Below are 71,765 nucleotides of genomic sequence, written 5' to 3'. Positions count from 1 at the left end.
AAGCACAAGGTTGTCCACTCCACCAGAACTGTACTTATTATTTCGTGCCTTAATATCACACAAATTGTTGCAGTATGATTGGTCAAAATATCCCCCCAGCACCTTGTGAGATATGTTTTATATTTAGTGGATCTTTCGTGACTTGCAAAACCCTTTTCCTTTCTCTAAAAATACAAAAAAAGTCAATACTCTGGCAATGAGACACTATCTGAGTGATAACAACAAAGGAGTCACGTCTCCAATAGATCAGCAACCGTTATCTCTGTGAAGACACAGTCGTCATCAGATGTTGAGGGGATTATTTACAAGTCTGTGTATGCCTCAGCAGGTTTGTGAGGAAAGAGGGAATCTGTGGCATTGAATTTCTCCTGTGTTTGTAATGCTTCGTGACTAACCGCTACTGTAACTGTGCTCCTGTGTCCTGAAGGCGGCCATACTGTATATTCCTCTACCTCATATGAGTGATGTATTGTGAGCACAGCAAATATGATAACGATAGAGACAGATGGTGCTTGATATCCTGGAGTAACAGCACATTTAGATGCCGGCTTCACAGATCAATACAGCTATGGCAACCTGAAGGCCTGCAGGTTAGAGATTTACACCTTCAATACACCTTCTCTCAGACTGTATCACTACTGTTTTCTATTTGAGTAGAGTGCAGCTTGTGATGATGCCAGTAAGTAACTGGTCAGTCATTTAAGGATTAGCTTCATGTGCTTTCCAAAGTAACTATTTATGTAAGTCCAACTGAAATTAAATTAATTTTTTTGTCTACTACAGCATATATGTCAGCTCTGTAAATCACTTGTCCAGTGTTCTACTTTGTGTAAAAAATCAGAAACCAAATGGTTTTAAATTCTTTGGTTTCATGATGATGCCCCCCTAGTTTTACATTTATAAGACAGAATACTGTTAGTTATCTGTCTGTGGAGAACTTGTTTCAATACATCAAATCGAATCTTTGCATAAAGCGATAACATGACGTTCTATCATAGGCAGAGCAGATGGTCACACTGAGCCTGATTGCATCCTGCTACACAACACAAGAGCCACAGACTCTGAACAATAACCCACATTAGCTTTCCTGCTAACGTCTCCTTCTTAAGCACACATCTTGTCCTGCACTGTAGCTTGTTGAACGAGTCACCAAATGAATATTCACTGCAGTGTTCATTTTGTTGACAAATAATTTTCGTCATAGTTTTCATCAATGTTGTTTTGCTGATGAAAATGAGACGATAACTAAATAAAAGCTAATTTATGGTGACAAAATCTATTGACACTTTCATCAATGAATAAAAACAATATGAAAATGTTAGGGGCAAATTAGTTGGGAAGAGATCAGACATATGGATAAATTTCACGTTTGATGTCAAGGAAAACAAGACCCTTTGTAAAATGTGTGGAGCGACAATCACCGGTAAAAACACGAAACGAACCTGAAGCAACATTTGCAGACGAGTTATCCCAAAATTCATGCAAAGGTAAGCACACTTAAATGTTTTCTTTCAAGATAACGTTATTTTATCAGCTAACAAGAGCTGGTGTGTTTTCGCTGAACTTGTAATACAATACAAGCTAAAAGAAACCACTTCTGTCCTTTACTGAATGACCCAGAGTTGCTAATCTGAGATTGTAAATTAAAGGATTGATTGACACGCTATATGTAACAAACAGAAGAATGCATGTCTGAAGAAATGTTTACATTGAGCTTGCAATACCACACTGATGTGTCAAAAAAACGTAATGTTAAACTTAATGTTCATGTTATGTTACTTACTGTTAGACATATGACAGGAGAAAGGAGCAGAAGTGTAGTATAGAGACAAATTGGAGCTGTGTGTACATGTGTATGAGTGAGAGAGGGGAGGTCAGGGGGTGAGAGAGAGAAAAACTAGAACTTGATTTTTTTCCCCCCTTTATTCAACCTCGCAGATACAGAAGACCTACGATGACAAGGACTGGCCACCGTGTGCAATTAAAGCTAGTGCATCCCAGCAGATTATTTCAACAACTCTTTTAAGTACTTCTAAGCACAAAAGTGACTCTAAAGAACAACTTACCGAGGAGGAGGGCATAGATAATGGATTGGGCGCACAGGATTACTTACCATATTCTTGTTTCTTTTACATGAGACTTGGTTTTATTTGTATTTTATTTTAAGATAAATAAAGACACATATCACAACAGTTAAAACGGTGTCTGTATTGCACGTTCAAACCTCAATACCATTTCATAATGACAGATAAATAGATGTTTCCTCCAGGAAACTATGACGAGTTTGTAGAGCAATCTGTGTAACTGGAAATTCTATAGAAACGTATAAATAATGCACTACACTTTAACTAGATTTTGACTAAAATCTTATGATATTTCATCAACTAAAACTAGACTAAAACTAAAACACCTAAACTAAAACCATTCAAATAACTAAAATATGACTAAAACTAATCAAAATTTGCTTTTGAAATGTACACTGATTCACTGGGGAAAAGTGCACCACTAACATCTGTTAGCAGGAAAGGTAGCTAATTAGCTGCTCAGCTGCAGCACATTAAACATCATGTAAACATACCTGAAAATGATTTGGTCACTGCTCTTCAAAATCCCTGCTAACAACGCAATTTGCGAATGTAAACACCTTATCCTGGTTTTGAAAACCTGGATGTGCTACCTGGAGTACTACAATAGAAACCAGGATACTGTCGCATGTAAACACCTTACACACCTTCTTTGTTGGTACAGAACTTAGTGGCTGAGATGGTGAGAAATCAGGACGCAACTGCACAAAGATGATTAGAAACCTGGCTTTTGTATTCATGTATGCAGGGATATAAATAACCAGTTATCTCATGTTCCATGGGAACGCCATATCCCAAAGAAGATCAAAACCAGGATAAAACTGAAAACCGGGATACTAGTGTGCATGTAAATGCACTCACTGTCTGCCCATGACTTGTAACTACAGTCGTTTGTCTACTTTGTGTGTTGCTCCCTGCGGTGTAACACTGGCCTGCCAACTGCTGTCAATCAAACACAGACACTGATGCGTCCCTCCAGCGGCTGAGACGAAAAGGAGCATTTCTAATATTTCCCCAAAGACCATTTTCTTCCTTTTAATAATAAAAACTGTTAACCACACATTTAAAAATATGTTGACATTATTTTGACTACAAGAAGAGATGACTAAATGTGATTCCACTGTATATGTATAACTGAAAGGGGTTTATTTTGTGCTGTCCAAGCAGCTGAACTACTTGGCATGATTACTGTGTGGTGACTAATATTATTATATAACAGTCTCTGGCGTTGCAACAGTGACTGTGTTATTGTGGGCATCACCAAGGCACACCTCAGCAGTGTAATACTTGGGACCTGAAACATTTGGCAGTTTTATAGAGAAATCCGTGATTTAGTGTGTGAAATGTTACGCTGATGGAGATGTAAAAAGCTTTTTATTCTTTGTCATTGCAGCTGCATTCACAGATTTGTTCTCGCTGTCCGATCCAGCGGTCCTGCTGTAATTATTGTGTCTGTGTTACTAAATCTTTCAGTTTTATTTCATTACACCATGTCTGGCCATGTACGGCAAAACTCCCATTTTACCCTTCCTCCTAAGCGGCCAGATGTAGCACTTTATACCCCAAGTGTCATCTCCTTTTATTAATCTTCCCACTAATAGCTCTCTGCGGACCTTGGCTTATCCTTCATCCTGCTAGAAATGGATCCTGACTGTCCTGTATGGTTTTTGCTCATACTCTAGCACGCTGTAAAACATATCATTATTTTTCCAGACCGCACAAATAGTTCAGCCAGGCCTTTTTATTCTATACATCTAAAACATGATAATGTTTTTATGGCATGAAAGTCTATTAGCCTTTGATAGTATTGCAATAACTCTTTGTTGTGCAATGTTTCTGTTTCACCTCATCAGTCCTACTCTTGTTTTTGTGTTCTACTGTCTGGATAATATCTTTACTGCAACAGTTCATATCATTTAAGACATTTATTAACATATATATTGCAAATCATTATATAAAGAAGGCGTCTATGTGTTTAGAAAGACAAACTTTTCTTTCCTCTTGTGGATTTTACTTTTTTAGTTTTGATAGCCTGAAACAAAACAGCAGAACAAATTATTGCTTTTAGTGTCTCATCTTTCCTGCTCATAAGCCAGACGATACTGTTACGCTCCTGTAGAAAATGTGCACATAAGAGAGTATTGGTTGGTCGCCTTGACATGCAGTTTCATCCACCTCCCCAGGAACTAAGCAAAATCTGTCCTTGTAATTGCAGGTACGTCTAGTCATTAACGAGAAGGGGCTGGTCTGTGAGGAGAGGGATGTGAGCTTGCCGCTGCAGGAGCACAAGGAGCCCTGGTTCATGAGGCTGAACCTGGGCGAGGAGGTGCCTGTCTTTCTCCACGGAGACACCATCATCAGTGACTACAACCAGATTATAGATTACCTGGAGAAGAACTTTGTGGGAGGTACAGTGATAATGCGGCTCCCATCTAATGATGCTGTTTCGCTTTTTCTCCTCACTTTAACCTTTTGTTTTCAATTTTTCTAAATCAAAAATGAGTTTGTTAAACTCGTTTCAGTTAATGTTGTGTTTTAGTCATGCATTCTCTAAGTGACACACACACAGAACCAAGGCTTTTTGGGGCCTTAGGGGATCTAGGGCCCTTGCTAGAGAGCTTACTCAAGAAAATATGAGGCTATTCTCCAAAGCATGCAAACCTGTGGTAAAGACCATTGGAATCCATTCAAGGCCATCTGTCGCCCTCATACAGTGTGTGAGTCTGTACTGTAATGTGAAACTTGTGTACTCTGGAAGCTGTCGCAACAATGTCTTTGCACTAATGTCATCAAGATGAACTCCTCTGATTGGATTAGACGAAACTGGAATAACCCTTTGGGGGATATTCGTGGCAGTCACAAATATGACACAGATACCAACACAAGAGAGAAAATTTAGGATGATTAAACGAGTGATCATCACTAGTCCAACAAATAAATCAGAAAGAAGAACATCAGCAGCAATTCAAGTGTGATGAGGATGGAAGAATATACATAAGAGGTGTCAAGATGTGGCTTAAAGATCAGGCTTAACTGCCATAAATGTCATCCAGTGCAAGAGTAAGCAAACGTTAAGACGCATACACTAAACCCTGTGTTGTATTATAGTATCTGTGGGTGGTGTGTCTTATATTATCATCAGCTGAGACATTATGTAGATGTTATGTAACATCCTGGAAGCCTCAAACCACGAAAGGCCTGAGGGAGGTTGAGAGCTGGCCAACAACTGAAGAAGCCCCTCGTCTTAGTTTAGCTTGCAGTCACTTGTCTGGAGCAGCGATGCTTGAAAGCTTCGATTTCAGTAGTAGAAGATCTGGTTCACTGCTTGCACAGTAATAAAAGGATTCAAGGCAGAAATGGACGCTAGTGTTTGATGTCTCAGTCTCATCCAGATCCAGTTATCTGAGCTAATTTATACTGCAATACATTCAGTTAATTCATTTTGGAACAAGTTACTTTGAAGTTATACTCAATCTGCAGCTTAAAACACCATTCAGTATTTTCCAGAGTGTAATAGTTCAGTTAAGGTGTGTTTGGTTTTTGTTTTTTTTTGGGTTAAACACATTTTAAAACCAGACCTCAAGCTGGACATGCTTTTATCCAGAAGTCAATCTGTGGGATAAGACTTACAGACATGCTTTTTCTCTTTGTTTAAATCCCTAATGAATGCTGGCAGTGGACTGCAGCTGGTCTGTAGAGTGCAGCTGTCTCAGAAAAGAATCGAGACTCTTAAACCAGTGCAGAGCAGCACAGGGCCGACTCAGACTACTTTACAGTGTTGTGGATGGGCTTTTATTGTGAGAAAGCTGTTTGTCGACTTATGAAAATCAAACAATCAGGACCTCAGTTGGTCTTATGTTCTGTCACAGTCATCCTGAAAGTGTAAAGCTGTCGGAAGTTGATCTTTGGATGGCCTTCGGGCGTTGTTGTAATATTTCCATCACAATACTGCAGCAGACCACCTCGAGGACCGCTGCATGGCATGCCCTGGTTGGCATGCGGGTCCTTGGACTGATTACTCAGCTTCCTGGATGTCTGCCAGGTGCAGCTCCACCCTTCGCAAGCTTCTCTGTTGGCTCAAATACCCTCAAGCAGCTGACAGACTATCTCTGTTTTGTCAGCAATGCCGGGCCCGTGTTGGCTGGCTGTGACCCTGCAGAGAGATAAAAGTTTTTTTGTTTTCGTTTTGTTCTGCTAATCTGTTTTTTCTTAATACTGAATCACAGCAGCAGGTCATTATGCTGACAACCGTCCCTCCCAGCCACACAGCATGTAGCTAGACTGCTGATTGCTAATGTAAGAATTAGGACAGCAAAATGTAAAAGCTGGTTCCTTCACTAATAACGCTTTTTAAAGGAATAGTTCAACGTTTTGGGAAATAATCTGCACCAAAACTGAAGTGTAAAAATGTTGAGTTATGGTTTTTTGGGGAGTCATGTGGCACACAATTTCTTGGTCTGGTGCTGTGGCTTCCCGGCAACTACCACGGCTTGAGGCGTGCCACGATGGGCACTCAAGGCCATTAACACAGAAACGCGGATCAATTCAATAAAAAAGATTTTCTTAACATACTTTTTTTTGGATAAAAAACAGTTTGGAATATAAAATACAAAAAACAATTGGATTTAAAATAATACTGAAAAAATTAATTAGTCTCAAAATACACCATTGTTTTGTGCTTTATTTCAATGAATCAATTAATCAATCAAGTTTATTTGTCGCATATAATCATATAAAGTACAATCACAGTGAAATGTAATCCCATCACTTCCTTCAATTTGTGCATTAAAATGAGTTTCAATAGAATAGAAACAGTAAATATATGTGAATAATTGGAGAGAAAACAACAAAAACAAGACTCCTCTCATTTCTTAATGTACCGTTTACCTTTTTTCTTTTTTCTTTTTTCAAAAGCAACTGATGATGGCAGAAGCAAAAAAAGTAGGTTGTCTAATATTCGCCTCTTTCAGCTTTCTTGGACAAACAAATCTGGATTTATATTACAAAAGGACCGAGCTGTGTGCACGAAAATGTTATGTGTCGCACTTCAAGTGTAAAATGTCAGTTTTGAAACAAGATGCCAGAAAAACTTCAAAGATAAGGCCGATAAAGCTGAATCAATCAAAAGGGCAAAGCTTCCTGTACTGGTGTTTACAACCCTATATGCCGCCAAAAACCAAGCTACAGAGGGCAGCTATAAAGTCTCACAGTGCACTCTTAAATATGGGAAGCCATTCTCGGATGGAGAGTTTATAAAGGAAGCTTTCCAAAAGTCTCCAAATACAGACCAAAGATCACACAGCTCAGCAAAGAAAAGCAGGGACAAGGGTCTCACTAAATCGGTAAGATTGAATTAATTTTCTTTTGTGCCCTTGTAATTTTCATACATTTGCATAAATAGTGTGTGTGTTTGTGTGTGTAGAGTGCAGATCTTTTGACATGTGGAATCTAGATGGGGAGACAAGCAGAAGCAATAAATAAATACATAGATGCTAAATATGCTCATTATGAAAATGAACTGCATCTGTGATTTTTATTTGTTTTAAACATTGTTAAGTGAAACTGGACATCCAAAAGCATGCCAACTCCTGCTGAAGCCACTGTGGAAGTATGTTAAAGTGTAATGCCACCGATGAGTCATTATGGTCTCAATCGCTAAGTTTGCGTCCTATAATAAGTGTGCTGCTGGTCATTTTTGAAATCATTGCTCTGTTAATAAGATTTGAAGGCTTATAGTAGCTTTGATGTCTGCTGTGTGGGTGTTGATTGACAGCTGTGATTGACAGTTGGCTCACCGGCTGCTCTTCCCGGCTCCGGGACTCACACTGAGTCGGACTATTGTCGCAATATTTTGGTATATTTAATGCTACTTGATTGGAATACCTGCCCTGTTAGCACATATTAGCTAAAGTAGTTAATGTTAGCCCAAATGTGCACTGCTCGGTGTTCACCTAGCGGGGGCGTGTTTCCCGAACATGAAAGGAAACACCCAACACTCCTTATTTGGAAGGTCCTGTCTCTAAACGGAAAAGACGGTGCTGAACATAAGCTTTTTTTGGACGGAGCCAGGCTAGCTTTCCCCCCTTGTTTCCAGTCTTTATGCTAAGCTAAGCTAACAAACTGTAACCTTATATTTAACGTACAGATTCTAACTCTCAGCAAGAAAGCAAACAAGCATGTTTCCCAAAATATCAAACTATTCCTTTAACCTGAGCAACAGCAGATAAATAGAACAGAACAGGCCAGTAGGGGACTGGTGTAATGAGCTATCAGTGTTGCCTAATTAACCTGTTTTATGAAATTCTGGCCTCCTGTCACTGTGCATATTGTGCTTTTTGATCATCTGGATTGTCCTTGAATCTCATCTCATGGGGTTATACAGTGTGTGCTCAGCTGTTACTTTTCCACTCCGCATAAATTCGTAGAGGCTTCTTAGTCCCCTGGAGACATTTTTCAGTTTGCTTCAGTATTGTTTAAATGTCAGGCTTTGTGAAACGTGACCTGTGGTGCGTTACAGAGAGTTAGGGGTGTCATCTGTTACCAGGTTACCATACTGTGTGTCATTCTGACAGCTGAAGGGAGAATTGAATGTATTATTTTTGGGTTGTGCAGCACAAAGCTTCATGACAGTTGCTTAGAAACCTCAGGTTCTCTTGGAAGTCATGAAGTGCTTAAAAAAATATACTAAGTGCGCAATTGTTCCCTAGATTCTTTTTATTATTTTGTACACATTGTGTTGTGTATGTGTGTATATAACTGTTTTTTCTGTGCCTTTGTTTGTCCTCAGAGAAACATGACATAACAACGTTCTGAGCTACATTTAAAATGTTTTCTCTGTATTGGTGTTTTCATGTCGGCGTCTCAACCTGCAGACACGGTGGCTCAGTTGATTCCTGATGCAGACTCGCCTCTCTACGAACGTGTGCAGCAGTACCGCCAGCTACTGGATGGTCTGCCCATGGACGCTTACACACACGGCTGCATCCTCCATCCAGAACTCACCACTGACTCTATGATCCCAAAGTACGCCACCGCAGAAATACGTAGTAAGTGAAGCCAGCTCACTGCATTGTGGAGAGATGACTGTGCATAATTCTGCATTAATTACAAGTGGAATAGAGTGGATGTTATATATATATTTGTAATAATAATCTTTGTTTATAGAGCACCTCTTTAAAAGTTACAAATTTCTTTATACAAGGCAGCAAATTAAAATTAAAAAGTATAAATCAAGTATTAAATCTTATAAAATTCATTTGATTTGATAATAAATTGGTAAAACAAATTCCTTATAATATAAGATTTAAATAACAAAAAGACAATTGAAGTAAAGCAAAAAGAAAAAAAACAAAATCAGGATAAGCTCTCCGATAAAAGTATCATTTTGTGCGTGTCATTTTCACACTTTGGTTTGTGTACAGATCAAACAAATGAGATATAAAGTTTTAATTAGTGAGCTTTCGAGATGCTTTAGCTGTTTCCCCCTGTTTCTAGTATTTATGCTAAGCTGAGCTAACTGGCTGCTGGCTGTAGCTTCATATTTACTGTACAGACATGAGAGCGGTATTGATCTTCTTATCTAACTCTTAGCAAGAAATCAAATAAATGCATTTCCCGAATTGTGAAACTATTCCTTTAAAAGATGATTTCCTCAGGCTGATTTTTCGACTACAAACACTCTATCCCCTCCAGGATGTAACAAACCTCTGCTCGAGTATCTCAAGCTGCATATAGCAAAGCCACAAAGAGCCATAAAAGTAATCAATAAGATCTGAAAGTCAGTTCTAAACATACTGGTCCTCAGTGTAAGGAGACTGGTGTGATGTGGTTGTGCCTCTCAGCTCTGGTTAAAAGCTTGGCAGCTGAGTTCTGTACAGTCTGAATCAATATACTGTATTTGTGGTTGAGACAAGTATAAAGACTGTTACAATAATTAAGGTGTGAGATGAAAACATGCAAAATGGCGTATCTTTAAAATTTAAAAAACACTATTTTAGAAATATTTTAAACATGATTAAAAAAAAAACATTTATGGTACGCTGCTCAAAAACAAAACACCAAGATTTCTTGCAACTTGCTTGATCTGTTGTAACAGAGAACTACAGCTGTCTTGTCTTGTGATGTGCTGAGACCCAATAACAAGGATTTCAATTTTACTGCAGTTCAGTTGAAGTTACATTTTTAAACAATCCTGTAAAGAGAACTACAACAAACTGGACCCAACAGGGAGGTACAACAGGGTATCGTCGGCATAAAATGAAAACAGAAGCCATGTCTGTGGATGGTCAGCTCCAAGGGAAGCACCTATAAGACAAATAAAAGGTTTCATGTGATGCATCTGCAATCAAAATTTTCTCAGATTTAAATAAATATCTTGAATTTAAAAATTAGTCAGGAGCTCTTGGACAGTGTGCAGCAGAGCCCGACCGATACAGGATTTTTAAGGCTGATGCTGATTTCAGTATTTGAGGATTTAAAGAATATATATTGTCTGGTGTTTATTTTTGAACAGAAATATGTAACATAAACATTTTTGATAAGGATCCCTTACATTTAGTTGTTTAGAGTTCTAAACAAGATATGTATTTAACAGGACATTATGCAGTTGAAAAATAAACTTGTTTTTATTGTCAAAAGCATAACAGTAACTGCAGCAGTAAACTTCACTGGAATTATCATCATTATTATTGTTAATTATTATTTATACTGTATATCTAGTGCTTTTCCACTGGCTGAATAATCCCTCTGTAAATACCACTTCTAGCCAGTTGTTCTATTCTATGATCAGTTTTAGCTTTAAACTTTTCAGACAAACTACAGGTATAATTTCTGTGGTGAAAATCAGACGTGTTTCCAGTGCACTGACTGTAATTAACATGTACACAAATGTGAGTCACAGATATATTTACCATTACATCAGTTACACAGAAGGAGAATATCAACTCATTAGATATCTTCACTCTACTGCCATGATTAGCTAGTTTCGTGGCGAACGAGGGAACTAATTTAGCAACAGATAAAACTGTTAGCATGTATTTTATTGACACTGACAAGAGAGAAAATGACTGGACTGTTGCTCACTGACTCACTAGAAATGTCTTACTGACTGTTTCACAAATGAACATAAACCCAAGTTTGTCAATCATTATAAACGCCAATACCAATTTGTGCAATTAGCTTAAATCACCCCGCTGATGTATCAGTCGGGCTCTAGTATGGAGTCCTACTTTATAATTGTCCCTAAAAAGATGTAAACATTGTTTGGTTTCTTCTTAGCCAAACATCTGAATGACCAGAAACAGACTGAACCGCAAATTCAAGCAGCTGAATCCACTCAGCTGTGTATAACACAAACAGGCATGTTGATGCAGGGTAATCCCATGTGACAGAGTGTTCTGCTGCATTTCACAGTTCATGTTCGCACACGTTTACTATTCAGAGTAGATGCACGTTGGTCTACAGGTGTGTGTGCTGTGTTAGTATACAATATACTTTTGTGCTTGTTTGCATTTCAAAGGTTTTATTCTTATCACTTAAAGTAACTTGTTTCTTGGCAACAGACAACGATAAATATAGTGTCTGAACTTTATGTGCAGAATGTGTTGATTGACGACATAAAAAGTAGATGCTACTTTTGTTTTTGCCCTTTTTCTGTGCTTATTTGTATTTTTGAAGCATTATATAAATAGCTTTTAGTGTTTTTAAGTCTTTTCATTATTCTGGACATTAACAAGCTCTCTGTGTGCATGAGCCTCAACTTTGGGACCAACTGGTCTCCCAGAGCAGAAACAACAGGCAGGCATTATGAATGCAAAGCTATTCATCTCCCTTACAGCATTTTCCACATCATAGGCAAACAAATCCCTGTTTTATGTTCACTGTGTGACTAGCATACTGTGTAATTTGACGCCACTCAATACCAAAACCCCTTAACACAGCACATTGTAGTGATGCCAGGTTATATATCCCAACGGCTGATATCAGGCCTTCCAGTCTGAACTGTAGTGCTCTTTCCATCAGGTAATGGCCTCGCCATGTAAATTAAAACAACCGGCTGGATTTGATGAAATTCTGCAGCAGAATTAATTATGCAGTTCAGTCTGTGTCGTATCTTTAGAATCAACATCAGTGATTGCATCAGTGATTTTCATGTGTAATTATCCACTAATATTTGTTTTATGTCAAATCATTTTTGGCTGCAGTATTAAAAACAGATTTGGATGATTATATTACAGGAAGGGACAGCTCACACTTTATTAAAACATTTTAATATTTATGTGTTCATCAAATTCAAGTTCAACTTGATGAACACTTCAACGAAGATTGTTATTTGTGCAGAGTAATACAAGTCATCTGTACAATGAAATCTTTAGGATGAGACTCTGGACGGTACTGCAGGCAAAAGTAATTATACACAACAACAATAAGATGAAGAATAAAGAAAAAGACAGAAAAAAAGTACTATAAATAAGGAATTTGAAATAGATAAAGGTACCAATGTATAAATAAATGGTCGGCGTTCGAGTAGAGTAATTAGATGCTATACAGACGAAAGCAGTGATACAAATAGTGCAAAGGGTGTAAGAAGCTGTCACAATACTGCAGGGCAAAAGACGTGACTGTTTCTTGTGGTTTTATTCACATTCCAGTTGATTAATGGCAAAATGTTTGACACATATTTTCAGTGTAGATACAATTAAGACTGATAATGTGTTTCAATCACAATCTAGACTGGATTTTTATCATTCAAAGGATAAAGCTGGTTATATTTTTGTTGTTGTCAGCAAATACAATGAAAAGACTAAAACCAACAATGTGTTAGTCCAACTCTTAATACTTTCTGACTTCCTGTTACTGTCTGTGCCCATTGTTATCTACTGAAGATGTAAATCTTTATAAACAGATCTTTAATATGTACTTTTGATTTTTTAAAAGGCTAAATCATTTCCTTAACCAGGTGGACACTGTAGATTGTTCACAATAGAGATTTGTTGCAGAGAACAATACAAAATGTCAAACTTTGGATACACAGAAAATACTTGTTACTTAATAGGATCAATGCATTGTTGGTTTTGGTCTTTTCATCAGTTAGTTGACAATAAGAAAAATATAGAATATCACCAGACTTTAATCCTTTAATACTATGGGCTTCAGTGAAGCATTTATACCTTATGTGCCACAGTTTACAACATACTGTAGGTGTCTCCCTCTGCCCTCCAGGGACTATGAAGGGAGCACAGATGAGATTAAGCTGATAACTCCTTGGATGATTAAACACTCCTGGTCCCTTGAGTATCTGTTCTGTGCAAAATATGCCTGAAACCACAGTGGCTGGGAAATGTTGTAAATGTCTAATAATCTACAATTTATGACCGACTGTATGCAAACAGAGCTACATTGTTTATATTTGTTCAAGTATCAAATTTGTTACACTCAAATTTTCTTCACCCGAGCTGCAGATCCAGACACTATTTGTTTTCTACGGTATGTTTGTGTGTGCAGGACACCTGGCCAACGCTGCGACGGAGCTGATGAAGTTGGACCATGAGGAGCCACAGCTGACAGAACCGTACCTGTCCAAGCAGAAGAAGCTCATGGTGAGTTTTGTATAAAAGTTTTTTATCTTTCACTCATCCTCATTGTTTTGAAATGTTGTGCATAAGGGAGAGACAGCCACTATGAAACAGAATCCCTTATGTTTTTACCATAAAATACAGTAATTTACCCATTAATAATGATGGACTCAAGGTATTTTAATGGGATTTTTAAGGAATAATTCATGAATCGTAATTATTAAGGCATTTTAAATACATTTTCTGTATGGTTTAAAGGTTTTTGACCACTAGTAACGCTACCACCAGTACACTTGAGTCCCCATTTTGCGCACAGTCCTGTTAATGGTTCGCACTATTCCAGTGATCTACAGGTAGCTGTAATGTGCAAAGAAACGCAGTGAAGAAGAAGACTGCAATCTAGTAAACATGGATGTAAACAATGCAGGATTTAAAATACTTTAAATTCGGCTTTGCAAAGGAAGGAAATTCATTCAACAGGTTTGTTAGACCTCAGTGATTCGTACATGTGTTTCAGTGAGTAAACACTGGATGCAAACATAAGATTTATCTACAGAGTGCCTTTAAGGCCATTTCAGTGGTAAAATCCCCAAACTGACCAAATTAAATTAATATTTTAAAAGAGCTTTGATTTTTTAATTAGGGTGAAAATTCAGAGATGGCTTTCATGCTGTTTTGTAAATTCAATGTTTTCAAGGTATTTAACCCACATAGAAAGCCCATTAAAAGTTATACAAATATTACAGTCCATTACTTTATTCATTAATTTAGCCCATCTGGGGTCAACCTATTGAATGCCAAAATACTGACAATTGTAAATCATTAATTTACACTTGAAAACATTTCAGACCCTTTAACTGCGTGTAGGAGCACAGAAATGTAAAGGAGATATTATGCTGACAGCTCTGTTGCCTTATTTACTCCTTAATATTTTGTGATGGACAAACACAATGCAAGTCAAACTTACAGATAACGTTTCATTTTCCAAATGATCTTGGACCTGGTTATACAATTCCAGGGCTGCAGCTGAGGGAAGTTTCATCATAAAAGCCCTTTAGCCCTTTCCTCTCATTGCACCACTGAAGAGCTGAAAAAAACATTCTGCAGCATGCAAATCCCGTAACACTGTACCTTTGACCTAAATACAGCTCATGTTCCCTTGAGAAAAGGTCCAGATGTACTGACAGTGTTTGCACCTGTTACAAAACCTGTAAAATATTCTGCTAATAGCAGAAAGTGAAACATGTAAAAAAAAAAAAAAACATATTGTACATGATGATAAAGCTGAATATGCACGAAGTAGACAAGTAGCTGTTTCACCAGTGTTTTAAAAACATGAAGCAGGGATGCGACAGGGATCAGACTGAGACATGTCAACAACTATCGGACGGATTGGTGTGAAATTTGGGAGAGAATGAATCCTACTGTCTTTGGTGATCCTCTAACTTTTCCTGTAGCACCACCATGAGGTTTACATTTGTGGTTTGGAGTAAAATGTCTCAACACTTACTGGATGAATTAATTGCTGTAACATTTGATACACACATCCACATTCCCCTGAGGATGACTGTAATATCAGTGACAGCTACAAATATCTTTCCTCAGAGCATTTGGAGCAGAACAACCATATTTTTACTTCATAGAGCTATTTTTTTCAGCTGTGCAATGATGGATTTGGCTGTTGAGATCAAAGGTTTTTGTTTTATGATTGGCAGGCAAAAATCTTGGACCACGATAATGTGAACTACCTGAAGAAAATTCTGGGGGAGTTAGCCATGGTTTTAGATCAAGTGGAGGCTGAACTGGAGAAAAGGAAACTAGAGTATCAAGGTTTGTCCAAATGATTGTCTTTTATCATAACAGCACTGTAATATGTTCTGAATATTTCCTACAGTGTTGTTTTTTGAATTTGTTTTTTTTTTTTTCATCCTTTCAGGTCAAAAGTGTGAGTTGTGGCTATGTGGACCTGAATTTACACTAGCTGATATCTGCCTCGGAGCCTTGTTGCACAGGCTCAAGTTCTTGGGACTTTCTAAGAAATACTGGGAGGACGGCAGCCGACCCAACCTGCAGTCCTTTTTTGTGCGTGTGCAAAAACGCTACGCTTTCCGCAAGGTCTTGGGCGACATCCACACGACCCTCCTGTCCGCGGTCCTACCCAACGCCTTCCGGATGGTAAAAAAGAAGCCGCCGTCCTTCTTTGGGGCCTCGTTTCTCATGGGCTCCCTGGGAGGAATGGGCTACTTTGCCTACTGGTATTTAAAAAAGAAATACATGTAGTGAATGCCCTCTTGTTGTGTTAAATGTCTGTGTATTTGTGTGATGTTTCAACTTTTCTGTAATGTTTTATGACTGCAGGAAAACATAATGAATCTATATAGAGAACACTATTACTTACCTGGGTGAACAAAGAAATATTAAAACATTCCATAATAAGAAATTCTTGACAGCACATTTTCTGGTAATCAAGGCCTTCATCAAGTTTAATTTCTGGCAACTTGCAGCTCTTGTGCCTGTAAGTCCTTGTTTAACTCTTGTTGGAGGCATGCATCAGGTCCACATACTGAAAACTTCAACTTCAAAAGTAGAAACCCAGACAAAATGTTAAACACAGTAACACAAACAGGGGTTAACTGACCTTCGCATGCCACTATTATCGTCATTATTCATACCTGCTCTTCACTCCTCCATCAACCTGAGGTTTAACTAGTAAAACCACAGGGAAATGTACATGACAAATACTCTCTGATAATTGCTGTGCTGCCAGAAACTGCCAGACGAAATGAAGGATGGAGGCTAACTTTAAAGGAACAGTTTCACATTTTGGGAAATAGACTAATTTGCTTTCTTGCTGAGACTCAGATGAGCATTTCGATATTCGAATTCGATATTACTCGCATGTCTGTTGTTTAAATATGAAGCTACAGCCAGCAGCCGGTTTAGCTGTAGCTTACCATAAAGACTGGAGCTAGCTTGGCTTTACCAGCATTTCTAGAGCTCAATAATGAACATGCTACATCACATTGGACAAAAACTGAAATGTAATAGCAACAAGTTGTGGTGGAGCCTGAGCTTCAGATGTGCTGGTAGGTGGACTGTTGTTATCTTTTGACAGTGCCAGAATAGCTGTTTCCTAACTCCATTTTGTGCCTGTCAGATCTTTGATAAACTCAGAAGATTGTTTAACAAAATGTACTACGATGCATTCTGAAGGTTTTTCCAGATTCTTCAAAGATTTCTAACCATCTGGATGTAAAAATATTCCGTCTGCTGCACAATTTTAAAAGATTATTCCTCAGGCTGTGCTTACACACACAGGTAAGCATCACAGTATTACATTACAACAACCAGATGATACAATAAGAAAAAAAACATGAGAGAAAAAGAAAGGAAAAAATAAATAAATCAGGCTGTGTAATATGAAATTTAGGGCTATTTAAAATGTAATCCTTGGTATCACAAGAGGCAGAGATACAGATATATTGCTTCTTTAAGGTAGTTATTAAGTTAGAAGTTCCCCATTTAATACAGCACTTGTCTAATCTACCCATCAAGGAAAAAGAAACGTTTTAATATGCAGCCACTCTAGTTATCAGGATCTGTCAATGCACTGACAGGCCTGACACTTTATGCAAAACAAATGTAAAATATTCATGTTATTCTGTATGAAAATATGAAATACTGGAAAGAAACATCAGTATATACCTATCAATATAACTGATAACATTTTTCATTCTGGTTGAAAATTTAGCAAAGGGATGTGTAATATCTGGCAACCATCTCTGTTTGTGTAAAATATATATATTTTCACGCAGCAAATGCAGTATTTTTTAACCCAGATGACACTAGCAGTATAATTCTAAGGATGGCAATGTCAGCCTGTCGATCCAGACTGATATGAGAACTATTGCCGTGACATTTGGTACAAACATTCATGTCCCTCTCAGGATGAACTGGAGTAAGTTTGGTGATCCTCTGACTTTTCCCCCAGCAGCATCATCAGGTCAAAATTTCAACTTTGTCCAACACTTTGGAGTAATTATGACCGAATACTTACAGAACTAATGACATCTGCCTTTACTTTATGTTTAGTGGTGATGTATAACACGCTAAACTAAGATGGTCTCCAGGCTTTATGCTAAGCTAAGATGATCCCCTGCTTTCTCTAGTTTTAATATTTTTCATAGAGACATGAGAGTGGTATCAACCCTCTCATCTAACGCTCATCAAGAATGTGAATAAGCTCCATTTCCCGAAATGTCAAACTACTCCTTCAATTAAATGTACACCCAATACACAAAAAAACACACACAGACACACACAGAGACACACATGTGCGCTCAGAGTCAGTTTATTTAGAGCACCAGAGATTACACAGCACACAGTGGTCCACTGTCACACTCTTTGTCGCTGAGCAGGAGTTCAGATGTTATAAAACTTGGGTGTAGGGCTGGGCGATAGTGACAAAATCTAAATATCACCAAATATTCTTCACCAAATACCTCCATATTGATATTGCAACCATATACTATTGGTGCTTTCACAGAATATTTACACAATGAGATTTTTGATAATCAGTAATGTGGATATAAAGTGGGTAAAAGCAAATAATAGAACAGCTAGAACAGTCTGGTGAGTTCAGAAAATTACATCCAATTACTGTAATACACCCTTTAAAACCAGGAACACTTACGCCATATCAAGATCTAAGACGACATCGATATATAATATTGATATGTCGCCCAGCCCTACTTGGGTGTTTGAAAAGTTACACTTGGCTGAACTGGTAGGAATATTGTAAATTCTGCATCTATGACACAGCAGTGTTGCGTTAGGTTTAGATTGTATATTTCATTGCATGGGTAACTTTCTTATTGTGTTTCGTGACAGGGTGGACACTGGGGATTTTGTGTTGCCCAGAAGCAGAATTTACGATCACTACTGAACATCAAAACCACAAATTTCTAAATGTTGTGTTGCTGAGTGTAACCTCTGAATCACCCGCACGACCCCCCCCCCTCCCCACCTCAGCAATACTAAGCAAGAAAATCACTGGATTTTACTGCTGCTTGCTTTCTTTCTTTCTTTCTTTGTCACCGACTCCACCTGACAGATGCAAGATTGTTTTTACAGATAGATATTTTGAATTTGTCTTTTATTTTCACCGTGTTGAATTTTTAAGGAGCTCCAAAAAAAAAAGGTTGAATAAGGGGGAAACGGGGTGAGGAATAGCTGACTCATCTGAAGGCTAAATGAGTATGACGAGGAAAAAAAAAAACAGCCCCCCCCCCCTTCCTCCCTCTCTCTCAGCAAGCCTTGGCAGCGGTCTCGTTGTTTGTTTCTCGCTCCACACTTTGTTCACCCTTAATAGGAGCCTTTGTGCTTTTTAAGTCAGACCTCCAGGGTTTAACATGTTATAATTCTGCTCCTGAACCGTGCGGCTCTTTAGGTTTAACTCATTATTTATGTGAAGTACCGGCTGGAGTTGTAAGCTTCTTTTAGTTTTATGGCTGGTTATACAGACATTCTTGCAGTGCGGTGTTCCTTTCTGTGAGTAAAGGGGGGGGGGATAACTGTACAGCTCAAGCCTTGGATAATGAACACAGCGATTAATGCAAGTTTTTCAGTTAGAGAGACGGGACGCCTGCTGTTTCCTCCTGCTACAGAAACTCATCTCTGCGGGCGGTGATTAGCGGCACGCTGCAGCTGTGGTAGAAAAATATTGAACCAAAGACGATCGATGCTCCTTTAACGGCGGCGTGTCCTTGCTGTGTCATATCTGATAATTAAAACTGATTTTCATTAAGATAATTCCTCTTGAAGTCTTAGAAGCCGTGGTTCATTGTGTCCAGTTTCATATTTGATATGGAGAGTGCAGTATAGCCATACAGATTTAAACTGCTTGAAATTAATCCTTTACACCTGAGGAAAAAAAAGACATTTGAGATCAACAGGGAGGGTTTTTAGTTTCAAACTGTTCTTGCATGAGCAGCAGTGATGTAAATGGCACAAAAGAGAAGATTAAAAAATATATATTACATTTTTGGAGGTTATCAAGAAGTGTTAAAGTGCTATTTCCTGATGTGATTTTAATCATAGAATTAGCATAATTGTGTCGACATTTCTTATTTATGTTAACTTTCAGACGCTCAAACGTTCACTTGTTTCGTTCATTAACAAACAGCAGAGGACACTTGGGGGGGAGGGGGGGTTAAACGTCAAGAAACGTCATAACCAGCCAATCATTGTGAACGCTCGGTATCTTCCGATTACTTCAAGACGACTTGTTCCGACTCCACTGCTTCTTCTGACTGAAGTCATGCTGCCTGAGGGGCTGGATCTGTACCTCTTGGATCACACAAAGAGTTCAAGTCGAGAAATCCTAGTTGTGATTTGTGGCCATTATATTTCACTATAGTATTTTTTTATTTTTTACTTTTTATTTTTTATATTTCTATATATGCATTTATTTATGGTGCTTTTTATGATGTTTGTTCATAAGCCTTAATTTATTCAGTTGCCATCAATGACAAATAAATTATGAAAATGGAATATACTGATTCTGGTTCTTATTTTGGCAAAATGTAGAGCTTGTGATTTTGTATTTGACATGTCATGAAAATGCACACATCATTGCTAGAAAATGGTTATTTACTTGGGACGTGTTATTTTTTTGTCAACAAATCCCTTGAAAAGACCAAAACCAATAATGTGTTAATCTGTCTCTCGATACTTTGACCTCCATTGAATCCTACTGAGGACGGGTCACAAATATATAGTTTCAAATATAAGTAATTTCCATCAACAGCTGGGTATTGTAGTTTTTAGCAAACCTTACTAAAACAGGAGTAAATAGCTGTTGGGAACTATTTTCACCTGCAGATTAATACACATTTGGTAATCTAGCGCAGAGCTCCAACGATTAGTCGATTAATTGATTGAAATGCTAAACTTCGTTGGTTCCAGCCTCTTAAATGTGAGTATTTTCTGGTTTCTTTAGTCTCCTATTATAGTAAACTGAATATCTTTGGGTTGTGAAATGTTGGTCGGGACAAAACAAGACATTTTGGGTTGCACATTGGGCTTTGGGAAATGGTGAACGCCATTTTTCACAATCTTCAGACAGGGTTTTGATTAATCGATAATGAAAACAATTGTTAGTTGCAGCTCTAATTTCATGGTTCATATGGCAGCGGCAAGACGGTGTATGTGGCATCGACTCAAAGTAAACAACAGCGCCCACGTATATAATTTATGTGTTTTTATTCATTTCGGACAACAGTGCAGCTCTATGTCACAGAGGAATAGGCTACCATATAAATATATATATATATATATATGCATATATAAGGCTTTGACAATACTTGTTAGTGAGCTTTTAGACCAGAAAATACACAAAGGTGCTGTGTTTGGAGAGGGATGATATAATCAGGAAAGTCCGGTTTGAGTAACAGATCCATGGGTTTAAAGGCTTATCAGTCTACCAGGAATGTGTTGCTTGTTGAACGTGTTTGCTCATCAGATGATGCTGCATTGTTACTGTGAACGACTCTACATTTTTTGGGGTAGAAATCCTCCCCATTGGCACCCCCAAAGCATCTGAATGCAGCCTTAAAAAGGATAAATTCAATTCTGGTCTTTTCATAGAATGAGTATTGAATATTTCCAGGTTTGTCCTATTAGGCATGAATAATAAATAATAATAATAATAATAATAATAATAATAATAATAATAATAATAATAATAATAATAATTTGCACTTGCAGGGTTGTCCTACTACTGGAGTGCGTTTCTCTGACGAGAAATTATAAATATTTATATATCTGCTATTCTTAATCAAACTCTACATCCTCTGAGAAAACTTAACATTGTGTTGCTGCTCAGTCACAATAACCCCAAACCACATATGATTAAAAAATGGACAGCTCATTAAAATCTGGTAAAACGCAGGTCTGCTGCAGTTACAGTGTCGGATCTGACTTTGTTCTGAAGGTTTTTTACATTCTATAAAAACAGAGTATCTACTGCACATTGGCCTGTAAAAATACACATCATCGTCAACCAGTGCTTCACAACTGGAGCTGTAAACATTCTCAAGTATTCCCACTCACACATCTAAAATCTGTGATTATTCATCCACATTAAAGTAAATCATTTCAAGGCAACAAATTATGAGACGAACAATGGTGTAGCATGCGAGCTGCAAAGCCGGACAGCAGAGCAACATTTAGCTTTTATCTCATATTACCAAGAGTCATTTTGGGAACAGCAGCTGCCAAACACTGTGGACGAACCGCACGCCACTTATCCTGAACAAAATGACCTTTCTACAAGGAGGGAATAACTTAAAATAGCACAGGCAGCTTGGATCCAGAGACCAATAAGTAACATAAGTGTAGTGTGTTGTTTTGGGGAAGGCTGCAACAATGGCTACAATGTCGCGTAGGAAAGTATGACGACAGCCTATTCGTGTAGTTTCTGTTCTTGTAGATGGCGCTGAGGCGGGAGTCCAGGAGACAAAGGTTTTAGATACCAAACCCGATATGTCAGAAACCACCCTAACAGGCCACATATGGTCCCGAGCAACTTGTGAGACATGTCGTGGAAGTAAACAGAGGTGCAGGCAAACATCCACACCCATATAATCACTATCAGATTCAAGGCCACATACAGCAGGTTGAGGACCATCTTCGGCAGCGCGGACAGACTGGCTGTCTTCAGGAACGCCATCGGAGCCGTTTCCTCCATGATGAAGAGAGCGGAGTAGGCCAGGATGAAGGAGTGTCCTGAGATGTCGTAGCCTTGCCACCGGAAGCCGGCGTGCCTGCAGCTGGCTTTGGATGTGAGCTCCTTCTTGATGACATCCATGGTGTCGGTTTCAAAACAGGAGCCGGTTATGTCCTCGATGTAGAAGAAGGCCCCCGTGCAGACGTACCACACCGCTGTAGCCACCACCAGAGACAGCAGCCGTCGACTGAGGAACACCACACTCCTGCTGAAGGAGGAGTTGGAGAGGAGGAGGAAGGGTGTCAGCAGCAGCAAGGTCCATCCCCAGGACAATTTGACAAAGTACCTGCAATTAAAACGATATGTGTTATTCAGGTTTATTCATGCCTTTATCTATCAGCTCATCTGCACTCTGATGTTTCAGATATGATACCACTCTGTTCACCATTAATTTTACTAGAAATCTTCATATGAATCAGCTGAAAAGAAAATATGTTGTACAAGAGAAAAAGAGGCAGTCTACAGCCCTAAAGTCAAAGCTAAAAATATTTCATCCATCCAACTTTTTTTTTTCTTGCATAGAATATTTAACTGGAGTAGTAACACCTGTGGTTTCTGTGATACAGAGACAGCAATGAGACTGTGGAACTTCTTTTCAGAGCTATTGATGAAGGAGAAAATTGCAGATTTTGTGTAAATAACTACATTTTAGTCGGTAAACATTTACTTCAAGGATGTAAACGCTTTTGCTGAATGACAGTCACTGCAACTGAAAGTGACATTAATGGGCTAACACTTTTTATTTAGCTCAAATGCTAAGCCTACAGTAACACAAGTGGAGAAGAGTCAAAGTCAGCGTCAGACGCGCGTTATACAGCAGTATTACCTCAGGTTTGCTGACATTAGCAACCACAAGCTACTGCTCATATAAGACCAAGTCAAGCTGTAGTCTCTGATAAGACTAACTTCTGCTGATTGGAAAAAGAACCAAGAACCCATCTTATTGTGATTTTATTATTAAACATTTGTTATTTTTTTTGTTTTGAATTGAATTATTGAATGATTTAAGTAATGTACGGTGGCCCTGAAAGCTCAACGCACTGCAACTTAAAAAAACAAAAAGCAAAACACATATAAAATGACAAAGACAAGCAAATGAAGGAAACAACTGACAATTTGACAACATGAACAGCATGCAAAGTAGGAAAACACAAATGAATACTTCATCCAACTCATTTCCGTTGTGTTGTGTGCGAACATGCAGCCTTTATGCATATATTGCGTTTTCTGTATTTGCAGGACGTTTCTATATTGGTTCAAATTTATTTTCTATTTCTATTGAATTTTCTAAACTAAATGCTGCACATGAGATGTAAAACTGACAAAGTTGTTTTCTTCATTTGTTCATACGTTACTTAAATAGTTCAATAATTCAGTTTGAAAGAAAACAAAAACTAATTCCTGGTAGATAACTTAGGAACATTTTGGTAACTGATAAGCCTTTAAACTCATGGATCTGTTACTCAAACTGGATCATATTTCATTGTCACACTGGTACCTGAAGCAGTTTGTCCCCCACCCAAACCAACACAGCCCCATTATGTATTTGTTAATCTAAATGCTCACTAACGAGTATTGTCAAGTACTGCCGAAGCCTGATATACAGTAGAGTATTCCTCTCCACCATAGAGCTGCACTGTTGCCCAAAAACTCATAAACACCCATAAATGTTTGCTTAAGTTGCAGTGCTATTTACTACTTAAATAATTCAATAATTCAGTTCTAAACAAAAAAAGATAACAAATGCTTAATAATAAAATCACAATATGATTTTATTTAATTAAGGGTTCTTTTTTCAATTAACAGAAGTTAGTCTAGTAAAGACTATCAGATTCTAGTAAAGTATTTTTGACCTTAAACATTGAAGAAGACCTACAAATACATTAGTGCCTTCTTCCATTTATAATTTGGGACTTAAAATGAGATTATATTATAACATTTTTACAGAAGAAATAACACATTCTTCCTCTAATAAATGAAGAGTTGAAATCATGAGTAATAAAACACCCACATCACACCAAGTCAAGCTGTATGAGGTCTGATATATGACTCGGTCTGATATGAGCAGTAGCTTGTAGTTGCTAATGTCAGCAAGCCTGAGGTAATACTGCTGTATAACATATCCCTCTGTGCCAAAGAGCTCACTGTTGTCCAAAAGCTAATTAAAAAACACACAGAAATGTTTTCTTAAGTTGCAGTGTGTTGAGCTTTCAGGGCCACCGTACGTTACTTAAATAATTCAATAATTCAGTTCAAAAAAACACAAAAATGCTTAATCACGAAATGAAGACAAGTTTATATTTAGGTTTGATTTAATTAAGGGTTATTTCTCAATCAACAAAAGTGCATTTGATGTCTTAAATGTGTTTACTTGAATGCTGTCAGCACAGCAAACAGCTACAAAGCTAACTGTTCACTTCTGACCTACTTACATCTCTTCAGCGTTGCTACATTACATTACAACATTACAACATCCATTACAACACAGTCAGAAATATTTAGGAGCAACTCCTGACTGTACTTTCACCTTTCTGTCATCAGAAGTCACCTGACAGTCGGCGACAGGTGTCCTGATGAGCTTCAACCGCCCGTTTCTGTTATCAGACCTCAGCTAGCTAACAACATGCTAGCACGCTGGAAGCTACTTACACGTTCAAGGCATTTTTGCTGCTGCTGAAATATGTCTGCGGGACGAGCTCCAGCTGTTTCACAACTGATCCAATGACTGAAATGAGTAAAAAAATCCAGGGGAAGTTTTGTCGGACGGCTGGTATCCTCCAAAGTGTCACCAGCTTTTCCACAATGACATCTAAAGTTGCCATGTTGACGTCTTCTTCTTCGTCTTCTTCTTTTTTGGTGGTGGTTGGCATCCAAAAAGTTGCATTACCGCCACCTACTGGATTTAAACTAAACTCTCCACTGACTAAATAAAATAATAATAATAACCTCATCCCACCCATTTCCCGCCATGCTATGAATTCTCTATTTTTCAGCTGTTTGAGAGAAATGAAAAGCTTCTCTCAACAGCTGCTGCATACCCTCTCCAGAAACTCAAACGACAGCCAGAATTCTCCTTGCTGCATCTACAATTATGTCAATTTTCTCAGATTTTTGCCAAAAAGGCCACAAACTTCACCTCACAAAAGCAAAACTCATCATGCTCCCTTAGCTTCTTGTCCCACATCGTAACATCTACTTCCTCATGCTTACGTCTCTTCTCAGCTCCAACCCTGATTATTTCTGCTTCCTTTACTCTCTTTGGACAATAAGCCTCCCATGCTGCATGACTCCCTTTGCCGGGAAGACACTGTGGATCTTTCTCACAGTCTCCTTCACAATTGTTCTCCCCACATTTACCACATGTGGCAAAATCACTCCTTCATACAAAAAACAATGACCAAACTTCCAGCAAATCTTACACCGCAAAGGTTTGGAAACATAGTGCCTTATTGGGTACGACACATGATCCAAGAACATTCTATCACTCCAAATCAATGTGAAGCATAACAGATTTAGTTTCATACTTTTTATGAACTACTTCGTCAAACCTCTTCATTCTATAGCTGTCAGTCTCCCCTTTACACTCTTTAAATCTCCTTGCATCCACTCTGCATGAGACTCCATCAACATCTTTTATTGAAGCTTTCTTGCTTGGCGGAAAACATGTCACTGAGTACATATCCACCCCGTGACTTTGGCTGTATGTTTGGGGTTGTTGTCATGCTGCAGAATACATTTGGGAACAATTAGATGCCTCCCTGATGGTATAAGGACTGCTAATGATACTAACTCCCGGACAGTCAATGACTGTCCATTGTTCCTGGTAAATAAACAAATAAAATAAAATAAATTAACATCTAAAGTGTCTAAAACCTTTGCACAGTACTGTATAAACAGTATTTTCACAGTATGCCACTTTTACATGAGTAAAGGAAGGATCTGGATACTTAATCCACCACTGGATAAACCACACTGTTATTACTCTTGTACAGCACATATTTTAACTGTTACATTAACGTTTCCATTTGTATGCGGATGAAAAAACCTAAATTAAATCTGAATTCTCTCTGCTTTCACCTGCTCTTACCTCTTACTTGCCTTCCTGCAAAATCTCTCCCCATAAGTGATATATTCACTATCACTGACCTTTCTCACAGCAGACATATTTATTTGTCATTGCAGGAAAAGCACAGGTGGAACTGATAACGTTAACAATGGAAGCTACACTGGTGAGACTTCATGTGCCAAACCAGGGTCATGAATTTGGAAAATAGAAATGGGATTCAGCTATAAATTTGTTATTAATTCCACATGTGCTTTTCCTGCTTTGACGTGTCAAAATGTCTCCCGTGAAAAAGGGTCTATTGCAACATGTCATACATCTTTTATTCTATATTTGTATAATCATTTGGATATAGTTAGCAGTAGTCTAGATAGTCCTTTATGTCCACACTGAATGTAGATGAACTTAAAGTCCTCTTAAACTCAGTATTTTTATATATCTTAAAACATATATGGAGAACTCTCTTCTATGAAACGGACATGTCCTAGAACTTTTAAACAGACACATGTGACAAACTGAAATGTCTGCACACCATGAATTATGCAGAAAATCTATGCTGATCCCTTCCTCAGTGTGCTTATCGCTAGACTGGACAGTTGGACTATTTTCTACATAAGTCAAGTAATGTGTCAAATTGAATTCAGAAACATATCATGTAAGTTTCTGTGTCTCATGGTTGTTCTCTTTGCTGTCCATGACCCATCGCCACTTTTACATCCAATGATCTGTCCTCTACTTCACTTCTGAATGACTTTTTTGTTGTGATTTTGGAAGTGATCTCATTTCCTAACGCAGTAGTTAGGCAGCATGAAAGTTGGGACAGAATCAGGGAAAGTCTGACTCAACAATCAAACTTAATTAAAGAATGATTATTTCAAGATGTGGAAGATTGCTCGTGTCCACAATCACACAATCAGCTCTCCATACTGCCAACAGAAATGTCAAAGAACTGAGTCAATTATTTGTTTGCTGCTCTATTATGGTTACAATGACAAGCTGGAAATTAAGAAATGACCACTGAGATATGTGTTAAACTTACACAGAGTACAGTATCTTTCAGGATTACTGTTTTAAATATTTTAAAATATGAGAGACTCAGCTACACACACAGACACACACACACACACACACACACAGAGGTGCATTTGCCTTCCTCTGTACTGAGCTGAGCTGAGTCCATTCCTCTCTTGGTCAGGGTCATGTTTGCGCAGACGAAGCTTTGTAGCGTGGCATGTGGATGTAAGTCAGGAGGTCAAGGTTTCATGGCACATGCTGACCCCAATACAAGAGACCACAACCTTAAACACAATGTAGACTAATTAGAAATGTTGATTGTTGCAAATATTTGGAAACTGGCTTAATAACAAACTCATTTTTAAGTTTTTTGTAGAACCAAATCATGTTTCTCTTCTGCTAGTTGGAGGACCATTGATCAATCTACAATTATATCTAAATATGATTATGGTAAAATTATATATGTATGCATGCCTTTGCATCAACCTTAAAGCCTTTTGGTGCACTGTAAAGCTCTGCAATAGTAGTGTATTCATATAGTATAACACTAAAATGGGCATTTTCCTGTACCGAATACTTTTACTTTTGATACTTAAAGTACACTTTCCAGATAATACTATCTATACTCTTTTACTTAAGTAATATTTTCAGTGCAGGGCTTTTGCAGTAGGGTATTGCCACTTTAACTCACCTATGGAAACTTTACATACCTCCTCCACCACTGGTTTTCAATTCCTGTGTGCATAGTCAAATACTGTATTCATCTGTTTGCACAGATCTCTCTTGGAAAAGAGAAAATCTCATTGAGACCTGTTTAAATAAAGAATGGAATAAAAAGTAATTAAGATTCATAAATGTACAAACAGCTATACTGCCAAATTTCATGGTAATCCACAACAGTGATGAAAGAACTGGTGCTGATGATGATGACAAAGTTGATTCCAGGTTTCGCTGAGTCATTACGATCGTACTAGAGGAAAATAAATCTCCCCAAATAGCATCTGAATGCAGGACAAAGTTTGTCCTTGATGCACTCTGACTTGGCAAACAAGCCATTTTCCAGGCACGCCTGCTGTTTGGCTGATTGTTCCTCAAGCACTGCTGCCAGACTACAAAAGGCATCTAAATTACAGTTCAGACATCTGACCAAAAGAACTGATTCAAAAAGACTTCAGATTTCTGAGGTTAGATTTAAAAAAAAAAAAGTCTTTATACAAGACAATACATTTGATGCACACTCAAATCCTGAAAATGGTTCTCATTTTGCCTCTATTGCTGCAAGACTACAGATGTTTCAATGTGAACACACTGAAGGCAAAGACTGAAGGGGCCCTCTTCAAGTATGGAAATCTCAAGCAAATATGAGAAACAGGATGAAACTCTCTGACAGACTGGTTGATCAATAGACTGAGGTTTTTCCATGCTGAGTGGAAAATGTAGCTGTGAATTATTAGAACAAACTCTTCTTCACTTTGCTCTGAAATTACTCCCACACTCGGGTGGAGACGCTGCACCTTAACGATGCTGTTTTACTGTCCACCTGCATGCTGACGCTGCAAAGAAAGCTGCTTGTAATATTTTCAACTTTCCCTCAATAACTGACTGATTTGACTTATTTGTTCTTCTCGGGGAAAGACTGAAGGAAAATGATGAGGAAGATTTTATGCGAACAAGTGAGTTCAAATATTAAATCTGCACTCATACATTTTACCTCCACCTTCCAAAGTCGATATAGTAAACATGTTGGCAAACTATTTCTTATTTACACATCAGCAGACACGGTGCAACATTAGCCTTCATTTGGAGTCGCGTTTCAGTGCAACTGATAAATGTAAGTCCAATATTCACTATCCTTTTAGCTCTGTTTTGGTTTCCACCAACTTCTGAGGGAAATATTTGGCTCTTAAGCTGCTAAATGCTCCACTATGTTAACCAGCTAGTTGTTAACTTTCTCTGTTCGATGCTGGGCAGGTAGCGCATGGTGGGTTTCTTGAAACTTTCTCACTGAAAACAGCGGATAAAAGTGATGAGAGTGAAGCAAAACTTGCTGCTGAAAAATGCTAAAAATTCAATGAATTCAGGGTGAAATTTAATGTGAGTTTATCACTACGAACAATAGATTCATATTACAAGTAATTTGGTCCATTGTTATCATATATAGATTAGAGAAGCCTTAGCTGTGTGAGTCTTTTTCATGTAATCTCAGCCACATCAGCTGATCTGGTAATGGCTCCAAATTTTCTATGTTTTTCTTTTCGTCAACAAATCTCATGTGCAGAGCCAAACCGACAATGAAGTCATCCTACTTACAAGTATTGTGTGTGCATCCAAAGCCTGATAAATCTTATTCCTCTGTGCTGTAGACCTCTGTTGTTGTCCAAAAACGATTAACAAAATGTCAGTGAGTCACACTGTTGCACTTGTTGACATCTTTCTTTGCCTTGAGGATCATGGTCATGATAGTTTTTTCAGAAATGACTCCAAAGACTAATAACAGAGATCACATGTTCAGTCTATGTGATGTGATTGCTGTTATTAGTCTCTGGAGCCGTTTCTAAATAAACTGAAGACTGTAATCTTTGGGGTGAAGGAAAATATCACCCGGTGTGTCTTCTTAACATGTTTTTAATCATTTTTGGACAGAAGATATATCAGTCTTTGGATACACATGCAATACTTGTAAGAAGGATCAGCTCATTGTTGGTTTGGCTCTGCACATGAGATTTGTTAACAATTAGAAAAATTGCCAGTCATATCAACAGTAAGTACAGAATCATTAGCCTCTGATTGAGAAGCTATAATTCAGGTGAAAGTAATGGTGTTTGACTAGAAGAGTCTTTCTCTGTGAAAGGCACCAGCTGCTGTGCTGTTAGAGCACTCAGACAGAGCTGAAAGGCCCGGCTGTCACCTGAAAAGCTGCGGCTCTGGGACCTTAAATATAGTTAGTGTGAGGTTTGTTTTATGTTCCCTCCCGTGTAAATACAGGAGGCCACTGAGTGCTCCTCCTCACCTTTCAGACATGACAAGGTCACACTGAGCTTTTGTATGCAAGCGCCCTACAGCACCTCGAACCAGACAGATGATGTCATGCTGCAGGGGGTGTGGGATGGTCTCTGGGAGAAACCGTCTGGTCTGGTCTGGCCAGGGAATCATCCTCTCCTCTGTTTGACCCATTTCAGACTGTTGTTCTGAGGTTTCTCTGATCAGATTCCTGCAGACTCATTCCTGCATAAATATATTGCCCGTTTAACCAAAGGAGACATCATCTGTTTTAGTGTTTTCAGTTCTGTGGAAGGGGTATCAAAATTATGAGATTGTTTTGTCCTTTGAACCCAGTAAATTCTGTACCAAACAATCACATTTCCATCGTCAGCTGGAGGTAGCTAAATGACGAAAGTAAATTTGCTTTCTGGTTGCACTGTTTGGACTTTTCCTTTCCCACAGATTTTGTTATTATTCAACAGGAATTTTCCTAAGACCAGTAGTCCTCAGTCAAAAATACTGCACTCGCTCCACCATCTGTCAGTCTGTCTGCACACTCTCACCTGTTTGATCTGTTTTATATTGCTCCTCATCTTTTCCAGTCTTTGATGTGCGAAAATAGAAATATTATTGTGACAGAAATGACATGTATGCGGTTACTGCTAAATTTAAATGTCTGATCCTACAAATAAAAGGATTCAGTTTCAGCAGGGTTAGTGATGCTTATACTCAACTCAACTCATACAGCTGAGTTGAGTTGAGTTAACTTTATCACCATAACAAGAAACACTGTCAGGAATTTTCCTTAGTGAACACATAGTGCAGCAGGACAGACAGGACATCATTCAACATAACATACCTATTGATTATTATTGTTATATTAATGTAAAATCTTTTGTATTGTTAATATTATATTGCACATCTGTGAATCCATCATATCTAACATGGTGCATTACATTAAAACACATTTTTGTATTATTATTTGCACATTGCTGTTTATACTATGAACATTTGCACATCTCTGGTCATATTTAGTACATTGCATTCTCTTCAGTTTAAACTTGTAACAGCTCTTTTCACTTAGAATGTGTTTTACATATTTTTATTGTAAATTTATATTTTATATGATTTATGATTACTTGATTATTATTATTATTTTTTTTTGATTGTCATGCACCATAACACCAAGGCCAATTCCTTGTATGTGCAAACCTACTTGGCAATAAACATGTTTCTGATATCTGATTCTGATACTAACAATAAAACCCTACAGATGAGAACACTTTAAAATACGAGTATCATAAATATAAAAGATAAGCTACAAACAACATACTTTAAAGTGCAGGAGGTTTGCAATTAAGAAGTTGAATAACCCCAACATGTTAGTAAGATAGCAAGATACCAAAAATAATTACCAAGACAGCCACAAACTAAAAATAAAATGTACCTTACATAGACTGCAAAAAGATAATAGTAGTGATGTAGCCACCTTGATGTCACTCATTGGTTTGTGGACTTGCATTTTGAAGCCTCGAGTTTGGCATTTTGACCGTCGCCATCTTGGATTTCTGCAGCCAGAAATGATGAGAAGTGACCTTATTTGGACAAGAGGGTGGAGCTGACCCTAACGCTAGCTGCTAGTTTGGTTAGCATGGTGCATTTACAGTGTACAGTATGGTTAACTGTGATAATGCTAATGTTAATGCCAATTTTCGCAACTGAAAAACAGGCTTAAAACCATTAAAAACCAAATGTGATTACCATAAAAACTGCACATCCGACTCCTTAGAGGGTCTTTTAGCTCAACCAAACACTGAACAAGACTTTTGTAGGTGAACAAAAGTTACAATTCATGTTTCATGAACTGAAAACACACTCAAATAGTGACGGCTATGGCTATGCCTATACTCTGTGAATCTGAGTTTACACCATGGTTATGTTACCTAATCAATGTTGTTGCCATGGTAGTGACTTGTCAGTCACAACATAGCCACACCCTAAAGCTTACCCTGCTTTATCGTCAAATTTAAATTAAATGGGGCCATTATTTAGAAAATGAACATTATACTGTATTGAAGAGGACTTGAAACTAGTGACTGAGACTATAAACTCATTAAGAAACTGTTTACTGAGGTAATAAATCAAATGAGTAGGGCAATTTTCTCATAGACTTCTACACAACCAGACTTCTTTTTGGAGCCAGTCGAGTCCTGACAGCCATTAGAGAGAATGCAGGTTTAAGGCACTTCCACATTGGCTTCACTTTTCAGACCTGGAGCTACTGGCTTGGTACCTTAAAGTGGCAAATGTGTTTTCAAGAGTCTCAGAGTCTCAGGGAATGTATTTCTTTTAAACCACTCAGATTTAAAACAGAGTTGTGTGAACCTCTTTCCAGGTCCAACTATTTTCTCTTATTTAGTCCTCTAATTTGTTTCAGCAGTAGTCAGACAGACAAATAGAGAAAGCACACTCTCTGCAACAGATCTGTAAAACTGGATCAACAGTTGGAATATATGAAACTTGTTTAAAACCCATAATATTAATAAAAGAAAACCAACCATTTATCATAATAATGGTACAGAAATATAAAAAATACATAAAATCAAGAAGTAGTTTATGTTCATGGTCAGTTGTAGACAGTGAGGTACTCCTTCAAGCCAGTGGAAAAGCAAACTGGTCAAGCTCAAAGACCAACAACGAGATGCGACCCCTTTCACTGAACCTTGAGTGCCATTGACCTTCTGTATGCTTAAGGTCCTCACGGCTTCTTTGATGGAGCCCTCTGAACATTTTAGACACAAAGTCACAAAGTCTGACAGCACTCTGCTGAACCAATGTGGAAGTATGCTGCAAGCCTTTGAAGGGTCAACTTCAGAAACCCACGTGACACAAAAACCTTCAGAGTGACACTGTGTGCGTTCAGGTTGATTCAACATTTCCTCCCACATTAAAAAAAACAAACAGACACCAATGCATGGTAGGATGATTTGGTCCAGACACCCTGATATTTGAGGTAATTTGTAGTAATGTAGTCTTTAGTAATGTTGTCTTTGACAGATGTGCACTGTTTTCTCAGCATAATAACTACATCTTGCATCAAAAACCATTGTATTTAAACATTTTTTGCCATTCACAGTAAATAGATGAGTCCCCAAACCTACACATGATTTCAGAACATTGGTAAATTTTGCAGATATTTTACACAGTAACACTAAGTTTCACATTTTTTCTTGGATTGTTCTGATCAGGGTAAACTGTTATGGACATTTATAGCATTTTTAAATGAATACATATGGTGAAATGTGCCAGATGTGGGTGAACATTATGGAAGCCCAGTTATATGTCTCTGTTATATGATGTTTTGATCATCAGACTCTGCCATCATAAACCTACTGAGCCCTAAGACAGGTGAAACCATTCTGGCCTAACTTAGATTTAAACTTCCTTTTAATCCTACTCTCACCCAAGCAATGAGTAGACACTCAGCTACTTTACAAGCCTGGCTTAATAGGCAGCTTTATCTGAATGCCAAGAACTGCTCAGTAGTTTATTTTATTCTACTAGTTTTACAAATTGCTGCTAATTGGCAGCCCCTCTGGTAGCCAAAACTTTTCCACACATGACTCTTTGAATTGTAAAAAAAAAGAGTGCTTGCAAGTCTACAATTTAATCAGTTGTGCAGTCAACTGGTGTTTCATTGAGTTGGATCTACAACACCGAGAAGGCTCAACAGTGTATTTCAGCATCTCGGAACCACTCTCCTCTTTACCTGAACCCACACTCAACACAACCCCAAAACAAACTAACACTGTTTGAGCCAATATAGAAATGGATGGATTATGGAGAACTGGATACCATGTTAAAAGATGGTGCCCCGATTATTCCTATGAAAGTTGCTCAGTGGTTAATACGCAGAGGCACAGATCAAATTCTGATGATGAAAAGGAGTTTATGACACAGAAATATACTCAGTTTCATAGCTGCTCCTTTTCCAATTGATTGTGTATGGGGAAAATGCTTTTGGGACAGTGTGCGTCATGTCAGGAACCCGAAAGTTGTAATTAGCTAACCTAACCCACAATCGCTCCTGAATCATGCAGTTGATGTATACCCATCCATGCAGTGCCAGCAGCGGCCTCTTTTTGGGAGCTGACTTTACCTACAAAACTAAGAATACAGATCAGTCTGTTGAAGATGATCATGATATTTTTGTTTAATATTCCTACACTGCCTACACAGTACGGTGAGTTTCCTGTGACAGAAATTCGCTCTGTATATGGTACATAAGTAGCTGGAATTAATCTTTTTTTTCTTCTTGAACCCACTTTATGATCTGATCCGGCAAACAGCAATGTGTCAAGATGACAGCGGAAAATGTGGGTAAACAGATCATTGGCACTTAGCTTGTTGGCCTACTGATACATTCATGTTCATGTCTGTGTTTGAATCAGACTGTGCTGTGACATTTTATATATTACTTGTGCACAGACGGAGGCTCATAATTATCATCTTAGTGAAATTGTTGCATCTTCAGCATTTGACTTTTCAAGCAGAACCGGGAACTTGTAGTCGGGTTAAACCAACATGGATCAAGTTCCTCATCCATAAAACGTGAAGAGAGACTTGCTGGAATGTCAAATGTTAAAGAGTTCATTTCATTCTGTGCACGCAGAGCCTTTTATAAATTCTCACAGTCTATGATATTTCCAATTATCTCACACATGGTGCAGACATTTGGGTGGGTATGGGTTGGTAGGAACATCTCATTTAAATGATCGCAGAAAATAAAAACAAACATACTTTCATGACTACATTAGTGTCTTGTTGCTTTCGTTTCATGTTCCACTTAGTCTGCCGTGTCTGAGTCTTGGTCTCAATGATCTCTTTGACCCCAGTGGCTGCAGAGGCAGGTGGTGCAGTGAGTGTACCTTGGCAGTGTATTCCTCAGTATATTACACATGGCAGAGGATCCTGGAACTGACAACAGCTGGAGATGAACGCTGACTCTGCAGCCACTTTTCTCCTTTTGTTTAATATGCATTCTTCCCCACACTGCCCAGTGCTTCCCCAAGGAGTGCTTATTTTAACATTTTATTTTGTTTTATTGAAACAACTCAGGGAGGTCAGGGGGCAGCTAAAACATGTGCTCTATTACTAGCAGACTCTTGTAAGGCAGCCTCAAGCTCTTAAATAAAGCAAAAGGTCCCAAAGTACTATATCTTTTATTTAAGATAATGAAATTATCAATTCTGATAATAAAATTTTTGACTCCTCATCTTATTGACTGATGCAGATCTCTTTCTTAAATAAATCAGACATGATATTGAACCTATAAACAATGAAGGTGGCCACTAAAATATTTCATCATTGCAAATTTCTGTTCTGAAAGGCAATTTCCTGTGTTTGTGATTTTCTCTGCAGTAGAGAGAAAGAAAAAGACAGACTGTAAGTTATCATGATGACTGTGTTCAGAAACCTGAATCAGACAGTTTCCTGAGCCCCATGTGAGCTGGAGGAAGAAGAAGCAGCATACAGGAGGGTTTTTTATGCGTCAGAAACCCTGTTGGCCCAGTTAAAACTCCCTGCCACACATGACAAACGGGCTTGTTTGCAAAGGCTCGTGTTGAAGCGAGGGTCTCCTCTGCTTCTCTGCTGTTTGTCTGGCTCTCTCTGCTCTGTGAAAGGATCCACTGATGAAGGTATGAGGCTCAGTTTTTTCCTCCTTTTATGTAACAAACATGTTCACTGATGACAGTAGAGGCTGGTTTTTGATTGATTGATTACAGATTGTGACTGCATATGTTAAGCTCTCCTCATGTGTTTTCATTTATTTGGGAGAGTTTTGCAGAAATATTACTTTAAGAATGTACTTTCTTCTTTTTATTGTCTGTATTGAAAGTTGTGGACAATTACAGAAGTATGAATACTTTAGTGAAAGCTCCAATTTAATATGAGTAACATAAAACACATTTTTAACTCTCTACTGCACATGTTTCTGTTGAATTAAATGAGGAGCTGCAGAGGGTTTAATGTTGCATGTTGGGATTTTCCATTTTTTTTTTTTTTTTTGCCTTAAGGAAACATTGTACAGTTAAGCTACTTGTCAGGACGATACCATGCTCAGAAATGTATTATTATGTAAAATGATGACTCTACAAACTGGCAATAATGGACACTGTAATTTTATGATCTAATGAAAGGGTTGAAAGGGACCTGATTGAATAGTTTGGGTCTTTTCCTGCTGACAGTGAGGACAGTGAGGGAAAACAGATCCACAGTCAGGTTTGAGAGGCAGTTTACATTGGCATCACTAATCTTGAGCCAACACACAGAAAAAACACATTCTTACAGCATTAGATATTTATTAAACCAAGACTGTTCCAGGACATTGCTATTTATGATAGCACCAGCAGTGGTTTGCAAAGTGTAGAATGGAATAAAGTGGAAGTATAAGAAATACAAGAGTGTAACATGTAGCCAGACAAATATATTGCATTCCTCTCGCAAAGGCAGAGTGCAGAAAATGTGATGCCCATCTCTGCTTCACAACCAAAAGTAACTTCTTCTTAGGGCAGAATAAGAAACCAGAAGATGAAGATTGATAAGGGTTAAAATGTTTATACTGAACATATATATATATATATATATTTATATATGTATATATATAATATTTATAACAACAATGTACTGTATCAAATACAGTAAGTAATGTGAGAGATGTTGCTCGTAGTGATGATAGGGCTTTATGAGTGAGCTCATTGTTTAGGTGTCTGGCTGCAATTTTAATGTTTTGGTTCACTCTCTCGTTTTCTGCTCCAGCGGGCAGCTGTTTTCAGAGAAAAAACTCTAAAAAGCCACTGTACACTACCTGCTCAGCACCAAACGGCAAACAGACACAGTTGGCTGGTGAACATAGTGGAGCATTTAGCAGCTAAGGAGCCAGATATTTCCCTCAGGAGTTAGTAGAGAGCATAAACAGAGCTAAAAGAGAGTGAATATTGGACTTACATTCATCAAGTGGACAGAAACATGACTTCAAATAAATTATAATGTTGGATGTTAAGCAACTGTTTCCAAACAAGTTCAACATATCAACTTAAAAGGTGATGATATGTTAGTGATGTGTTTACAACTTGTTTCTGCTGCCCCCAAGTGGACAAAAAAATAACCTGTTAATGCAGGTTTAAAAGTAAAGGCTTCGATCAAAAAAAAATGAATCCCTTTTATTATAGTCTCCCATCTGTTTCTTTTCACTTGACTGACATGTTGTTTTGTCAGCAGGTGAAAGGAAATAAATTCAGCCTTACTGATGCACAGGTGTTTCAAAATGTTTAATTCTTTCCTAATGAATCACACCAAGATAATTAATAGTTTTGATATTGTCAACCTGTCATGAGCTGAAGTCCTCAACGCTTTGAGCTTTGACTGATTTTTATGTTGTCAGTCTGAACATGCTGTAAACCTCTTTCCTCCTCAGAAGTATAGAGGGATGTGGAGCAGCTGCAGCCTCTTCCACAAAGCTCGGATGGCTGCTGCATGTGTTCAGCTTCTGTTGGCTGCCACCTTGTGGACGATGCCTCACATGGGAGCTGCTGCTGCTGTGCTGTCGAGCTCCACAGAGCTGCTCAACACGACCACAGCTGGAGCAGAAACACAGTCTGAAGTCAGAATGCTCACCGAGGCCATCAGTGTGCCTCACAGCAGAAGTAAGCGAGCCATTTCATCCAGAGAGATCAACGCTTTGCTGGACTACCACAACCGAGTCCGCTCTCAGGTCTTCCCCCCTGCTGCTAATATGGAGTACATGGTGAGGAAATACTGGGCACATGGCAGTTTGTGATGATCTTTTTTAGGTTATCATCAAACACAAAATGCCAAGTGCAGTACACACACATGAGAATACATCAATGTGAGGTAAAAATGTGTTAAAACTGTGCAGATAAAAGTAAGAAGGAAAGAAAAAGCTCAACATGAGATGAACCCCAATGTTCTCTTTGGGATCCTGGAGACCCCGGGGCCTCTTTAACAGCACAAAAAACATACTTAACATTGTTTTCCACCTTGATACTCCATTTTTAAAGAACTGCTTATAAACATGATGTTGAACTGATGATTTGCATGACTATACTTCTGTGTTACACCTTAGCTGTAAAACACAGTTAAATACAATAGATTTTCATATGTTCTATATCCGTGATTGATGTTGACGGTACTGTTTACGCAACGCTGCCCCTCCCAAATCCCAAATAATGTGAGTAGACTATTATGATTTCTGATTTTGGAGTTTTATAATAATTTGTTCATAACAGGGGGTCTAATTGACCTCAAAACATTAATACAGAAGACTTACAAAAAACAGCAGGAAGCTGATGTATGTATGAAAGTGCTTTTGGTTTGGTCTTGGATTTTTGTTTTTTTCCTTAATGAAGTGTGTCTCTCTCTCTTCTCTCTCTCTCTCTCTCTCTCTCTCTCTCTCTCTCTCTCTCTCTCTCTTGCCTCTACAGCTCTGGGATGAGGGACTTGCTAAGTCAGCTGACTCTTGGGCTTCACGATGCGTTTGGGATCACGGTCCGCCACAAGCCATGAAATATCTTGGCCAAAACCTGTCAATCACTACAGGAAGGTAGTGCAGAGAATCAGCTCGTGGTTTATGCAGTATTGTCTTAACATACACTAAAGACCGCAGGATACAATGATGAAAACAATACACGTGTAGTTATTTAAAATTATATAGACTGAATGTATGTTGGCCATGACAGGTACAAGTCCATCACTGATCTGATCAGGTCCTGGTATGATGAGAGGCATCGTTTCTCCTACCCCAACAGATGCAGTGGATCCGTGTGCTCTCACTACACACAGGTACAGTAGGTAGATTTTCTCTGTTGGACGAATCGGGATGGATTTGATCATTTAGTACTTTCAAAATAGAGTTTAAAGAAACAATATGTTCCCAATTAAACATGCGGTTTTGCTTCTGTAGTTAGTTAGTATGTGGTTTTGTGGATATTAGCATCAAACTGTGTTTTGTGGTTCCTCTCAGATGGTGTGGGCGAGCACCAAAAGACTGGGATGTGCTCTCAGGAAGTGTGTTAACATGTTTGTGTTTGGAAGCACCTGGAGCGAGGCAATGCTGCTAGTCTGCAACTACTCCACGAAGTAAGAAGATCTTATTTTGATCAGGAGACGCACATGTAGTAAATGCTGAGAACTTCTCCAGGGTTCCCCGATCTGTCTCATACATACTTTATATAAAAAAAACCTACAAATGTATACAGCAACAGGGTGATGATAAAGCCCTTTTAATTCAATTCATTTACTTGATTTCAGAGGATAATCCGATAATCTGTATTTATGTACAGTTTTGATGTACATGTAATTTACTTGATTATTTCCATTATATGTTACTTTATTCTTAAACTCCACTGCATTTCAGAGGAAATATTGTACTTTTTATTCCACTACATTTATCTGACAGCTACAGCTACTATGCAGATTCAGATTTTATACACACACAACATATGATCAGCTTATAAAACGAGTAATTGATGAATTATGATGCAGTGATACCAAAAACATAAACATATTAAGTATTTAAAATGAGCTCTCCACCTCATCCAGCTGCAATATTAAAATATGTTAATGCATCAATAATAATAATCAAATATCATGTATATAATAATATATAGTAACACTCTTGGAGGGGCCTTTTGTACTTACTTTTACTGCTAAACAAATCTTAAATGCAGTCAGTCAAGTAAGTGATCTGTATACTTCTTCCACAACTGTATATAGTGTATATCATGGTATATACAATATGTAGGTGCTGGTGCTTGTTAACATGACAAAACAATCAGATCAGCTGTTCTGTACTGATAGAAAACAACTCAAAACACAATCTTTGGACAGATGAGATTACAACATGCATAAATGCACACATTTTTTATCATTAAATGTTTCAGGTATTCTTTATTTTTTAAATATATTTTGGACCAGAACACGTAAAAAACAAGGCTTTGAAGCTAACGTTATGTTTATTTGTGTTTCAGAGGAAACTGGGTGGGAGAGGCTCCTTATAGCACCGGGAAGCCTTGTTCTGCTTGTCCGTCCAGCTATGGCGGCTCCTGCTGGAGAAACCAGTGCTCACCAAGCACAAAAAGAAAAAGACTTACAAGATATTGACACAACACTGGATTTTAAACATATTTTAGTTTAGAAGAAAGATAAAAATTACAAAATCATTATCCACGTGAAGTCGAGCTTTAACTAACACACAGGCTGCATACTGAGGCAATTTTTACAAAAAAAAATAAAAAATAAATAAATAATGCAGCCAGTTAGTCCAGTTACCACTATTACCATATTCATAGTTATTAATGCATTTTCATTGCTGATGATTGTCCACATTTCACTAATATTGACAACAAAATATTTTTTTCCTTTATTGGTTGAAAAAGTTGCCTATTTTTATACCTCTTGGAGACATCTATGGAGAGTTTTTGCACTGTTATTGATTAATTTGCTGCCTTGAGTGACTATTGAGAGTCATTGATTGAAGAAATTAAGCACTTTTGTTGTACAGATTATACTTACTGGAACCTTGGATGTGTTATTGATCCTCTTGCTAACCTGATTAGAATATTTTTCTTTATTTAGCGTGAAAAACTGTCAAGTCATTCCTACAGTAAACCAGAATGTGGTTTAATTTGTGGTTGTCTGTTTGCCTGACTGAACATTAATTAAGTTATAAATAACTGATGGCGCTGTATATCCCTATAAATAATCTGCTGTTCACTACGTGTGTTTATTCACTGCTGCTTCAGGAAATTTTCTGTCCTGCATTTCACCTCATTACATCTCTCCATTTACCCTTCAGAGACTTTCTCTGCCATAAAACTGGAGCTTAATGCAGCTTTTATGGTCTAAAATATGAGGGAATCAGCTGTGCCTTTCAATCAATTCGTGGACACACACACACACTCACACACACACACACATAAAAACACACAGTGTTGCCATTAACAGCAAACATGTAAAATAGTTGATATGGAAACCATTTTCACCCAGCATTAAGAAAGAAAAGTTTCTCGCAAATGAATGTCAAGAGCGACTTTCTGTGTGAGAGAAAAGTTTTGCTTATTCTACATTTTCATACAGCTCCATTTATCATAACTATGTTTATTGTTTTTAACATTTTATAGAATTATTGGCAGTTCTTCATGTTGTCATCACCAGTCAAGGCCTCCACAAACACTTTGGGAAATGTGCTTATTTGCCTTCTTGCCAAGACTTAGAGGAGAAGATCGATCCACTTTTATGTCTGTGAAGCTACAGCCAGCAGCCGTTTATCTTAGCTTAGCATCAAGACTGGAAACAGGGGGGAAACAGATAGACTCTGTCCAAAGGTAACAGAATCGGCCTACCAGCACCTCTAAATCTCACTAATTAACATCTTGTTTGTTTAATCTATACAAAAACCAAAGTGTAAAAATAACAAGTTGTGGTTTTACAGGGTGTATATGTCAGACAATATCTTGACGAGGCAAATTTACTTCCTTGTTTTTACTCATTATTGTACGGATTAAATAAGCAAGATATGACATTTTAATATGGTGAATTTAAGAGCTGCTGATAGGTGGATTTTGTTACCGTCAGAGAGAGTCAGGCTAGCTGTTTCGCCCCCCCCCCCCGTTTCCAGTCTTGATACTAAGCTAAGCTACCTGGCTACTGTAGTTTCATATTTAACAGATAACCATGAGTGTGGTATCAATCTTATCATCTTATTCTTGGCAAAGAAACAATTAAGTGCCAAACAATTCAATTAAGAGATTGTAAAATTGCATAAAAACACCAGTGATGTTACATTATGTAACAAATCCTGATCTTACACAAATAAATCATGTTAAACATCATTATTGTTGAGAAATGTATTTTTTTTAATTTACCTGATTGCTAGCTGCTATCTTTCAGCCTGGATGGTATAAAATTGCCTTTTTAGAAAGTGAAACAGTTGTGCGACTTACATTTTTGCATGGCGATTGTGGGAATAACATTTTAAAAATAGATGTCAGTGGATGTCCTGCTATCCACAGGTGTTTCTCGCCTAATTTGATATTTGACAGCTAAGCAGTAAGCCACTTCCCCCCTCAGTCAAAACAAAACTGATTGTGCCTACGTCACTCATCATACACAGTTTGTTAGCTGCCACCCTCAGTACATTCTCCACTCCTCTCTGTCTTTTATGTCACTCCCCACCCTCCGGCTTTCTCTCTCCTTTTTGTATTAACTCTATTCCTTATTCATCCATAATCTGTATGTTGAGAAACGGCTGTTTAGAGATGAGAAAGAGGGAGAAGCACATAATAACTTAATGTCTATTTGAGTTTCTATCATCATGTTGCCATAGTTACGGCTGCTATATAGATTGGTGTCCATACGAGCCTGGTTACTGTTTAACCTCCCCACCCACATTTGCCCAGATTAGGAAAATCAATAAGATAACAGCGGCAACACCGGCCTTACCTTGCACCAACAACACCCTTCTCACACTACAGGAGCCAAACTTCCACATTTTACACCTTATGGTTGGGGAGGAAAAAGTGGATTTAAAACATATGCTTGAAAGGAAGCAAAGGACGACATGGTCAATGTAAACACACAGGTCAGCTCAAGTATGGAACTTCCATTTGGTGAGTACACACTTATGTTTTTATCAACTTGTGTCGGCGGTTTCAGTGAGAAAAGGTCGAGTGTTGCAGCTGCTTGCTTTTTTCTTTCTTTTCTGTGTTTTCGCGCAGCAGCCGCTTGGCTCCTGAGCTCGGCTGGATCACAACTGACTCTGAGTGGAAATATCACCGCCATTTGTATCTGGCTTTTTCACACGGCTGTAATCCAGGAGGTGTGTCAGAGATATGGAGGTTGTTAGAAAAGGCCATGGAAGACAGGCCTGATGGTGATGATGGTACAGAGGCTCAAAGGATGATTTGAAATGATGTTGTTGTTGCTGCAGTCGATGCAAGTAGGAGTTTTGAGAAGCTGCAGCACTGGACGAAGTGTTTTTATTCTCTACCTGGGGTGCTGAAAACACTCTTTCTGTGGAGTTAAAAGACTCATATATATATATAAAAAAGCTATGATGAAATTTTGATGAGGCTTTTGTGGCTATAACATATGATGCTGCACAGCCACAGTTGGAGGGTTTGATATATTTGAGATCACAGAAAACCCTCATCCTTCACATCTCTCTTCACATTGCTGCCACAGGCTGCAGACGCTTGCTGTGTGTGTGTGTGTGTCTGTTTTGAACAATCTCAATGAAAGCAAAGGCCTCACTGAGCTCCCTCTCACACCGCCGGCAGTTGGTTGGGGTTTTATTTTTACTCTTGTTATCATTCATTGAATCATTTGCATGTCACAATGGGATGTAGAGATGCAAATCCATGTTCACAAAGCTCTGCCAAATGAGAAAAACAGATAAAAAATTGATTAATGTGGCAGTTTTTGTGCCCATGAACGGATGCGGTGCACATTATTGAGCTAAATGATGATCTTGATCACATCTTTCATGTCTTTCTCTTTTCAATTCAATTCAATTTTATTTATATAGCGCCAAATCATAACAGAAGTTATCTCAGGGCACTTTTCACTGCAGCACAGAATGTGTGGCTCTAGAAGATTAATGATATTGTGACTACTCACAGGGTTAGTTGGAAATTTACTCTGCTTGACAATCTAATCGCTTCTATTTTCTCTTTACTTTGCCGTTTACTCCCATTTGATGTTTTGTTCTCAAGTATGCATTATTTAATTTAATAAAGAGTTACTGATGGGGGATAAGAGCTAGCAACCTTGCTAAAGCTCTCTACCTTGGTTGCTAATGAGACAATAACTTCTCACAGCGTATTCAAAAGACATATTTGTACCATCGACTCCTGTCTCAGAAATGTCTTCAAACCATTCATGTTTTGAGGAGCAGTTTATACTTCAGAGGAGGTTAAATAAAAGTTGATTTTGCAAGACATCTAATAAGCTACGATGGCCTCCTCCAGTTTGGACTCAAGTTTTGTTCTTGGTCAATGGCACCAATTTGGATGTCAATGTCCACCAAAGTTGAACTTAACTGCAAATATTAGTGCAAATTTACTTTGTCCCTACTTTTCCACTGAAATGAATTGATTTTGCTGTAAATTTCAGTGATAAACTACCACCACCAATGCTGCTGCTACTACTAATAATACATCCAACTGTCAATTCATGTCACATCCATCAACTGGTTTCCTTCACTGGTAGAAACAGTGTCCTCAAACGTGACAATATCTCTATCAACAAGACATGAATCATCACACAAACATCTGATGATTTTGACATTGTGTCTGCCACCATTCAGATACAACAGCTACTGAATATTTATTGAGATTTTCAAATGCCATCTGAGACGTAATTTAACTCCATCATGTGAAGACCATAATAGCAATAATGATAAGCACAGATTGCACATTTAAAGGATAAGGCTGGTAATTTTCTATATTTTTCTTATTATAAACAAATATCATGTGCAGAGCCAAAACAACACTGAACTGATTACAAGTATTATGTGTGTATCCAAAGCCTGATATATATATCCTTTTCCTCTGTTTCCTCTGTTGACGATTAAAAACACTGTTTCACTGGGTGACTTCTTCTTTGTCCCCAAGGAGCTCGGATACTTTAGTTTATTTAAACTGCAATCAAGTTTTCACTCTCTGGAAAGTATTTCCATGTTGGGAAGAGGCCAACGTGCATGTGCATGAGGACGCAGGTCTGTTGACACCGCTCTGCTAGCTTGTTGTGATATGTATCACAAGTCTTGACCTTGCACTAAACTTCTTTGGGAAACTTACAATGTCTGGATCAGAGGCTGATCAGTACAACGAGCATGAAAAAATGGCAATTGTTTACTGCATTTCTTACTTTCCAGACAGTAAAAACTTGAGTGAAAGCCGTTTCTAAACAACAGTTTTTAACAGTCTTTGGTCAACAATGGAAGTCTACAGCACAGAAGAATAAGATATATCAGGCTTTGAATACACACGCAATACTAAGTAGGATCGATCCATTGTTGGTTTGGCTCTGCACATGAGATTTGTTGACAATAAGAAAAACTTGGAAAATTGGCAGCCTTATCCTTTACAGGATAAGTGTGGTGATATTCTACATTTTTCAACAAATGCCATGAAAAGACCAAATCCAACAGTAAACTGAGACAAGGATTGTCTGTGTAGCCAAAAGTCTGATATAGTTTATCCTCTGTGAATCACAGAAATGAGCCACACTGTTGCACTGGGTGACATGTTACTTCATTACAATGAACACACACACAGTAGCTTATATTGTGTCGATCCCACATGCCTTGCTGCCATATGTCCTCTCTATTGTGTATTCATCCGTAGCTGAAAACAGTCCCCAACAAACACACTAATTACTCCTGTTTGAGTAAAACTACAGTTGAACATGACAGTACATATCCGTTACACATTTTTTACACATTTCAGTGGGAACCAGTGAGATTTGTTGACAATAACAAAAATATAGAATAAACAACAGTCTTATCCTTTAAGCTACATGCTATACAAGAGAAGAGCAAGAGAAAGAGAAAGAGAAAGAGAAAGAAATCCAAAATATTACAGATGTTGCAGTGTTTGTGTTATTCTGACTGTATTCAGTGTATTTAATGAGAGGATGTTTGGGGAATTTTGGCTACAATCACCTAAAAACTGAGTGAGTTGTACTGTTTTTGAGTTCAACAGCAACATTTTCTGAAAGGATTTGTTTACAGTATACAATATGCTTGACAAATCGTCCAAAACCGGGACACATTTATGTTACAAATGCATTCTTTGGCAGCGGCCTACTCTAAGCTTCTTTTTGGCCTAGATCGGGTTATACTATGCTCCTTTGTCCAAACAAACTGTAAATCACTGTTCGGGTTGCCTCGACTTTAAAGTTGTGCTGACACAATGTCTCTAGCAAGCATTACAAATTTAAACATACTCAAATTTTAATGTCATATGTACGGTAAGGCTGAAGAGTTCAGCAGCAGGTTGCAATACAAAAATCATGACGACTAAAGGCAAGCATGTCGAAGATCTGGATCAATTTCTAAAATAACTGAGCTTGTCTGGTGCAAAGACTCAACTACTGAGAGAAGCTGACAAACCTTCTTCTCATCATGGTTACTTTAACTTACAATATAGATAACATGGGATTAATTGCTCAACGGTCACAGCCTGGACAAACTCTCCGTGCTCTGCTGTTAACAGAATCACTTGGTGAATGTAAACATGACAACAGCCGTTCAACAGCCCCTCAGCAGATATCTGTTTGCCTAAGAAGCTGAATGACTTGACCGTGGGGCACAGAAAGGTCTGGCTCCACAGTATACACCATCTAAGATACACAGAGTGAGCTATCGGGTCAAAATGACTAAACTGGACTCACAAATAGAACATCTTCTTGTCTAATGGCTGTAACAAATTGAGATTTCTGAATGTTTGTGGCATTTGAGTTAAATAGTAGTTCGGTGAGGATAATGATGAAATAATGAAGGTTTATGATGGGAAAACTTACAGCTATACAATACCTAAAATGTTTGCTAAGATTTAGGTGTGTAAAAGATATTAATGCATTAAAATACACACAATAAAAACACATTAAATAAGAACACATGTGCAGGCACTGGACTGAGACAAAAAAAACCCAAAAAACAAGCAAATTAGTACAAAAAACATTCTTATAACACTGGAACAGCACTTATTCAGTGTTTGAAAGACAACTCCACCAAAGTTTGAGCTGATTAACATCTATTTGAATTGAAGACCTGACTGTTGTGCTTTTGACAGACTGAGTTTCAAAAACAGATACAAGAAGTTAATCCTAGAAGACATTTGAGGCTCAAGTTTGGACTCTTCTGGATTCTTTGAACCTTAGTGTACAGTATTTATGTCCAAATAATGGTGACTGAATCAGTTGAAGGATATATTCACATTGTTTCAAGTCTCTCCTAAGACATTAATCATGTGTCCACATGTATATTGAAGGAATAGTTGGTTGCTGTAATTGTTCTTCTTCTCCATGCAGGCCATGTAGAAGTCCATTCCTAAGTGGATTCCAATGTAAGTGATCTAAGCTAATATGAGGCTTCAGCAGTCCAAGTTAAACAAATCAAGTGGTTATTTCCCATAAATTACAGTTGTTTTTAGTACAAAAATTCCCTCTTTGTGTTCCTAGTTTGTGTTTCCTTGCTGAGCTACAGTGGAGGGCCAGAAAGACGAAGACAGAATTTCACACTAAATAAGGATACAAGCTTGATTTGTCTAAATCTGACTGAACTTTATATGGAGAAAAGGAACAATTACATCAAAATTACTCTTTCGACATACACATTACCATGTGACAATTGTTAAGATAGGCTTGAAAAAAAAAGTTAGTTTATCCTTTAAGTTATTTTACAGTTTACATCTGCAGAGTTGCTAAATTCTGGGAAGAATGTAGGATTTGATTTAATTGGATTAAATCATTACACCATTACTAAGTTATCATAGGTACTCTCCATAAACACAACTCTATTATAACGAGCTATATGTGAATTTCAGGAGATGCTAACACAATCCTTATTAGGCATACAAATCTAAAATGAATGCTCAATTTTGCCACAACTGTTGCAACTTTTTTTTTTTTAGCTGACTGTAGTTATAACTCTGGCTGTGTTGATTTTCCTTCAGCCACTTTATGACTCTATTCTTGTATACTCAGGTGGCCCCATATAATCTGACAGTTTCAGTAACCTGTAACATGAACTTGACCTCTGAAAACATTTATGTACAGTATAATAAAATAAGATGTACTGTAGCTGTAAAAAACATAGAAAAGTTACAGTGTAGTGTCAGCTAATGAAGTGAATGTTACTCTTTACTGTAATAAAGTATGATTTTCAGCCAATCTACATGTGCCTCTCTGCTTTTGAACAGAAAGGCCAATTAGCAGCCTGTTTGGAGGGAAGGTATTACACACTGTTCACTTGACACTATTAATCCGGGTTTTCAAGTCTCCAATCAAATCTCATTGTGACAGGCATTAGGGGATTATCCCTGTGTGCCTTGGGCCCTTACAACCGGCCCAGTGGCCCCGGCAAACAGCACTATCCAGTAACAGTGGCCCTGCTTCTCCTCCCAGTCTGCCTCAGCCTGGCTGGGCCTGAGAGAGCCGCCGAGGCTCATGGGCCTTCGCTCAGCTGGCCGGCTCACTTTCAGGGCTCGGCCTTTACAGGGATGTATGGCCAGGATGGGACGCTGCACTTCTCCAACCCAGGTAGAGGTAAAGAGGGAATTTTTCCAAACAAGGCCGAGAGAACTGTGAGAGTTAGTCGATGCTTTGTAGATTATTCCAGAGTCGAGTTGAACGACAAGCTGCTGTTTGTGCATTAAAACCATAGAGCTATGAAGAGTAAAGCTGCTGGAAGCTAAAAAAAACAAATGTTGGTATGTGTTTCTGATTCACTGCTGCTTGAATCTTAAGAAAGAAATGTGACGTAGAGTTGTTTTGAGAGAGAAAAGCTTTGAATGTTGGATGTTTACAAGAGCTGCTTCATTGAGCGAAAAAATATGGACCCAAATTGACAAGAGATTCATGTATATCAGGCTATAAATACGTGATGACTATGTTAGACGCAAAATAATTCAGCGATTCAACAGTTTGAGCAGCCTGGGCAGCTCAATAGTGAATTGAGAGTTGACTGCTGTACTGTTACGTGTCCACATGATGGCAGTAGTAAGCAGTATTTCATATTTCCTGACAAGCAGTGGTGGAAGATAACAATACATTTACTGAAGTACCACTCAAGCATAAGTGGTACTTATGCACAAGCATAACTTTGAGGTACTTGTACTTTTAGTATTTTCATTTTATTCTACTGCACTAAATGCATCAGACAGTTTTAGTCACTTGTTATTTGCAGATTAAGATTTCACATGTAAAACTTGCGATTAGTGTATAAAATGAGATGCATTGCTATAGATTGAACGACCCAAAAGTATTTTAAGTTGTTAAAATGAGCTCTTCCATGATTACAGTAAAATGCTCCTTACATGTTAATGAATCAATACTAATAATCCAATTGTAATATCATAACACTGACAGGAGCCCTTGCAGTACTTTTGCTTTTAATGCTTTAGGTACATTTTGTTGATAATACTTTTTTTACATTCAAAAATAATTGAATGTCAATTCAAGTCATTTTTATTTATATAGCACAATATTGCAAATCACAAGTTTGCCTCAGGTGGTCTTACAATCTGTGCAGCAATACAACATCCGCTATCCTTAGACCCTCAATTCAGATGAGGAAAAAGTCCCTTAAAAACCCTTTAATGGGTAAAAACAGAGGAGGGATCCCTCTTCCAGGACAGGACAGATGTGCAATAGATGCATGTCTAGCAAAACTACAGAAGTACAGGACTTTTAGAGTATTTTTACACAGTTTTATTGCTTTTTTATATATAAAAAAGGATTTGAATACTTCCTCAACAACTACCAACAGGCAGGCTGCAAAACAAAAAGGTTGTCCTATGACATTGAAATAAAAAATGAAAGCGTGATCAGATGACGGAGTTGGTTTGTTCAAACAGCACCAGACCAGAGCAGCATGTGACCTCAGCATGCAGGTAGGAAGAGAGCAGCGAATGAACACTTGACGAAAATGAGCTGATGAAGTGTTGAAACTGACGCATGCAGTCAACAGGCTGTACATCAGATGAACGATAATGTGTTTGTCTTATTGAATTAGGTATAAAAGCTCAAATCTTTAGAATATTTTTTGACGCTATTAATCAGATTTCAACTTTGGATGAAGTCCTCTGCACTGAGAGGATAAGGTCGAATTCCTAAACATTTACTGCCTTGTTGTTCGAGCTGTGGAGGTTAAACGTCTATTGATCGTCTGATGACTGAAGGACCTATAGAGAGTCACAGAGATAAAAGTGCTCGGAGCAGAGCTGCTGACAGGGGTGATCGGGCCAGCAGTCAAAATGAATTCTCAGCAAAACAGAGTTAATGATTGCAGAGTCTTATCACACACTGTGATTGATTTACGTCTTGCATGGGCTTTCGTGTTTATTGATGCAATTGTTTACTTATTTGGTGCACAGAGGCTACTTGAGTTTTTTTAGTGTGACTAGACATGTAGCAGGATGAGACATGTTTTTGTAGATTAAAGATTTTATCAGTGAAATGCGAGAGAATATTGCCTTCAGTTTGATGTTTAACAAAGATGTACTGAAGGTTTATTTTGGCTTTAAAGGATAAAAATGTGACATGAAGAGATATATTAGGTGAGACATGATTGTGCTGGAGACCTACAAGATATATGGAGAGTTTGTTTCTGTGCATGAATGCAAATAAATTCATTATATACACTGCCATAAGATTCAGACTCAGATTCAGACTACTTTATTGTCCTTTAAATTTACATAAAATGGAAATTTGTCTTTGGCACTGGCATATAAGACAGCACATGTCATACACAGCAATACACAACAGTACATAATATTATATATCATACATTAGAGGTAGGATAAAATCTTTAGGTGACTAAGTAATAAAAGTGATGAGTGGATTCTTCTTCCACTGGCATGTAAGTAAGTCTGTCATAACCATCACAGCAATGCAATTAGAACATTTTAAACACAAAAAGACAGAACACACAGTCTCACAAGAAATTTGGAAAGAAACTCATTGTGCACTGTGTTATCTTTTTCTCCACTGCACACCTCCCTCATTTATTTATCTAAGTTTTTTATCACCCTGTAATATTGTGAGATACTGAAGTACTAAATAGACACTCGTGGTTTATCATTACCCCGAGACCAAATAGTTATCATGGGTGAGGACGATATGACAACTCACTTTCAGAGAGAAGATCTGATTTCAAAATGACATCTTATATTCACTGAAATCATGTTGGTCCAACACAGTTAAATGTCCCCTTAAAGATGAGTTTATATGACTGAAGAGAAACTAAAAGACAACATATTTGAGTACATTTTGATCTTTTTAACAAACATGATAAGTAAGGCCTCTCCAAGGCTCTGTTTGGCAACCTGATAATATCCATGATTACATCAGTCATTTTAGCACAGAACCTTTCAAAACTACAGAAGTAACCCTACAGGACATCAACTGGCTTTGTTTAACATGCTTTGTTGGCCTCTGAACACAGATTAGTTTTACTGGAGGTATAAAGTCTTATTATTTGGAAAAAAAGGAATAAATGTTAAAGTAGTTTCCACAACACAATCTGACAGATTAAACATGCTTTAAGGATAATATATATATTTCAAAACGGTAATTTGATCTTCACAATAAAAACACCACAAAAAAAAAAAAAAAAAAAATCAATCAGTGTCATTATGGGCAATGAAAGTAACTGACAATATTCCAGTGGCACAGAAAATATGATATTCCCCCCGGTCTGTCACGGGGGCTTGCATAAGCTGTGTTATTTGCAGATAGTTATCTGTTGACAAGGTCTTTGCCATGACACTCTACTCACCTATCTCCTCCATCTACTGCAGGAGAGCAGAGCAGCAGCCTTTTTCTGCTGGCCTCAAATCTGCTGCAGCCAGCACATTGTCTCCTTTTGTTTTACTCTTATCAACATCAACACGCTCCTGGATTTGCCTCTCAAACACTCACATTTTCCCCTGTGGTGTGGCTCTCTGTGAAAGAACAAAATAAGTCCCCAGACAGTGCATATTCCACATCTTTTTTAACTCTTCCAGGCCATCATGATCGTCTTTTCCTCCCAGCTGCTGTGCTCCTGTATTGTGATTTTTTTTTTACTACGCTAGTTCCCTGCCGCTTGCCTTTGAGATCGGACTTGGGGAAATGAAATGTAGTCATTGAGGAGAAGGTACAAATAGGCAGTGGTTGCAAATGGAGTTTGGTCAGTGGTCGGAGATTCCTATTCAGAAGATAGACAGGACTTTGTTCACAAACTGGAGTTTGAAGTTTCAAAGGGGAGAATCACACAAGTGTTACATCAGTTCTCAGCGATCCTTTGACTTTTAGCCCCGGGGCAGGAGTTTGGGTGACTGATTATAAGACAGTCACTCTCTGGCCCATCACATTTCAACGTGGCAGCCTCCCACGGTGTTTAGTATGAATTTAACAGCTAAATGTGTATCAAGGAGCTGTGTAAAAGCTCTGTTTATCATCAATTTTATTTTATTTTATTGATACAAAAATAATGAAAATCTGACTTTATCTAATTTAATTTGATGACATGCACATAACACACTTAATATACAACTATATAATTATTTACAAAATGAAAAAGGAGAAGAAAACCAAAAAAAAGGATACATGCAATCCAACATGGGACCTGGGCATGCCAAAATATAAAATATAATAACATACAACAAACTGTAAATAGCATGTAACACAAAAAAGTCTATAAGTGCATAAAATTATCCCGGACACCAGTTAAAAACACTTAAATTTAGCTTATTTCATGATAATATCAAGGACTGCTGTGTCTCCGCTACATTACAGGCTTAAGTGAAGGTTTTCACATCCATTTCATTATTAAACTATTTCTAAAATGTTGGTCTAAAAGTACTTATATAAAAAGAAGTATGTGGACTGAATTTTAAGTAATATTATACTTATGCTAGTCTCTACAGTATTACGCTCATACTCTCGTTGACATTCTGGCACTTGGCCATTTAGGCATTTGTACACATGACCTGCTGCATGCTCATGCTCTGTTAATTGTAATCCAAAGTCCACAGTAATAAAAAGTGAATGCAAAGTCAATTCTTTAGTATATTATAGCCATACATAACATTTTCTTTGTGCTAGTTATGGTAATGTCTGTTTGCTTTGTGTGGCAGCTGGATTCACAAGATCGCAACATCATGACATCAGCTGACGTGTGAGGTTAAATGTCTGTCTGACGATGTGTTGAACCACCATTGTGGTCCAGATCTGAAATATCTCAACAACTATTAGCTGGATTGGCATTAAATTTGTTATATAGATATTCATGGTGCCCAGAGGATGAAGCTCAATGACTTTGGTGATCCATTGACTTTTCCTCTAGTGCCACCATGAGGTTGAACTTTTTGGTTCAGAATGATGTCTCAGGAAAAATTGCATGGTTTCCCATGAAATTTGTTACGGACATTCACAGTCATTTTTCGAGCAAAAATAAAACAAACAAACAAACAGACTGTTTCGGACTGTTGGTCAGACAAACAAGATATTTGAAGACATTATCCTGGTCTCCTGGAAGGTTTTTCATAGCTTTTTGACATTTTACAGACTAAATGATTAATCAAAAATAAATAAATAAATGAAATTAGTAGATTAATCCATAATGAAATAATCATTAGTTGCAGTTTATGACCAAAACTAATGACATTCCCATCAGCCTTAGCTGTTAGCAAATGTTAGCATGCTAACATGCTAAACCAAGGTGCAGAACACGGTACATTACACCTGTTCAACACATGGATGTATCAGCATATTAGCATTTTCACTGAACGCATGTTAGCATGCAGATCTTAGCATTTAGCTCAAAACAGTGCTGCTCCTAGTAGGCTACAGCCTTACTGAGCTGCTAGCATGGCTGTAGACTCTTTGGCAGCATTCAGACCAACTTGAGCCCTGCCTGAAAAAAAAATCATTTATTTGAATCTTGAACGGGGTAGTGCATTGACACAGCGGGATTGCCGACACGGAGGCCTCTGCAAAACAAAGTAGGGTTGTCCAGCAAAAAACCTGGTTCAACATTTGCTGCAACGCAGTTTGATGAGACAACTGCAGATGACCGAAAGACCAAAACCATCTTCACTTTTGACATGCTGTGTTCGCCAATCACATACAGTACCAGTCAAAAGTTTGGACACAGTTTCTCATTCAAGGCATTTGGGAGGGTGTGTCCAAACCTTTCCAAACCTCATATTTTGTTGTCTGACCTGTACACAACAAAGCTCCTTACATTGTTTTAATGCAGGGCTGTTTTTGGTCTGAATGCAACTTTCGTCTTTCTAACGTTTCACTAATTTGTCAACAGTTAGATGAGAAGATTGATACTACAGTAAATATGAAGCTACAGCTAGCAGCCGGTTAGCCTAGCTTAGGTGAGACTAAGCTATTTCCCCATTTCCAGTCTTTATGCTAAGCTAAGCGTCCCCTGGCTGTAGTTTTGTATTGACCAAACAAATATGAAAGTGGTATTGAGCTTTTCATCTAACTTTCGGTAACGAAAAAGCGTGTTTCCCACAGTGCCGAACTACTAGAGATCTTTTTTCTGTTTCTAAATTTAAAGGACCAGTGTGGATTTATTGGTGTCTAGTGTTGAGGTTGCAGATTCCAACCAACTGTATACCCATCCCCTCACCCTCCCCTTCCAAGCGTGTAGGAGAAACTATGCTGGTTGTTAAACTCTCAAAAAACATAAAAGGCCCTCTCTAGAGCCAATATTTGGTTTGTCCATTCTGGGCAACTGTAGAAAAATGGCGGTGCAACATGATGGGCCTCATGGAAGAGGACCCACTCCCTGTGTAGATATAAAGGGCTCATTCTAAGGTAACGAAAATACAAAAATTCTTATTTTCAGGTGATTATACACTAATTAAAACATACTGAGGAATATCATGTTCTGCTAGATGCCACTAAATTCTGCAGACTGCACCTTTATGACCGGTATTCGACTTGCGAATAATTTTTCTGAACCAGAGTTTCCAGCTCACAGCTGAATTATGAATACAATAACTACATTTGAATTTGTCACCAAAAAGAACATGTGCCACTTTCACATTATTTCCTGTTGTTTTACAGCCTCCTGCACGTGTCAGTCCACCCCGTGCTCTGTGGAAATGTAGGTGCAGTATGTTAAGACAAACCCCCCGCCCCAAACTGCAGATAAGTTATGTGAGAATTTTGAACAAACCTGCCCTATCTAAGACATCAGAACAGTTTGTCAGTTCTTGATTAAGAAAGCTATAACTGTAAGATTATACTTTATAGTCCTGTATATGACTGTTCCTTGAGGAGTTCACAGAAGTTCAAGATGGGAGCAGCAATAAAACTTTAATGACAAGGAAGATAAGATTTTGCTCTGAGTGACTCATTTAAAGCATCAAGCATTCTCCCATCCTACCCCCTCAACCCCCCTTTGCTCATTTGCTTACTGCTTTGAGCAGCACACTTCTTGAGCAAATATGGGAATTGCAGAAGAGCAGCATGGATCGAACGTGAAGAAATGTTGAAACGGATGACCTCTGTACACACTAGTAAAACAACACGCCCCAATAAAGGTTGCGTTTGATGCAGAATAATCATTATTAGAGTAGGAGTGTGTAAAACAGCTACTAATCACTTTTTGATCACAGGTGTTGTTTCCATTGAGTTAATCAGGTTAGTTAAGGCCTTCACTGCATTTACTCATTGTGAGACCCTAAGATCAATGAACCTAAATCTGTGATCGTACCTGACAGTATGAAAAGAATAGTTTCTGTAGGTTTTAATCACAGATTGATCACTTCCATTTTCATTTCTGATTGGATTACTGTGAGAGGGGGTTTTGTCAATATTCAATCATTGAACAGATCATTTCAGAATCATGCACAGGAGCCTTCGGTAATCTTATGGTGTTTGCCTGCTGTAAGAAAAATAATTTTATGAGTCCTCAGTATAATTTGAGTACATGGTTAACAAGTTCACCTCTCTGGGGTTTAACTGCTTCTGAGGTCTAGCTGAACTCAAGATCGTTGACCTATTTCTATGTACTGGCACTTTCTCTTCAAATACAAGACTACTGTTTACTGTGGGAGGACACTTTGTGCAAACAGAGGATTCATGTATGAAAACAATGAGATTCAGGATAGCATGTTACAAAAATCACAAGTGGAAACCATCCAAAACCTGAACGAACATGTGCCTTTTGGACCAGTGTTGGATTTCATATATTGTTATTAACGTTTCATTCTCACTTCAAATTTTACTTTTGCTGAAATTTCAAACTAATACAATAGATGAAAAGGCAACATTAGCTACTATTTAGCATTTATAAGCATAATATAACTTAATACATTGTTTATGACACACTGTAATGGAGTTATAAGCAGATATGAGGGCTTTTTAAGTGTTTATTAATGTATTTAGCAACAACTAAAATTCTTACTGTGATGCATTAACAGTTCATGAATGAATCAATGATTGATAACACAGTATATCATACAGTAGCTGCAATCACATTTAATGATGTATGACTAAAAATATGAACAAATCCTTACAGTGTGTTATAAAATATTTATTAAGTGTTTATACACATGTACAAATCATTCACATGCAGTTTTAAAACTGTTTATAAATGTGTTCAGAACTCATGAAGACATGTTGCGCTTTGTTAATTTCGGTAACAGTAGTTTGACCAAAATTTTGCAACTCAAGTCCACTTCTTTTATAGATTTCAGCTGCATGTGTTGGCCCTCATTAGTAAATATCTGTTTATAAATGAATTTGTACTTAATTAATAAACTCAGTAAAAAAAAATACAATGGCTATAATGGATATAGAACAAAAAATAAACACGTCATAATTAATGTTCATATATAATACGATTACGACTGTACTAAATTATATTGTCAATCCTTCGTTATCAATTTATACAACAGTTACAGAAACTTCACAGGAGGAGTTGTAGTTGTAGTACACTAAAAATGATATCTGATTACAACTACAAGTGTGTTAAATACTGCTTGTAAACATTAAATAAGGAGGGTTAAAATAAAATTTTACTGGTGATCAGTGCTGATTTACATCATCATATGTGAGAACATGTAGAAAGTCGAAATCACATGTAAAGGAACAGTTAACATGGCCAAAAACAAGAAATTTACATTTACATTCACATCTGAAAATTTGCACCAATAAGCATGCAACTTGAAAAAAACACATAAAGTTGCATATTTCTTTTCAGTTTTATTCAGTGAAATGTTCCCTTTGAGTGTGCTCTTTAAATAACAGTAGTATGAAACTCATGATTTTCCTCCTATTTTTGTCTAACATCCCCCCACAAGCACATCAGATGAGCTGTCAAGTACCTCATCATCAACACCACTCATCTTGGTCCACATGCGTATATTTAACTTAACACTATTACATAAATATAGTATGTAAAAGCTGATCAATGTCAATCATTTTTTCATACAAACACAGGTACTACACAACCATTTGTCTGCTTATTTTGACTTTTCTGCTCATTTGCTGACTACTTTTGAAAAATTCTCCATCACAGCACACGTTACAACTGACTCAGGTTGTATCTTGTGGGTTATTAGTTATTATGACAATAAAAACAAGTGAGGAATATTTGGGTATATATACAGTATGTATATGCATATGTATGCTGTATATATTACCATTATCATTTCTAACAGTATCACTCTGTCATCTTTTTGTACTACAGGTGATCATAAACAATATAAATAAAGTTTTACTTTAAAAAGTAAGTAAAATATACTGTAAGTGGGTGAAAAATGCTGCTGTACTTTAAAAAATAGTATTTATTTGTATTAAATTGACCGGGAATGTGCAAAGTTAACAGTAAAAACAGTATAAATAGTAAATGTAATGTGCAAATGTAATAATGCAAAGAACTGCATTAATGTAATGCGGCATGTTCAAAAGAGCTCACTCTGATGAAGTGCTTTGAGACATGCTTAGATGAAGAGCTACAGAAAATAACATGCCTTTAGCTGTCAAACATAAACTGATTTCCTTTCCTACTGCAGAATACGTCCTTTCATTATTTTCCCCCTACAACAATTCTTCAACATGCTCTGAATCATCAAGGCTGTCCAACAACAAGTGTTGGGCTTCTGGATCAGCCTCACGTGCATTTTCAGAAACAATGAAGTCTTTTACATAAAGGCATCACTTTGCTGTAGCAAGAGTTATTTCCCCTGTTAATTACGCCAGAATTAACGAAGGTTTAGCGGCGACGTATTACACGGAGAAATAAGTAAGTCTGGATATGACGGATTGATATGATCTGACTTGTGGGTCTCCCCTGCAGACACGCTGCATTGGCTGCTTTATAACGGATAATGTGGACACTGTACTTTGTGTGTAGGTGATATGAGCATGTTACAGAAGGTGTTGAAAGTAGTTGAGCTATAAAATAAACGGGTTTAAAGTGGTGGAGGAGTGAGGAGTAGTGATTTGGCAAAGGATTGACCTGATGTAGGCTCTCGTGTAGGAATTGTTTATCCATTACTGACAGAAAACCAAGAGGAGATGGCAGATGTCAAAGTTGTGCTATCTCTAAAAAAAAAAACAACAACCCTGTGATTCCAGCTAGTTAACCATCAACCAGAGAGACACTCCACCTCTCCTCTGGTTAGTGGCACCAGAGAAGGAGGAGAAGGAGGCGAGCTGGGCTGTCATTCACTGGTTTTCTCTCTGACACCAGTAGGTCCCCATCATACTGAACTGGGCTGGGGAGCTACCTTATAACGGGGCGGGGCCAGGCTCAAAAAAGAGGGAGGGGGGGGGGTTAGTGGAGGTGTGTGGAGGTGTGAGAAGGAGGAGGAGGAGGAGGAGGAGGAGGAGGGGGGGGGGTCACAGTAGCTTCTTGGACAAGTCTTTCTGCCCCACTGTCAGGTAGTTGCGAATTTGTTTGTCCAAAGCACTGGTGGACATGGACATGGCAGACTACAGCGAGGCTCTGGACCCAGCCTACACCACGCTGGAGTTCGAAAACATGCATGTGCTTGCCATGGGCACAGGTGAGTCACATATATGCAGCTCTGGCGTTGAACTTTGAAACTTTTACTAAGTTAAAACTTTGGTCAGGAGAGGACAGAGGGAGTTCTTGCGTGAAGTGATAAAAAGGGGTCATTTGTCCATCTGCTCCTGCTCGCAGAGGGATGATCCTGAGCAGTGGTCTTTTATCACCTCTGGGCGCGATGGTAAAACATTAAGAGATTTTGATTTACGGGGCTCTATCCTCAATACACTCGGGTCGTTCGGTAGAGGCAATTTTAACCTGTTTCAGCTTGTGGTGTGATAGATTGATTTCAGTGGGTTGATATTCATCCTCTGATGAAGCAGTAGTTTGAGTATCATGATCCTCCTTCTCCTGTTACCAACAGTCAGTTCCCACAAAGTCTAAAGTGAAGAAAAAACGGTGTAATTTTTTTTTTCTTTTTTTGGAGAAGTGCTTACAATGACACCAACTTATTTATATATGCAGTCTCCCATGACGTCTGGCTGTGATCCTGATTCTAAAATTACCACTCACACTAAAAAGAAGAAGCTAGAACGGGAGATTTGAGATTTTAAACCACTTTAAAACTCATCTTTTTCATCATTTACATGTTTCTACTTTACAATGTCCGTTCATGGGTCAGCCTGCCATTTTCAATCTATAGAATGTATTGTGACATACTCTGTGATTAATTGACCCGGTCTGGTGACAGTGAGGGTTGCTGAAAAGAAAACTGTCTCCAGTGATTGCCTTTACAGTGGTAATCAAGCCAACATCAATTCTGGTCTGTTGACTCTGTCTGAGTCACTCAGGCAGGTTACAGATCCTCGCAGGCTCTCATGAAGGCTGGTTTTGATCAGCCGTCAATGGAGCTGATCACTGTATTCACTCTGGCCGTTCACACCCTCTTTTATTAAACCAGCTTGACAATCTGTCAAGTAGAAACACTGTTCTACAGCCTCTGAACTAGTGATCAAACATATTTCTTGATGTTTGCTGACTGTCGTGTAATTAAGCTTTAATAAAAACACTCTTCCTCTGGTTTCGGGTAACCTTGTGTCTTCCTGTTACACGTCAAAAACTGATGACCTAAAAGCCTGTTGACCTGATGAGATGTTTTCTCTCTCTCTCTCTCTCGCTCTTCTTGGGTCAGACTCCTCACCGGCTGAGAGCGCCAACATGAACGCTACCGGCCACCTGGCAGCGGGCAGCCTGTGTGCCATATGCGGAGACAGAGCCACTGGCAAGCACTATGGGGCGTCCAGCTGTGACGGCTGCAAGGGCTTCTTCAGACGCAGCGTCCGCAAAAACCACATGTATTCGTGCAGGTGAGAGCAGATCTGTAATAGTAGAGGAGGGCGTTTGAGAAATTTAAGACTAAGTCTTCTGATCTGTTATACTACTGCTGATGTGCCATTGAGCATTGAGAAAAGTCTATTCTTGTGTTGTTTCTCTTGGTTATAAATTGCAAAAAAAATGGGCTGAATTGCTTCAAGTTTCTTTTTTGAGTGTATGACAGCACAAACCAACTTATTCAACTCACTTTCCAGGTTCAACAGACAATGTGTTGTGGACAAAGACAAGCGAAATCAATGCAGATACTGCCGACTGAAGAAATGCTTTAGAGCTGGCATGAAGAAAGAAGGTAAGAGTTAGTCAGCAAATCACTGTCACAGTGTGAGCTGTCCCCACTGAATTGATACTACTCGACTCACTATGTTGCAATACTCAGGAGAGTAGTACTTCGTTAATGATCACTCCGTGAAGCGCTCAAGTCTCCGACCAGCTTATGCTGAGCAAACAGTTCAGAGCAATAATAGCCATATACTGATAAACATGACAACCTTGGAAGCCTTATTTTTCTTCTAAATGACTCAGTCGTCTATCTTTGCGTGACAAAGATTTGGAGGAAAATTAAACATTTTTTTACTGTTTTTCCTGGGTTTTCAGTTTACATAGCTGCATGAAAATTGCACATTTTTCTTCTACATGTACCTAGCGATGACAGCTGCAGCACTAATAACTACAAATCTGTGTTTTTTTTAGCTGTACAGAATGAAAGAGACAGAATCAGCACCAGGAGATCCAGCTATGAAGACAGCAGTTTACCATCCATCAATGCACTCATCCAGGCAGATGTACTGTCAAGACAAGTAAGACCTACTAAATCATCTTTAGGAGTCACGTCTCACTTTTATTAATCACCTGTAATGAGGCATAAAATGATTTCACGTCTGCATTGCCCTGCCTAGATCACCTCCCCTGCTCCTATACTGAACGGCGACATAAGAACCAAAAAGATCGCCACCATCACAGATGTGTGTGAGTCCATGAAACAGCAGCTGCTGGTGTTGGTGGAGTGGGCCAAGTACATCCCAGCATTCTGTGACCTGCCCCTGGATGACCAGGTATGACTCTAACGCAGACAGAGTGTACATAGTTGTATAGACACTCTGGTCACTCATCAACCAGTCTACTCCTGCGACAACATCCATCTCAAAACCAAACCACTAGTGCAGGCTGCAGTGTCACCAAGTGTAGACTTATCACTGAATATCACTTCCTGAATAAAACAAAATTGCAGCAGAAGAAATGATTAAAATCTTTAATGAGGAGGGTTTTTTCATCACCAAACACCTTAAACTCTTCAACCAGAGTGGTTAATGTATTTTAATCCTGAGTTAGAATATGATGAGCTGGTTTTAAAGTTATATCCCTCCTCGAAAAAACTGCTGAATCATTAACAGTGTGATCACCAGGGCTTGGTAACTGATTTGCTGATGTTGTATTAGCGAGGGAGCCAGTGTCCGCTCTCTTTGAAGCTTCAGTTTACAACTATACAATACCAAATCCTTTAAATTAACATGTAGAGGTTTAAATATTTATTATCACACAGCTAATAAGTAAATGAATTCATTCTATTTCAGGTGGCGTTGCTGCGAGCTCATGCTGGAGAGCATCTCTTGCTCGGTGCTGCAAAGAGGTCCATGCTGTACAAAGATATCCTCTTATTAGGTAAAACTGGCGCATGAAAGAGCATTTTACACCTAAAATCCCCTGCAGCTGCATTCATATTGCCATCACTCAGTGCCCAATCCTATTAACAAAAGTATTTTCACATCCAGGAAGAAATTCAAATGTAGTATTTTAAGTCTCAACCTAAAAAAAAAAATGTGATTATCCTGCAGGAAATGACCACATCATCCCCAGAAACTGCCCAGAGTTGGAGGTGGGCAGAGTAGCAGTGAGAATCCTGGATGAGCTGGTGCTTCCTTTCCAGGAGCTTCAGATAGACGACAATGAATATGCCTGCTTGAAAGCCATAGTTTTCTTTGACCCAGGTACTGCTGCTCACTAATCTTTGTGCAAACTACCATTCAAGCCAATAATCAGTCAATGAGAAGTTAAAACGCTAACACTGTAGACTAATGAAAAGTTACATCTCATTAACGCACTTCTCTATGTAAACACACCTACTTTTATTTGCCCACAGATGCTAAAGGTTTGAGTGACCCTGGTAAGATCAAGCGGATGCGATACCAGGTCCAGGTCAGCCTGGAGGACTACATCAACGACAGGCAGTACGACTGCCGGGGCCGCTTTGGGGAGCTGCTCCTGCTCCTGCCGACGCTACAGAGCATCACCTGGCAGATGATTGAACAGATCCAGTTCGTCAAACTCTTTGGCATGGCCAAGATCGACAACCTGCTGCAAGAAATGCTTCTCGGAGGTGAGCTCTTTCAGATCGATTTGTAAGCAACCTTGAACATGACCACTGAACTTAAGCTCTCTGTCAATACACTGAATCCACATGTATTAACAGTGTATACAGTAGAGAGCACTGTGGCAACCCCTGTGCGGTCAGATATGCTGTAGTTAATTACTGACTGACTGTATATTTGTGTGTTTTGTCTTTTCAGGTTCTGCCAATGAAGCTCCACATGCACCTCACTCTCTGCACCCTCACCTGGTTCAAGAGCACCTCAGCAGCAATGTTATAGTGGCAAGCAACATGCCAACACCGATCCATAATGGTCAAATCTGTAAGTACAAACACCTTTAGTACAAAATACCCTTAAATGTGTTGCACAGATGCTGTGTCACTTATAATTAATTCTCTGTCTTCATCTTAAATACAATAGAAGAGCTGGGAGGTGTTTGTGCACCCCAGTGTGATCTGAACCATTAATCTAAGTGAGCTGAAATTAATTATATCTTAATTAAAAGAGACTGTCAAATTTTCCTCACCCGGCTCCATGTGCAGCCTAGTCAGGTAGCTGGAAGGGCAAACAGGCTCGGCAGAATAATCCTTTAAGTTCTTCATGGAAACTAATCTGGCTTATTTTGTCAAAGAGAACTTCTGTTATTCTTTCTTAACATGTTTAATGCTCTGAGAAATTTCACAAAAGTGCTTATTTCTTTATCTGAAAATTGTGCTGCCCCAAGACATGTTTTACCACAGAATCGTAAATATACACCTGCTTATGCTGCAGTTTTCTCTCTATAACTCGCTACTGTTCCTGTGTGTTCTACTTTACAGCCACTCCTGAAACCCCGATTCCATCTCCGCCTACTGCCTCCAGCTCAGAACATTATAAAATTGCTCAGGGGGTCATAGCTACTGTGCCCAAGCAGCCAACCTCCATCCCTCAACCCACCATTACGAAGCAAGAGGCCATCTAACAACCCTCCGAGTCCTTATTCCTTCAGTTTTTTTTTAAATGTATTAAGCCAGGGTCTTTATATGTATGTTTATATGTAATCAGCATTGAGGCTGTTTACTTAACTGAAACAATAAAGTAGCTAAATATCTAGAATGTAATTGCAATTATGTCCCTTTGCAGATTGCTATTTTTCAGTCTTCAGGGATCTAGGTTGTTCACACATGCAGCTGCAGTTGAGCTCCTCAGCTCAGCCAAAGCTTGGTGCAAAGAGTTCATGGCCAGAAAAAAAAAACAAAACTATAAGCATCAAAACTTTCCTGACATACTGTTGTTCATTAAGATCAACATTTATAAAGAAGTATATTGTTGTATATATAGTTTATTTTTGGGTAACATCACTTTCCTTTAGCATGGCCTCAGTGTGTGCAGTGCAGTAAAGCTTATGTTAGACATGGTGACCAGATCATGTCAGTATTTTATGAATGTTACATTAGGCCTTACATTATATTTAGTGTTGCACAGTTTTTTTATTTGATGTTCATTAGTGATAAAATGGTGTCAACTCTCAGACAGTCGTGAACTTGGTTCAGATAAATGTCATTTTATCGAAGCTAAAGGAAATCCACTGAATGAATACAGCTTTTTGGAGTCTCATCTGTGATATTCTGTGTGACAAGAATATATGTGGTTTGTTTAATGTATATCTACAGTAGCGATGTAAAATTTAACAAATTTTACACAAAGAAAGCTCGGCGCACTCTATGGTGCCACAGACACACTGAGGAAATTTCCCAATAACATGTTGGTTTTTAAAAAATATATTATATTTTTTGTTTAGTACTCTGTCATGGTTTAACTGGTGGAATAAATTGTGCCTTGTAACCTGTACTGCCTTACAAAAACAGGCTATTTTTCGCCTTACAATGTGAAGATGAACTAATAAATCAAGGTCTATTTTTACATTGCATTTTCTGCAGAGTATGTTTTATACAAACATGAATATAAGAGGAGAGCTTTCTGAGAAATGAATGAAATGACACATTCTCTGAATAACAAATGGTACAACTTGTGACATGTTGGAAAGTCTCCGGAGGAATAAAATGGGTCCAACGTGGCAATCCTGCTTGGTCACTGATAGCCAACTGCAATATGTTGCTTCAGACTGATAAGCTGCCATAAAATCACTATAGATAGCACTGATTTAACATTCCAATGGAAAAAACCCGTAGCTAATGCCAATGTGCTGGATTTGGACACACTGAAACATTAACATGACAGAAGTAAGAAGAGACATGAGAGAGACATTTTTAAACTTTTTTAACCAGAACACCTTATATTTATTCATATAAACATGAATATATCAGTTACACGTATTATTTTTAACACCTCATTTTCAAATTTGAATGAGAAAACATACCTGACAGATTTTGACACACGACATATCTTCTAGGGCCAGGGCTCCATGCTGTGCGATATGAAGGCAAATTCTGCCATCTACTGCATTCAGGTGTAATTAATAAATGTCCGCAGGCTCTCCTACATTTGTCCTGTCCACAGGCTCTCCTACGTTGGTTGCGGTCAGGTAAGGTATTACAAAGGTAATATAGTCAAGGTCACCGATGGTTTAATTTCCAAACCGAATGAAAAATTTACAACACTATAAACTGCATAAAATAATTAAAAAAAACTGTACAACAGTCTATGCATAAACTACAGCAGCACTGTTTTAATGCCACCATGTGCTGTCGTAAATATAGGCTGTGCTTCATGCTTTCAATTTACGATTTATAATCAAAAATGCGGGACGAAATGTGGAATTTCTATTTCTGTTAAGATAGTTTGCAAGATGTGTTCAGTTGCATTGAGGCTGTGTATACAGCAGGAGGAAAAAATAAGCCTAATGTAGCGTTTGCAAAAGAAAAAGAAGAAAAGATGCAGACAGATTAAAATCTTGTCTCAACAGACTGTTGTTTAAGGAGATTTTTTATTTATTTATCTATTTATTTTTGGTATTTACTAGTTTCCGAGGAGTACTTGAAGGCATCATAAGCATCAAAACAACAGACGGTACGTCTCGACTGCACGTGACGCACACTGGCCAATGAGAGAGCGACGTCATTCCACCCGGAAATTATTATAGGATTTTCCTGACAGGTCGGTTGTGGCTTTTGACACTGTTGTTTTTGGGTCGTTGCGGCTGTTTTTTAATCCATTTCATCACTTGCCAATGGATGCTTATAAAAGTCGCCTGTGTCTGTCCTAGAGGGTTAATGTTAAACGCATTTTCGGGTTGGTATTCAGTCATTATTCTGACTTTAGTTTTGTCGCAGCGGTTGTTTTTCAGGGTCAGGGTATATTAGCTGACAGATGCTCTGACTCACTTCTCTTTTCTGGTATGAAAGGACATTTTTTATTTCTTGTATTTGTCTTCTAATATAAGTTAAGTGTTATTTTTGTATATGGATGACTCCTTAAAGGACGGGGTTTTGTCTTAAAACAACAGTCAGGAGCCCAAATGAACATTAAAAGAGATTTTTCTTGCTGTAATCATTCCTCCTGTTCATACTGAGCATTGGAAGATCCCCTCACAATGCACTTACAATGCAAGTGATGGGAGACAAAATCCACAGGCCTCCTTCTGTGCAAAAATGTATTTGTCTGAAGCTAATATGAAGCTTCAGCGTCCAAATTAGACAAATCAAGTAGATATCTTTCAACATTACTGTCTTTTTAGTGCCAAAGTTCCTCTTTTTGCTACTAAACTTCCACCACAGCTCAACAGGGAAACACTGTCTGAGGAAACAAAGAGGGAATTTGATGCTAAAAAGACTGTAAATGTGGCAGATATCCACTTGATATGACTAACTCAGACTGCTGAAGCTTCATGTAAACATTTACACTAAATGACTGTGTGGACACACTGTGGATTTTGGCCTCCATCACTTACATTGAAAGCACATTTGAAGGGGATCTTTTAATAGCCAGTATGAACAAAATGAATGATATCAGTGAGGAAAACCTCTGTCAGTGTCCATATGGACTCCTGACTGTTGTTTTATCAGACTTTCTGTCTTTTAGTATTTTCTTATGTGTGTTGCTTTCCACACAGTTTCACCCAGTCAGTCCATGGCCGATCAGCATGAGTCCATCGATCTCAGGTCTCCAGCGGACCCTCCAGCAGCTGCAGAACACAGCTGGTTCCCTGGACCCCCTCCTCCCATCTACTCCTGCAGTCTGACCCCTGAGCTGGTGGCCAAGGCACGGGAGGAGCTCCAGGAGAAACCAGAATGGCGTCTCCGAGATGTCCAAGCACTGAGAGACATGATACTGAAGGTTTTGTTTTGTGCTTTTTTTGCCATATTGACAAATAAATAGTCTCTTTCCGACTTAAATTCCAGTAAGAGAGCAGCTAAAAGAAAGCATCCCAAAAATTAGAAAACATTAACTTTACATCTTCAAAAACTGTCAAGTCCCAAATGCTTTCTCAGATTCTCAGGCTTGATTACTTAAATCCTATATGCTCACATTATTTAGTCACTGTTTGAATTGAAATAATGTGAAAACATTTGGGGGAGTCCTGTTAGCCTGGTGGTTAAAACTCATCCAACATAATCACAACGTCCTCGCTTAAATCCTGGTCAGGTGCATTTGTTGCATGTCTCTCTTCCTCTTTGTTTGCTGTTTGTCTCTACTGTCTCCTCTCAGTACAGGCTAAAATCCTAAAAAAATCTAAGACATGCAGGCTGACTTAGTGTAGAAGATAACTGCACACTGTACACACCTACAAAAGTAAAAGAAAACTGTCACCTTGATTGTCAACATATAAACAAGAAACAATTGCAAGGTGTGCTCCAAATAAGAGATAGAACTTGAGATAGAACGGCTGAGTGCTGTAGTTCTTAGCCAACATTACTTAAACAGGAGTAAATTAATAATTTATTGGGGACTTTTAGCCACAGATTTGGTGCTCCAGTGAGCATTTACTGCAGCACAACAGCAGTTTGTGGCATTGACTCAAAATAAATAACAGCATGTGTGTTTATAGTAATGAAGGAACATGTCAGCTCAATAGTTTATGGACAACAATAGAGCTTTATGGCACAGTGGAATAAGATATATTAGGGTTTGGAAAGCAGGGATTAATTATTAGTAAGATCAGTTCATTGTTGGTTCTGGTCTTTTTATGAGATTAGACCTGCAACGATTAATCGATTAGTCGTTCAACAGAAAATTAATTGGCAACTATTTGGATCATTGAATAATCGTTTTTGTCTCTTTTTTTTTTAAGCAAAAATGCCCAAATTTGCTGGTTCCAATTTGTCAAATGTGATGATTTTATGGTTTTCTTTGTCTTCTGTGATGGTAAACTGAATATTTGGGTTTTGGACTGTTGGTCAGACAAAACAAGACATTTGAACATGTCACCTTGGGCTGTGGGAATTTATAACGGGCATTATCTGACATTTCATAGACCAAACAACTAATTGATTAATCAAAACCTGCAAATTAATTGATAATGAAAATAATCATTAGTTTCAGCCCTACATGGGATTTGTTGTCTGTAAGAAAAATACAGAATATCACCAGCAGTTTGGCCTAATAGAGGCACGTATGTATTAAATAATTTTGATCCTTTTTTTCTTACTAAAACATCTTCTTTTTTTCACCCGACTCCGCAGGAACAACCCAATCTCAGGACGAGGCTGGACGACGCCTTCCTCCTGCGCTTCCTGCGGGCCAGGAAGTTTGACTACGACCGGGCCCTGCAGCTGCTGCTCAATTACCATGCGGGACGTAAGGCCTGGCCAGAGGTGTTCCAGGACCTGAAGCCGTCCACGGTGAAACACGTCCTGGACCTGGGCTTCCTCACGGTCCTGCCTCAGCCGGACCCCAACGGAAGATACATCCTCTGTCTCCGTCCGGGTTGGTGTCTGCGTCATCGACTTTATTTTCCTTGAGAACTCATCTGTTGTATTAATGAATAATCCGTTCTAGATAAGCTAATAATGTGGCTGTTTGTCATGTATTTCTCATAAAAGAGCTGATAATCGTTACATTCTTTATGACTAATAGCCAGTTACTGGTCATTCTTCCAAGATGTGTGTCACTCATGATGTATCATCACTCAACTCACTCTCCTTTTACAGGAAAATGGAAGCCGAATGATTATCCGTTTGTCGACAATGTGAGGGCCATTTATCTGACTCTGGAGAAGCTGATCCAGCCGGAGGAAACTCAAGTGAACGGTATCGTCATTTTAGCTGACTACACCGGAGTGGGCATGTCACAAGCATCCAATCCAGGCCCATTCCTTGCCAAAAAAGTTGTGAGCATCCTCCAGGTAAGAAATCAAGCACTTGATGTTCTGATGACAGTATTTAAAAAAAAAAAAAAATGAACCAAGCGATTAAATATTCTGTTGATCTTTCTTGAAAAGATATATGAATCCAGGATGTACTCAAACTGTCATATTATTTAGTACTGACACAGCAGTAAATATGAAAAAAAAAAGACAGTGTCATGATTATTTACAACAGTAGCTCTTGAGCACTGCCCGTTGATTGTTGTATTGACTGCCAAGTGTGTAATATTTACATACGCACACAAATCACATGTAAGACGTTTAACGAGGACCAGCTGTGACTGCTCTGAATACCGTTTCTCTTCTAATTCACAGGATGGGTTTCCAATCAGAATCAAGGCTGTTAACATAATTAACGAGCCCAGGATTTTCAAAGGCATCTTTGCTATAATTAAGCCTTTTCTGAAGGAGAAGATGGCAGAGAGGGTAACTATTGTCCTTGAATTGTCTCCGACTCTTTTGTTTTTAACAAAGGCCTATTTTGAATCGTGCGCCTCCCTTTTATCATCAGCCTGTGCTCCAAAATAATAGTCTATTTTCATCTGTGCAAATGGAAGGCCACGCATTTACTTCTCAGAGAGGAATGAACTCAGACCAGCAGAAACACAACTCCGTATATTCTAAAATATCATGACAGGGGTTGCTTTGTGTTCATTAAAATAATTAATCAGATGGTGACACTGATGACGTCACTGACACAGTGCTTTTTCTGTCTCCTCGTACAGTACATCCTCCACGGCTCAGACCTGCGCTCTCTGCACCGGAGCATCCCCCGGTCGGTTCTGCCGGAGGAGTACGGCGGCACCGCTGGCCAACTGGACATGGGTGCGTGGTCCAGACTGCTGCTGGACTGTGAGGAGGAATTTATAGTGGAGTTCTGCCAGCCAGATCCACTAGAGGGTGTGGTGCTCCCAGACTCCATGCTGTTTGAAGGCGAGCAGGCCAGCGGGCAGGACGACGACATCTTCAGGGGGCTGCGCTCTCAACTTTATTACTGTTACTGATTGCACATTGTAGATACACTCCCATCACTGAGAGGACATTTTTCTGTTTCATTTGAAACATGTGTGTAGACTTTTACAGGGCAAGTTGCCAATATTATACATGATTTATTTTACTAACTAAGCAGCACTACTATAGTCGTCTCTAGTTTATACTTAGCCCAACATTCAATCATGGTTCCAAGGCAGCTGCAGGCTCTGGCAAAGAGGCTTTTGACATGAGCCCTTGCCCCTCTATGAATTCATTTTAGTTTTTAATATTTTCCACTGAGGAGGAATGCTAAAAATAGTCTTATCAAACTCACATCTCTTCCGTTTGTTTAGAATCTGCATACCGACAGTCAGTCGTATACTGGCCATTACTGCTCTGTCTGCATGATTACATCGCTCCACGAAACGATCAAAAGATTGAGACAGTTTCTGTGTATGTCACCGACTAATGCATTGCCTTAAACTGTTAATTAATCAGTAGATTTTTTTTGCAAGGGATGTGTCATAAATCATGTTGGATTTGTGTGAACCAAAGCAATACTCATGTGCGTTCTCGTGGATATACTTTATGATTAGTAAATGGACATATAGTAGATGGCTGCTGTGGCTGAGAGAGTGAATATTGTACTAGATTTACCTGTAAATGTTGTTGCTGATATACAATATTTCAGGGCCTTTGTTTAGATGATGTTTTAGTTTTCTCTAGCCTGAATCACTGAGAGGATTATTTTTCTAAATTCAGATAATCTGCCTTATGTTTTTTTTTTTTTAAATGTTTTTTTGACCTGTTTGCCTGTGTCTCATCACGCAGTCTTAACACGGGGCCATTACTGATCACAGGAGTCACATTGGAGAATTGCAGTGATAGAATATTCAATACTGACTTTACAGACATCTAGTTTGCCAAATTTCACACCAGGCCATGTACAGAGATGTGCATTAATGTCGGATCTGTTTTCTCGCGGTAGCCCGAAGCTAACTCTTTTGTTGTGTACAGTCTTTTATATTTTTATTTTGTGCACGTATGTTACTGTAAGCTGTATTATGTTGCAAAATTGTTCCTAGTGAAGACAGTAAAGTGAAACAGAAAGCTATATTTGTGTTTGTTTGTGCTGTGAATGCTTTTGTTGGCAGAGGTTGATGGTATGCTGTGTGCTCCTGGGAACTTGTGGTTATTTTCGCAAGATTATTGCAGATGACTACAGTTTCCTGATAGAGTTCATGATTCACCAAATACAAAAGAAAAACATAAATGCAACAAATATGCAGATCTTAAACTGCAGTAGAAGTAGTAATACTACACTGTAAAAATACTCCATTATAAGTAAAAGTATTCAAAAGTGCATAGGTATTATTAGAAACATGTATACTATGTAGTACTCATTGTGCACAACTTTCAGATTGTTATATATGATATATATTATTTTGGATTA

At 38.4% G+C, this 71,765-nt stretch overlaps 5 protein-coding genes across 8 annotated transcripts in view; 4 read left to right on the top strand and 1 right to left on the bottom strand.

Moving 5' to 3' along the window:
- The window catches only part of gdap1l1 (ganglioside induced differentiation associated protein 1-like 1), a 20,316-nt gene extending 4,219 nt beyond the window's left edge, over positions 1-16,097 (top strand). Inside the window, exons 2-6 of the mRNA XM_067593248.1 lie at positions 4,300-4,492; positions 8,957-9,130; positions 13,587-13,681; positions 15,373-15,487; positions 15,594-16,097. Of these exons, the coding sequence (XP_067449349.1) occupies positions 4,300-4,492; positions 8,957-9,130; positions 13,587-13,681; positions 15,373-15,487; positions 15,594-15,937 (921 nt within the window). The 3' untranslated portion in view covers positions 15,938-16,097. The remainder of the gene's footprint in view (positions 1-4,299; positions 4,493-8,956; positions 9,131-13,586; positions 13,682-15,372; positions 15,488-15,593) is intronic.
- Positions 16,098-20,903: 4,806 nt separating this feature from the next.
- On the bottom strand, positions 20,904-25,328 carry fitm2 (fat storage inducing transmembrane protein 2). Its single transcript, XM_067593249.1, has 2 exons — positions 25,095-25,328; positions 20,904-22,731 (listed from the first exon to the last, which is right to left on the bottom strand). Exons 1-2 carry the CDS (start codon positions 25,313-25,315, stop codon positions 22,122-22,124), a joined length of 831 nt encoding a protein of 276 aa, XP_067449350.1. The 5' UTR covers positions 25,316-25,328; the 3' UTR covers positions 20,904-22,121.
- A 12,817-nt stretch (positions 25,329-38,145) lies between these two features.
- On the top strand, positions 38,146-41,261 carry r3hdml (R3H domain containing-like). Its single transcript, XM_067593723.1, has 5 exons — positions 38,146-38,311; positions 39,009-39,127; positions 39,264-39,366; positions 39,548-39,663; positions 40,554-41,261. The coding sequence occupies exons 1-5, from the start codon at positions 38,174-38,176 to the stop codon at positions 40,684-40,686; spliced, it is 609 nt and encodes a 202-aa protein (XP_067449824.1). The 5' UTR covers positions 38,146-38,173; the 3' UTR covers positions 40,687-41,261.
- A 1,786-nt stretch (positions 41,262-43,047) lies between these two features.
- hnf4a (hepatocyte nuclear factor 4, alpha) lies at positions 43,048-65,096 on the top strand. 2 transcript variants are annotated; one of them, XM_067593247.1, is made up of 10 exons: positions 43,048-43,193; positions 60,468-60,642; positions 60,865-60,959; positions 61,361-61,467; positions 61,567-61,722; positions 62,242-62,329; positions 62,503-62,655; positions 62,808-63,044; positions 63,235-63,357; positions 63,855-65,096. In XM_067593247.1, exons 1-10 carry the CDS (start codon positions 43,145-43,147, stop codon positions 63,995-63,997), a joined length of 1,326 nt encoding a protein of 441 aa, XP_067449348.1. In that variant the 5' UTR covers positions 43,048-43,144; the 3' UTR covers positions 63,998-65,096. The 2 variants fall into 2 exon arrangements, with proteins under 2 accessions (XP_067449348.1, XP_067449347.1); XM_067593246.1 differs by lacking the exon at positions 43,048-43,193 and adding an exon at positions 59,169-59,333.
- A 769-nt stretch (positions 65,097-65,865) lies between these two features.
- ttpal (tocopherol (alpha) transfer protein-like) lies at positions 65,866-71,426 on the top strand. Of its 3 annotated transcripts, none has more exons than XM_067593245.1 (6): positions 65,866-66,132; positions 67,088-67,311; positions 68,658-68,901; positions 69,126-69,319; positions 69,656-69,766; positions 70,066-71,426. In XM_067593245.1, the coding sequence occupies exons 2-6, from the start codon at positions 67,105-67,107 to the stop codon at positions 70,342-70,344; spliced, it is 1,035 nt and encodes a 344-aa protein (XP_067449346.1). In that variant the 5' UTR covers positions 65,866-66,132; positions 67,088-67,104; the 3' UTR covers positions 70,345-71,426. The 3 variants fall into 3 exon arrangements, with proteins under 3 accessions (XP_067449346.1, XP_067449344.1, XP_067449345.1); XM_067593243.1 differs by having other exon boundaries at positions 65,866-66,267; XM_067593244.1 differs by having other exon boundaries at positions 65,866-66,371.
- Positions 71,427-71,765: the final 339 nt, after the last annotated feature.

Source organism: Thunnus thynnus, chromosome 6 (assembly GCF_963924715.1).
Source record: "Thunnus thynnus chromosome 6, fThuThy2.1, whole genome shotgun sequence".
NCBI classification, from domain to species: domain Eukaryota; kingdom Metazoa; phylum Chordata; class Actinopteri; order Scombriformes; family Scombridae; genus Thunnus; species Thunnus thynnus.
This window is presented reverse-complemented; position numbering and strand designations above follow the sequence as displayed.

What these genes read in the sequence shown, in the direction of transcription:
- r3hdml (XM_067593723.1), top strand. Translation starts at nt 38,174, where the DNA reads ATGCTCACCGAGGCCATCAGTGTGCCTCACAGCAGAAGTAAGCGAGCC. An exon ending in CTGTCAATCACTACAGGAAG is followed by an intron (nt 39,128 to 39,263) that starts GTAGTGCAGAGA and finishes TGGCCATGACAG; the next exon opens with GTACAAGTCCATCACTGATC. An exon ending in TGTGCTCTCACTACACACAG is followed by an intron (nt 39,367 to 39,547) that starts GTACAGTAGGTA and finishes GGTTCCTCTCAG; the next exon opens with ATGGTGTGGGCGAGCACCAA.
- ttpal (XM_067593243.1), top strand. Translation starts at nt 66,210, where the DNA reads ATGCTTATAAAAGTCGCCTGTGTCTGTCCTAGAGGGTTAATGTTAAAC. An exon ending in AATGTTAAACGCATTTTCGG is followed by an intron (nt 66,268 to 67,087) that starts GTTGGTATTCAG and finishes CTTTCCACACAG; the next exon opens with TTTCACCCAGTCAGTCCATG. An exon ending in CATCCTCTGTCTCCGTCCGG is followed by an intron (nt 68,902 to 69,125) that starts GTTGGTGTCTGC and finishes CTCCTTTTACAG; the next exon opens with GAAAATGGAAGCCGAATGAT.
- hnf4a (XM_067593246.1), top strand. Translation starts at nt 59,246, where the DNA reads ATGGACATGGCAGACTACAGCGAGGCTCTGGACCCAGCCTACACCACG. An exon ending in ACCTGCCCCTGGATGACCAG is followed by an intron (nt 61,723 to 62,241) that starts GTATGACTCTAA and finishes ATTCTATTTCAG; the next exon opens with GTGGCGTTGCTGCGAGCTCA. An exon ending in CAAAGATATCCTCTTATTAG is followed by an intron (nt 62,330 to 62,502) that starts GTAAAACTGGCG and finishes ATTATCCTGCAG; the next exon opens with GAAATGACCACATCATCCCC.
- fitm2 (XM_067593249.1), bottom strand. Translation starts at nt 25,315, where the DNA reads ATGCCAACCACCACCAAAAAAGAAGAAGACGAAGAAGAAGACGTCAAC. An exon ending in AGCAAAAATGCCTTGAACGT is followed by an intron (nt 22,732 to 25,094) that starts GTAAGTAGCTTC and finishes TTTTAATTGCAG; the next exon opens with GTACTTTGTCAAATTGTCCT.